Source organism: Hevea brasiliensis, chromosome 4 (assembly GCF_030052815.1).
Source record: "Hevea brasiliensis isolate MT/VB/25A 57/8 chromosome 4, ASM3005281v1, whole genome shotgun sequence".
Lineage (NCBI taxonomy): Eukaryota > Viridiplantae > Streptophyta > Magnoliopsida > Malpighiales > Euphorbiaceae > Hevea > Hevea brasiliensis.
The window spans coordinates 9,784,459-9,845,406 of record NC_079496.1 but is presented as its reverse complement, the minus strand read 5'-3'; the positions used below and the strand labels follow the sequence as shown (position 1 = coordinate 9,845,406).

Below are 60,948 nucleotides of genomic sequence, written 5' to 3'. Positions count from 1 at the left end.
GAACATCACTTAATGGGATCCTACACTAAGCATGTCATTAAGCACACAAGAAATGAATAAAACTCATTAAGACCATAAAATATGGATTACCCAATCAAAATCCACAAAATATCTCAAATATTACAACCCTCACTCCAGAATCTAAATAAACTATTCACTACCCATAATGCTTACAAGATATTCTAAGTTTAAATGGAAATAAAGCTTTAATCTAAGCTAAGAAACAAAAAACTAAACACTAGAAATGTAGGAAAAATGTAAGAAAAGAAAGAAATCTCCAAATCAGATTGGAAATGGTGTGGAAGGTGAATGTGACCCTTCAGCTGCTGCCCTTTCCTTCCTTTTTTTCTTCCTTGCTTTTTGCTTCCCCTCTAAAATGGGAAATGAGACTATTTATAGCATTTTCTGACATGGAGCCCTAAAATGGTGTGTTTGAGGAGGGATTTTCTGAGGGAATCTTCTGCCAGCTCATTAATGAACTCTTTATGGGACTGCATAAGTGGACTGCATAAGTCATGCAGTCCCTTATGCGCTGGCTCTGGTTCACTTATGCGAAACTGCATGACTTGGTGCATAGGTTATGCACAATTCCGTGAAAGTGCATAAGGGAGGCGTGAATGTGCATAAGCTATGCAGTCTCCTTATGCACATTTCGGCAGGTATTGGAACAGTGATTTTTCTCCTTATGCGGATCTGCATAGCTTATGCGGCAAGTTATGCGCAATTTTGTCAATGCATATTTCCACTTGAAAACTTGTTTTTGACATCTTTGGCTGTGGAAGTCACTCCTCAATGGTAAAATTTCTTTTCAGTCCTTCACAAACACCATTTTTCCTACAAAACAAAGTAAAAATTACAAATTAATCCAAAATTGACAATTATGAAAAACTAACTAAATAACTAATGAAATTAGCTAAAAATAACTAATAATAAAATAAAATGGCTATGAAATTAGACCTAAATGACTATGCAAAATGTATGCATCAGCTGCAGAATTTGGTTCTGCAGATTTGTTGATCCAACTTCATTCAGTAATTTGATCAAGTTAAGTCCATAATTTGGTCTAATTTTTTTCATATGAAATGTTTTACTATGTCTTAGGTTTCCATCGGTTCAAGAATCGCCTAAATCGGAGTTTTCTAGAGAGAGTTATAGCCATTGAAACTTTACTGTTCATATGGCAATCTGCAGTTCTGCAGATTCAGGTCACCAACTTTGCTCAGTAATTTGATTAGGTTAATGGCATAATTATGGTTGGTGTTTTTCATGAAAGTTTTAGATCTATATCTCATCTAACCCCTGGTAAAATTTCAGGTCATTTTAACCTGCCTAGCTCGAGTTATGACCAAATGAATAAATACTGTTCATTTGATCAGTTTATGCAGAGGCAGCCTGCGATTTTCCGACTTTGGCCACTTTGTTCACTAGGTTTTAGTCACTTTTTGGGCAGGCTTCCTAAATGAAAATTGTATCATTTAGTGCCTATTTTCATCCCCAATTGGTCCCATATCCATTGGACTTGTAAAATTTTATTTTTGGTCCCTCAAAGGAGGTTTTGGTCATGCTGCCAGCACATGACCTTATCCAATCCGAATTGGCTTTTAATTCCAACATTTCTAACACACCTCATTTGGTCACAAATGACCATTTTTCACTTCACATTAGGTCAAAGACACCATTTACAAGTTTTTCACATTTTTGGTCTCTAAACCCTAATGTTCAAAACCCTAATTCACATATTTGTTCCATTCATGCAATTTAAAGTGTGGCACTAACACCTACCCACTTAGATTGACTTGCATGCATGATTTATTGAATTGAAACATATCACTTTCCCCCAACCCTCATGGCTGCCAAATTGTTTGTCCTTTCATAACTTATCATTTTCTTTAACTTTTCATGCAATTTAGACTCATCTTAACTTAATTTCAAAGCTTGAAGAAGAAAAGAAAGGGAAACAAGTACTAACCTCACTTGTCAAATTTTCTTGAATTGCCAAGTTTGATTTTCCTTCACTTTTCTTCCCTCCTATTCTTCTTTAATCTTCTTTTCTAGGGTAACTTAGAAGCTTTTTAGGATTTAGGGTTGAAACTTGTGGGGAAGAACTAAGTTTTTCAAGCTTTAAAAGCTTGTTAATGGAGGAACCTTAGGAGAGAAAAGTGAGAGAGAGATGAAAACGTTTTTTTTTGAAGAAGAAATGATTTTCTTTTTTTTAATGAATTTTTAAGTCTTATGGAAGACCAAAAATGTAAATAAATAAATAAATAAATTATATTCTTTATGGCATCATGCATGAGGTCATGCATGATGTCATCACCTTTTAACTTTTCCTTTTTTCATTTTCTTTTTTTTTTTCTATTAGTTCTTTAATTTAATTTTCAATTACGAAATTTTCTTTTCTCTGATTTTATTTGACAGTTAGGTCAGGAGTCAGCTCTCGGGGTCAATTGACCAAATTGCCCCTTGCCGGTTCATCCCGGTTTGCAATTAATTCCATATTTCTTCTGGCTCCCTGACCTAATTTTTTGACTGGCTTAACATATCTTTTTCGTGATTTTCTCTTTTCCACTGTGTTTATAAGGGTCCTAAGGACCGCAGCGTCACTTTTTACGGTTCGAAATTTGAGTTTAAAATGACTTCGTAGTCGTTCCCAATAAGGTCACCCATCGCTGTGACTCTCGGCTCGTTTAACTTCTTATGTTCTATTTTTCTTGTTTATACTTAACTAATTAGACATTACTAATTATTTGTGTTTATAGCTTCTCTAGTTGTCTTGAGTGTGGTTCTAATCCCCTTAATTGTCCGGATCGACACCGGTCACCGGAATAGTGAAATATACCAGGCTATGCAATTAGGGGTGTTACATTCTTGATGATGTAGCATTTCTTCATGGTGATGGAGACAAAGAATAGGTTGATATTGTTGGTGATGGAGAAGCGGAAAAGGTTTATATTGTTGGTGATGGAGAAGCGAAAAAGGTTGATATTATTGATGGAGAGCAGATTGTCCTAGATCTATTAGATTCAATTCAAAATGAAAACATGGTTGTCGAGGATCAAGATGACATACCTGTTGAAGTTCAGAAAGTAACAATTCATCCACAGCTGGGATTAGAAGAAAAATACAAAGATCAGTTTAGTGCTGAGATGGAGCAAGATTTTATTGTTGATATGTCTAGTATAGGTGAGATATATGAGGATGGTGATGATGGGCAACTAGAGTCTGCAATGGGGAAAATAGGAGCTGAATCTGATGTAATTGCACAATTCATTAACAAAACTGAACTTTTTGATGCAGAACTTCTTGGGAATGTTTTTGAAAAAAAGAAACATAAAGGTGTTTCAAAAAGTGTGGCTGTTGGAAGCAAGTGGCAGTATTTGGGGAGCAAAGATGGTGAATTCAGCTTTTTACTCTTATCAGTCTCATGGAAGATTAATGGGAAATATCAAGAAGGGAAAGGAAGAAAATTAAGCCACCAAATGGTATTGTGATCTTAAAAGAACAAACATGGAAAATTGGGAGAAGAGAAAGGAAGAAAATTAACTCTTTGTCACTTAAGTGTTCATACTTTTAATTGATGAGAAGGATGTACCTAAAACTTTCAGCCATTTTTTTTTTTGGGCCATTCAATTCATATTTCCAACTGCAAATGTGGAAGTACCTGCACTTTTCAGCTCATAATTCCTAAATTTTCACATTCTTGGGGACAAGAATGTGCTCATGGGGGGACGTATTGTTACGTATAGCAGAGTTAGATATGGGAAAGGAAATAATAGGAATAGAGCTATAGTTATGTGAGGAAGAGAGTAGAGTAGTTATTGTAGAGGGAGTGTTTGCTATATAAGTAAGAGAAATGTACTAGACGAGATTCATTCCAAGAATCAATAAACAAGAATACTTTTCTCTCATCTCTGAATATTCTCTTCTCTTCTCATCCAATCTATTTCTTTTCTCATCCAATCTATCTCTTTTCTCATCTATTTCTCTCTCTTTCTTTCCCTATTCCTTTGTTTCAATAAGTATGCAGGCTGTTATGTGACACCATCATATATATATATGTAACGCCCTGTAATGCCCTCACTTTAGGTAGTCCGTATATTTCACTGTTTCGATGACTAACGTTTGTTCGGACAGCCAGGATGTCTGGAACTACACTCAAACTAGAGTGAGGAAACATAAATTGACTGAATAAAAACTAAGTAAAATTAAAGAAAAGTAAAAGAAGCGAAGTACAACTCGGTTAAACGAGTCGGGGTCACGGCGATGGGTGAGCGTACTGGGAAACGACTGTGAAGACAATTGCTAACCCCAGACCCCTGAGGAACCCTAGAAGATAATTTTTGGGACTTAATTGAAGGTTTACTGAGATATAAATGACATTAAAAATATCAAAGAAATTTTAATAGAATTTATTAATCGGTACAGACAAAAATAACCCGACAAGCATGACGAAGGGCATTTTGGTAATTTCACCCACAAGGTGAAATTTTGACCTAAATGTCAATTAAAATGAGAGAGATTAAAATATATAAAATAAATTAAATCATGAATTATGTAATGAAAAAAGGGAAAAGAAAAGAAATTTAAGTATAAAAGAATTATGAGGTAAGCATGATGTCATAATGACATCAAAAATAAATGATGACCAATGGGAAATTAACAAACAAGTACAAGAGATAAGAAAGAAGGCAAAAAGGAGACAAAATTGACCAAGTGATCATCTTCTTCTTCTTCATTTCTTCCCATGGCTGAATGCACTCCCTAAGCTTTTCCTCCATTTTCATTCCTTCCAAGCTTAATAACTCCCCCTTTCTCACCTCAAAACCCTAAACTCCCTTCACTAAAAATCATCCCCACACCATAAGGAAGACTTTGGTTGCTAAGAAGTGAAGAAATTTCAAAGTTTCACAAGTCTAAGAAGTGACCACTAAAGGTTAGTGCACTATAACCTCTCTTTCCACTTTTGGGTGTAGTAAGCATGTCAAATTAAGTTAGAATTTCATTAAATTGAAAGAAATTGCTAAGGAAATGAACACTCCTATTTTCGGCAGCCATAAAATTCCTTAGGGTTTGATGTTTTAATTGATGAAAATTGGTTCAACAATGACGTTTGATAAGTTGATATGCTTTAGAAGTTGAATGAATGGAGTTTGCACAAATTGGATAAATGAAATTAGGGTTTGTGATCATGAATTGGGGATTTTATGTAATTACTAAAATTTGACTTTGTTGAGATGAATTGATGATATTTAGAAGTTCCATGAATTCCAATTTGTAGTTTGGGAGATTGGAGGAAATGAATTGGGAGTGTATTTTCTATGCAGGTTGTGGGACTCATTGAGTCCAGTGTGGTTTTTGACCTATAACTAAATTTGTGTTACTCCAATTGGTATGAGGCCAATTGGAGATGAAACTAGGGCCAAAATACTCTATTTTTCATGAAGAAATTATGTCCAAATTCTGTCTATAAATTGACCTAATTACTGTTTGAATTCGGCTTACCAAATCTTGAACCCAGAAAAATGACCAAATGAACAGTCATTTGGCCATAACTCGCTCTAGAAAGGTCCAAACGACCTAATTTTTATACCAGTGGAAAGTTTAGACATAGGAATATAACTTTCATGAAGAACATAGAGCCCAGAAATGCCTCTAACCAAACCAAATTACTGACCCAATTTAGGTCACAAAACTGTCCAGAACCATACTGCCCAGAATTTGCTGGACATAGGCTTACCCGACCAGTTTTGGAAAAAAGGCTATAACTTGGTCTACAAAAATCAAAATGTAATGAAACTAGTGGCAAAATTTCCTTAAGACATAAATCTACAATATTGGTATTTTGACCAAAACCCAGAAACCAAGGGAACTAGGTCAATTAGCTAGGTCAAATTAGTATGCAAATTCTGGAAATTGCCTAAGTAACCACTTGACCCCATAACAGTCTTTAAGTCATTTCTCCCACTAGGAAATCCCAAATGAGATGAGCTAAATTGTTTTGGAAACCTAAGAAATAAGGCTCCAACTTTGATTTAGAAACTTGCCTCAGATTATGAGTGTAAGAACCTTAAAAGTTGAGTCAAATCTACTGACCTGAACTGGAATCCAGTTGGTACAGGGTACATGAGTCCAGGTAAGTTATTTGGCTATAATTAATTCTACAAAACTTAAAAAATTGTGATTTAAAATTCTAAGTGACCATAAGACATAGGGAAACAAATTCTATGAAGAATACTAGGCCTAAAAGTTGCTGCAACATGTTCAATTAAATTGGTAAATTGTAACTCCAAAACCTGCCTAGCTAAGGAACCAAATTTAGGAAATGAACCAGTTGTAGTTATTTGACCATAACTTGAGTTCTAAAAATCTAAATGACCTGATTCAAAAAGGAAAACAAAGATAAGACATAGAGGAATAACTTTCATGAAGGAAGTGTGGCCAAACAGTGGCCACATCTTGACCAATTTGTTAGGTAAACTTAAAACATTAAATCTGGACCTTGAGAAAGGTTCATAAAATGATTTGTTATATGATGTGAAGTTAATCAAAATGAATTGTTAAATATAAAAGTGACATGAATATGCATGTGGGACTTATGTTTCCCATCATAAGTAACATGAAAATGTTATTAAATACAACTAGCACATAATATGAAACTATAAATACTTAATAATATTAATTTGCTTAAAGTATACATAGACTTATATATATAGCATGGATCGATTGGTATACCAATTAGAGACTACAGATTGTAGTACTGCCCACAGGAATGGTTATTGATAGACAATATATGTCTAATATGGTTGTTCTTTAGGCTTTATGCCTGCCTGTTGGCCATTCTGCCAATTATGATTTCTGACTTTATGCCTGCCCGCTGGCTTTGTGCCTGACAAGACAGATGTATACATATTAGACATACGGATGTTTAACTAGTATATTCCTGTGTATCTAGTCTTTATAGTTTGTTATAGGTTACTTAAGCATAGATATGAGCAATAAGTCTTAAATTTAAATAATTACATGAAGAGATCATATATATGAACAATAAGATTGAAAATGACATAAATGAACAAAGAAGATCTTAATAACTTACTTGCTCCTAAGATTTCATAAAATATGTAAATGAGTTAGAAATATATGAAATTATACTTAGAATAATTATCGTAATTATTTAGTTATTTTTCATTTATTTTATGCACCACTAAGCGTTACACTTAGCGCGTTGGTTTTCCCATCGCGTAGGTATTGGAGAGCAGCAGCATTAGCATCAGCAACAGTAGTGCCTAGACAGGATTTGGCCAGATCTACTACAGTGTAGGTTGTCACCTCAGTAGTCCATTTTGGTAGGGCTCATGTATATTTATATTTTACATTTTGGTTATTGTATATAAGTAAACGATGTAAATCATTTTGAGTTGTAAATAAATTGTAAATTGTTGTATATGAATTTTATATGAACGAATGAATGAAACTTATATTTTCTTGAAATTGTATGAGCAGAAATATTATGAGATGACATATAAAAACATGAGATAGATATGAAATTGTTTTAACAGGTAAATAGTTTACACCAGCCAAACACTAATAAAATAGAGGAGACTCTATTTGAGTCTCCACAAAAATAAGACGTGATAAAAAAAAAATTTCTATACGTAAAATAATATAATTAAATTAATATTATACACGACAAGACATAATAAGTTACTCCGGCACTGAATGTAGCACGCCTTACTAGACTACATTGTAGATAAATGAGGGTGTTACAAAATATATATATATATATATATATATCAGAAACTATGAAAGGCCAGGATTCTTTCCTCTCTAGAAATCCTTATGTGCTATGATTATTCACTTTCTATACGAGGGATTTGGTTTTGTTTAATTTTCAAGTATTGTCTAGTCTCTAATGTACTAACAGGCTAACGATTGATGAATCAATTGCTCTCATTTACTCATTATTTGGGGAAAGAAAGGATAGAGAACTAAGAATCACAATCCTCTCTGTATGAATATGATAATTTTAACCTTTTTTTTCTTTTCAATTTCCTGTCCATAGCTGCAAACGAAGTATCATATAAGGGATTGAACAGAAATTTGACACAGCAAGTGTGCCTCCAGACCATCTCCAATTCAGTCTTAACCTAAGCTATGTAATATATATATATATATATATTTTTTTTTGTTAATTATTATCAGGTCTGAACAGTATGAAAATTATAGAATATCAAGCTTTTCAGGCAGCCATTGCTTCAGAGAAAGACCACACTAATAAGTTCAAACAAACATAGTAAATAATGATCCTAGTCCGTCAATTTTCTTGTAGACACAATTAACTTTGCTTCAATTAGAATGTTAGGTGTTTATTCAGTTACGATAAGCAATAAACCACACAGCTATGCTTCTATGTTGTGTTCAGAGCTCCAGCTTTTGTGTTTGTGGCGCATTTAGATGTCCAAGGAAATAAATACAGTTGCTGAAGTCCGGAAATTTTTTTTTTTTTTTTAAGCAACTGAAGTCCAGAAGTTAGAACACAAAATATCTTCAATAAAATGTCGCTATCAATTATACTCGTCAAAATAATTTTCATACCAACGAATATGCAATACAATTGCTGTCAGAAACAATGTAATTGAATACTTGCATGATGAGATTTGCTTCGTGTATCTTATGTTCAGGGTGAAGCCCTCATTCAATAAGAATGAAAAAGTTGCATGGCTTAACAAGCCCAACTGAAGCAAACCCATATATCAAGCACTTAATATCAAATGAATATGTGTTCCCCTGGCCTGCAGATGACTCAAGCTGGTAACTGTAGCTTTACATTGTTCTTCCAGCTGCAAACCAACCCATAAATAATATCATCATTTTGTGCAATCATCAATATAAGCCTTGATGGTTTTGTATAAAGGTTCAAGCACTTACCTTTGGAAATAATAATAGAAAAAATCAGCATATAGTAATGTCTGAACAATTCCTGATGTCCAAGCTGCAAGAGAAGAAAAAATTATGAAAATGACAATCAGTTAAATAAATAATATTACGCATTAAAGCATATTCCTTAAAGTGCATGCACATGCACCATTGGAGGGAGAGGAGGAGTGAGGGAGGCAAGGGGTACGCAAGACATACTTATCCATTGGACATAGTGTTCCTCAGTAAAGTAGCGATAGATCCAGTTTAATATATAGAGTGCTCTGTATGCCCTGCATTCGAACTCAGAAGTGGATAGGTTAAGAACATTAATCTCTTTAAACATTTAAAGAATTCCAGATTTTTTTTTCATCCCTCTCATGACAACTCAACATAATCTTTAAAAGTTTTTCTAATGGTAATTCCCATTTCCTTGGGGAAATTCAGTTTTGTTGGATGAGAAGAAAAAAAAAAAAAAAAAATATATATATATATATATATATATATATATATATATATATATATATATGTTCTTTCAAGTAATATGAAGAGATGACAGGTATGGGCAAGCACTAAAGAGAAATATAAACTCTTCAACATAAAATTAAATACATAAAGATGCATAATACAATAGCTAAATACCCGAGGAGAAAGACATATTGTCCTGTTAAGTTGTCAATGTTTCTTGTTCTTTGCAGCAAAACAAGCTGAGGAAGTATTGCGACAGCTTCCAAATACAAGGAAAATGTCCACATTACCTGCTCAAGCATAATTTTGGAAATAAAAATGAGACAATATGACCAAAAAGAAAAATATAGCCTTATTAATTTCTCATTAGAGCACATCAAAGATACAAATAAATTGCCCCAACTGTCCCTCAACTTAGGTTATTTCATTTTAGTCACTTAACTTCAATTTGTTAATATAAAATCCTTCAACTTGAGTTTTATTTTAGAAAAAGTCTCTTTAACATGCAATAGCAGATTTCCAAGTTCTTTTTTAACACTAAATTAATATTTAATCAAAATAAATTTATACATTATTATTTATTGTGTATTTTTTTTTAATATAAAAACTAAAATATTGATAAAATATCATATAATAATTAAATACTATTTTAAAATTTAAAATTTTATATTATTATTTTTCCATTTTTTACAAATTAAATTTTAATTAATAATAAATAACATATATAATTAATAATTTAATTAATAAATTTAGCTAAAATAAAATAATTCTATTGACAATAATTATTAGTTAATTTAATCACAAAGGTACGAGAAAAAATTAGGAAAAGAAGGCAAAAGGGTGATTTTATTCTTTTTAACCTGGAAATATGCTATTGCAGGTCAAGGGACTTTCTAAAACAAAACTACAGTTAAGAGATTTTATTTTAACATGTTAAAGTTGAGTGATTGACACAAAATAACCACATAAATTAAGACACTCTTGATGTAATTTGTCCTCAAAGATACACATAAACCCTTTTCAATTAGCACATAGTAATTATTATATTATAAATGCATATTAAATATGTATGTCTATTAGTCTACATTTTCATACAGATATCTGATACATACTTAAGAACCAGATAACCTATAACCTAGTTGAAAAATACAACAAGTACAAAAGATTGCACAAGAATGCAACACAAACAGGATGAAAGGACATTCTTACCTCTTTGAAGGTAATCTTTTCATGAATTAATAAGGCCAAAATCAGACAGGGCAACACAAGAAAAAAATGGCGAAATGTGTCTTGATCCTTATCATAAGATTTTCGAATCAGCTTGTGTTGCCGCATAGACCAAACAATAGAGAAAGAGCTTCCGAGGAAAATTAACTTCATCACAGTATTATAAAATGATATGTAACTGGTAAATATATCCAAGTAGCGAGTTACAAATACAAGGGCATACAGCTCCTGAGTCTTCAAAGAAACCCCTGTAAATGACCGGGAAGTGAAAAATATAAGACTGCAACAACTGAATAGAACAAAACAGCTTGTCACAGTCATGAGCAAATGCACGAGAATAAAAGGGGAAAGGGGGGGTGGTTGTACGGTCGAAGACTCTATAACTGAAAAAAACCAATTCCAATCAAATATAAAAAGGGTTTATGAGACAATTGTTAGTCGATACATGAACAATATTTAGGTACGAGCGCACCCTCCATTATTCTAGTTGTAAAATTGGTGTCTTCATATAATGTTTATCTATTGTATCCATTATATCTAGCATAGCAATATATGAAAGAAACTCTAAATTGATCCAGCTGAAAAGAAAGTATATTCACAATTAAGGCAAACAGTATCTTCAACAAAATGCAAGAAATTCATAAACACATGACAAGGTTGGCATAAAACTGGGAAAGATTTATGATTTCTTCAGATGTGAAATCAAAGCAAAGAAACCCAAACCTTATGAGCAGTAAACATTTCACCATTAGTAGTTATATTGCAGGAAACAAACAAAACCACAAATGAATTAAACACAAACCCGTCAAATCAATTTATCTATTTCAATGAAAACAAATTTTTCAAAGAGTCTAAAAAACACACACAATAATTGGGAACCAAAAATCAAAGAAAAAAGAACACAATGTAGATAGATACCAGCACAGGATTTGATGGTGTGGATCTTGAGGAGCAAAACAAGAACACTGGCCAAATGGGTCATGTCCCCAGCTAATCTGAATAAATTCATCTTCGATATATTTATAATTAATTGTGATGTATGTATAGGTCTCTGGCGTTTGGATCAACCGGAAAAAGTCTCGCCGGAAAGATCCAGCTCAATTTTCTCAGATCTCCGATTGACCCAAAAAAAAAAAAAAAAAATCCTTCCGAGCGGTTTTTTCCTTTCCCCTTCCTTCCTCTTCACAGTATTTTCTTTATTTTTTTTTTAAATGATGACAATTACATATCTCTTAATGGGCTACGTTATGGCCCAAGACTTTTGAATTAAAGCCCATTGGGCTAAGTTAGATCAGCAGCAATATGTTGAGAAAATTTTAATTTATTATCTCAAAAATATATATTTTCTTATGATTCAAACTGCCAAAGGAGTTCTCTTATTTGTGAAGTTTTCATTTTAATATGAATTAACACGAAAAGAGCTTATATAAATAAATAAAGGTTTCAATGTTGCGTCCCTGGGAAAGGATGAAGGGTGTGTCAATGGGAAGGATCAAGGTTGTGGACCCTGGAGGTTGACAGATCATTTCACCGAGTGCTGTGATGAGAAATGGAGAATCAAGAGGAACATCTTTCCCAAAAAACAAGAGCTAGAGAGGGATAAAATAACAGACTGGATAGTGGACACCGTAGTAAGGACTTTGGAGAGGCACAAATGAAAAGGCCAAAGGAATAAAATGCAGCATTTTCTATGATTTAATTGATTTTTTTATTAAAATTAAACTGATTAAATTAATTTTTTTTTTAAATTAAAGGTGAACTTAAATTGATTTTTTAAAAAATTTTGTTTCGATCAAACTTCTCATGATGTGATAAATTTGTATGGAGTCGACTACACGAGGAAATGAAGATCAAATACTACACCAGGAAGCTAGATGACAGCAACAAAGAGGACTTTAACTTCTACCAAAATTGTACAAGCATCTTTCTTCAGAGGAAGGCAATGTAGCTCTTGCTTAGGAGACTGACGACTGACTTGAATCAAAAAGTAAATGAGAAGACAAGTAAAAGGGAAACATGTGTCAAGATTGTTGCTGCCATAAACCCAATTGAAGCTTTAGAATTGTCACTAGGTAGAGCTGGTGTCATTCCACTTCCAGGATTCAGTCCAGCTGGTACAAACTGTTTTTTACTTCTTGAACCTATTCTGATATGAGCTTAAGGGAAAAAAAAAAAAAAGTAAAGTAGGTTTAATGGAGGAAACCAAGGCCTCAACGTCAAAAGAACGTTTAAGTTATTTCTCCCTGCCTTGGACTTGATTATTCATTCACTTAAATAGCAGTATAGCTAACAGAATAGCTATTTACATGGAAGTAAACTCTGCTAGTCAACAGCAGCAAAAAGGGCAACTAATTAACAAATAAAACAAAAAATCAATTACTTAGACTTATTCAAAGAGTAGAAAGGGTCACGTGACATTCCCCTCCCCTTAAACAACTCTCTTGTCCACAAGAGAAGCATCTGGAAATTTCTGTTTAATCTTACTTAATTCCTCCCAAGTTGCCTCAGCTGGAGATAAATTGTGCCACTGAATCAAGACTTCTCGCTTCCTCCTTTTGGTTCTGCTGTCTAAAATAGCTTCTGGTTGCGGAATTAATTCACCACCATCATCCAAGAATGGCAACTGCTGCTGTATTGTGCTTTTAGTTCCAACATGCTTCTTGAGAAGAGATACATGAAACACAGGGTGTACCTTGGTTCCGGCCGGCAGTTCCAATTTATAGGCAACAGCACCAATTCTCTGTAATACCTTGAAGGGCCCATAATACTTGGCCGCTAATTTGTAACTCTTTCTCAAAGCAAGAGTCCTCTGCTTGTAAGGATGCAGTCTGAGGAACACTAAATCACCCACAGCAAATTCTCTCTCTTGGTGCTTTAAGTCATAGACTTGCTTCATTCGATTTTGGGCCCGCTGTATTTTTTCCTTGAGTTCTTGAATCACAGCATCACGGTCAACCAGCTCTTGTTATTGCGATCACAACCTTAGCTGTTCCTGTAACATATGAAAGCAATACAGGTGGAGGTCTCCCATAAACTACCTCAAATGGAGTTTTTCTGGTGACAGAATGAACACTTGTATTATAACAATATTCCGCCCACGACAGCCACTTAGTCCATAATTTGGGTTTGGAACTTGTAAAACATCTGAGATACATCTCCAATGTTCGGTTTACCACCTCTGTCTGCCCATCGGTTTGGGGGTGATAAGCAGAACTGAAATTGAACCGAGTACCATTGAGCTCAAACAATTCCCTCCAAAATGAACTAGTAAAAGCTGGATCACGATCGCACACAATGGACAGTGGCATTCCATGGAACTTAAATATGTGATCAAAAAATACTTGAGCAATAGTCACAGCAGTATAAGGATGGGAAATGGGAACAAAATGGGCATATTTTGAAAGTCTATCCACGACCACAAATATGGTAGTCTTGCCACTGGAATTCGGTAGGCCATCAATAAAATCCATAGAAATTTCTTCCCAAATTCTGTTAGGAATTGGAAGTGGTTATGTAAGAGTGTTTTCAACTTTGTGTCGCTGACAGACATCGCATTCCCTTATAAAGGTTCGCACTTTACTCTTAAGATTTGGTGAGTAAAAAGTGGACCTTATCCTCTGGAGGGTCTTGAAAAAACCTTCATGAGCGCTGTTGTGGAATTGCTCAATAATATCAGGAATCAGAGCTGAATTTTTAGACAAATAAATCCTTCCTTTGAAAAATAAGATGCCATCTACATATTCCCAGGGTCCCAGTGCCTCTCCTTTTTGGACTTGCTGCACCTTTGCTTTCAATTCTGGAAGAGAATTAGTTTCTTCCTTAATTGAATCTGTCCAGTGTGGAATTGGACAAGAGATTGCAAAAACTTGCCCGCCATTAGTCTCATATTCCTCCCTTCTAGACAAAGCATCGGCAACAATGTTGTCTTTGCCTCCCTTGTATTGTATAATGAAATCAAACCCCATTAATTTCATCAACCAATTGCAGCGATGGTGATTTTGATTCCACAAGTGCTTCAAACTCGATGATCAACAATAAATTTCGACCAGGAGGTATGATCGCCATTTCTAAAACCCAACATTTCCTTCTCATAAGTAGATAGAAGGAGGTGCTTACCATGTAAAGCTTGATCAAGAAAGCAATTGGGCGTTCTGCATAACTATGCTCGACCCAAGCATCGCATTCAATTATAAATGGCTTACTAAACTTGGTAGAGCCAAACCGAGCACCATCATCACCACCTTTAATTTATTGAATGCATCTTCTGCAGCGGTGACCACCGAAACCCATCTTTCTTCAACATGTTGGTTAAAGGACCAGCAATTTTCCCAAAATGTTGAATAAATTTCCTGTAATAACCACACAGCCCCAGAAATCCCCTCAAAGCTTTCAGTGATGAAGGCTTTGGCCAATTCTGAATAGCTTCTATCTTTGCTGGATCTACAGTAACTCCACCATTAGAAATCACATGACCAAGGTACTTAACTTCCCTTTGGCCGAACTGACACTTTTCAATTTTTACAAATAATTGATGAGATTGCAAAATTGAAAATACAATTCTTAAATGTTGAATATGGTCACTCCAAGTTTTACTGTAGATAAGTATGTCATCAAAGAACACAAGGACAAATTTCCTCAAATATTTTTGGAATACCTCATTCATCAAAGACTGAAACGTTGATGGAGCGTTGGTGAGGCCGAAGGGCATTACTAGAAACTCGTAATGTCCTTGATGAGTTCTTTTCCAATGTCTGGAGGGCTAACTCGAACTTGATAATAACCTGATCTGAGGTCCAATTTGGTGAAGAATTGAGCACCCTCAAGTTCATCCAGCAGCTCTTCAACAATAGGAATGGGAAATTTATCTTTGACTGTATTTTTGTTTAATTCCCGATAATCGACGCACATTCGCCAAGATCCATCTGCCTTCTTCACCAATAAAACAGGGGCAGAATATGGACTTTGGCTTGGCCGAATTATCCCAGCAGTAAGTAACTCCTTCACAATCTTTTCAATCTCGGATTTTTGATAATGGGGGTAACGGTAAGGTCTTACCAAATCGGTTCTGGGTCTTCGGAATTTTATGGTCATGGCCGTTGTGGTGGCGCCCTTTGGTTTGGCCAAAACTCCTCTAAATTCTTCCAACAGACCTTGTATTTCGGGATGCAATTCGGGAACCTGTGAACAAGATTGTGTACTCCCCGTAATTTGCAATAGGAATCCCCGTTTCAGAAGCTTCACAAGCTGCTCCATGTGTTCAATGACACAACTGGTTTTCTGAATTTGAGAGCCCTAAAAATTACATGCTTCCCATTCGGAAAAATGCCATTAGAAGTTTGAAAAATCCCAAATTATTGGACCGAGTGTTCGCAACCACGAGTCCCTAAAACCGGATCATAGCCCTTCATCGTAAAATGTACAAATCAACAATTACTGTGCTTCCTTGAATGAGTATTTGTGTTTGTGTACATTTACCTGGGCTTATTAATTCCTCCCCGGATGCTACTTGTACCTTCAATTTCTTTGCATTAGTCGGCTCAATCTCGGCTCTTTTATAAACTTTCACTCACAAAATTATGAGTCTTTGCCGAATCAACAAGAATGATTCCTTCAATTTCTCAAAAGTCTCATTGTTTCGGTCCTTCAAAACCAGCAATCGCGTGTAAGGAGATGGTGGTATCTCTTCAGAGGATCGTGCTCCTCTATTTCCATGTCAAGATCATCATCGCTATCTTCAAGAAACTTGAATAGAAAAAGCTTTTACACCTATGTCCAGGCCCAAATTTCTCATTGCATTTGAAACACGGACCCAATCTCTTCCGTTCGTTGAGCTCATCCCAAGTCGTCTCTTGATGTTACCGAGGAGAATTAGTTGGGCTTTGACGTGGTGCCCGATGCGTTGTTCGAGTGGCGGAGAATCCCTTCCTCTGAATTTCTTGCTTCAAACAGCAAGCGCAATGGCTTCGATAAAGATTTCGCCGATTGGCTTGAACGTCGTCCAATCGCAGGGCCAACCCATCGACGAAACAACTCACCGCCTAGCCTGTGATAGATCTCCACCTTGGCTAGCGCTTTTTCAAATCGAACGTCGATTACGATTGCAATTTCGCTAACTCACCAAAAATCATTAGTTGATTTGCGCCGCATCGTGAGTAAAATCCTCTTTAAATTCGTCCCAAGTAATAGAAGGATTTTCCTTCGCACTTGATACCACAATTGGGCGTCTCAATCATGTGGAAGGAAGCTATTTCCACTCTATCCTCATCGGGGTTCGATGAAATTGGAAGAAGCTGCTCGACAAACCCAACTCGTGGCATCTTCTTTTTCATCAAAGCGTGGAAGTCCAATTTAACCATCTTTGGCGTATAAGAGGAGGTAGCCGAATCGTAGGTCGTATCGGATTCTCGAGTTGTATCCGAATCGATGCCCTTCCTTGAGAAGATTGGGAAGTTAACCGATCCATTCGCACATTCTTGGGAAAAAGCTCTTCTAGACGCTTATTCCCTCCACCGTAAAGTGACGGATTTGCTCTAATTATTCCCCTCTCTGGTCCATTCCCGAGCTCTGATACCACTTTGGTACAAACTGTTTTTTACTTCTTGAACCTATTCTGATATGAGCTTAAGGGAAAAAAAAAAAAAGTAAAGTAGGTTTAATGGAGGAAACCAAGGCCTCAACGTCAAAAGAACGTTTAAGTTATTTCTCCCTGCCTTGGACTTGATTATTCATTCACTTAAATAGCAGTATAGCTAACAGAATAGCTATTTACATGGAAGTAAACTCTGCTAGTCAACAGCAGCAAAAAGGGCAACTAATTAACAAATAAAACAAAAAATCAATTACTTAGACTTATTCAAAGAGTAGAAAGGGTCACGTGACACCAGCAGTACCATCACTGTATGTTGGTGTATTGGTCGTAGGTGTTGTTGGCATATTCGGGTTGTTTGTTGGTGTTGCGCTTGTAGTTGCCCCTCCGGCGGTGCTGGAAATTTGCGTGATTCAATTATCATAAGTAACTTTCTTTCTTTTAAGTATATAAATACTACAGAAAATCCAAAACATTATGTTAGTAAAGAGTGTTTAATTAGCCTAACCCAAACAAACCAAAACCAGTTGGACAGTGTGACTATCTTATGTCTGTCAGAAGAATCCTAAACACAAGAAAATTGTCCAATATTATATTGTCATACATGCAATAAAAGCACAATCTATTAGAATTTAGTACCTGTTAATGCAAGACCAATAAATATGTCAGGCTGGAAGAATCAATTTGGCAGAAAAAAAACAAAAAAACATTAGGTTTAAGGACAAACTACTAATTTTAGGACCCATGTGAAAAAGACAATGGTCCCAAAAGTAGATTCTTTGGAGGGCAATCTCATAGCACGATCGAATATTTTCAATGATCAACCTACTTTTCCTTGAATAAGTTCTCATAGCAATGGCATAGTATTTACTTTGCTCTTTAATTCATGAAGTCAAAAACAGCTCTTGATAACCAAGGGTGTTGCTAAGTGATGAAAAGCAGTAGTAGTTTCTGTCAATCTGATATAAAGACAACTGCAGTGCCAAGGTCTGAATCCCTTACCTAATTATCCAAAAAAATTAAAGATGCATCCCATGCCTGAAAAGAATATGGTGTGAAACTTCCTACTGTGGTTGAATTGAATTTACAAACTCCTTTGTGGAATGTGGATTCCTCTTTTGCTAAAATGCGAAATAAGTTTGAAGAGCATCCCAAAAAAAAAAAAAGACTATAAGCATCTTTGCCAAGCCTTCCCATCCCTAGTCAAGTAGCACAGGCCAAAGTTGCATTTCAAGGTGTCTTTTAGGACCATCTACTGGAACTTCTGGACTCCTAAGGCCAGGTCCGTACACTTACAAGCACCCTTACAGCTTACATTTTGCCTTCAAACTTCTCCTTTATGATTTCCAATTTTAGCCCATGCAAAAAGTAAAATAACAAGAATTATGTATTAGCACACATGAACCATGAACCAAATCTAAGAAAAAATGACTCCCTACCATAGATGATGGTCACTATCATCTTTCTTGATCGTTTTATGGAGCCATTATCTGAAAAGCAGTGCACATGTTTCTAGTTTCTACCTAGTTTCATCTTGAGATTCCCATTACGAAGTGCATATTGTTTGAGTCTTTTTTATATTTTTGAAGTTTTAGGACAAGATTAGCATATTACTCATTGGTAATTACATTATTGTCTCATATTGCCCTTTTTGCCTGGAAATTAAAAAAAAATGGTGTATATATATATATATATATATATATATATATATTATAAGGGATTGCAATTCTGTTTCACATTCTATGGGTCCGAGACAATGCATAAAAATACTAAATTTTTAGTCCCCTAGAGCTTTGGTGCTCTAGTCATGAGCCACAATTAGCTCAAATACTAGTAAGAAAATATGTAGTCATTCTTATCTAAACTTTTATGTGAACTAATACATGGAGGATGAAACATGTCTCTTGATATGCTTTGAGTCTATAGAAGACCAGGCATAAATTTTCCTATGGCAGGGTACTAAGAAAAAATAAGATTATTAATTAAATAATAAAGAACAAGCCACAAATAGCACCTTCTATATATTTTCAGATCAGGTGTTTATTTTTAAGCACAATGATTTACTATGCGCACAAATGACAAATGACAGTGGCCCTCAAGAATCCCTTCCCAGCCCTCTTCCCAACACAATCAATATGCTTAGACAAAGCTGCAACATCATACTGAGATGAGGACAGATATTTGCATCAATACAGCAGCTGCATGAAGCCTGAACTCTGCAGGCCACAAAGGCAGAAGTAACTATACCCCTATTGACTGATGACTACTCTCATCTATAGGATTCTGTTTGTCGGATATTATCCAATGGTCTAAAACTGAGGAGGGGTCTTGGAAATAGTACAAACACAGCGAGGGAACCAAGGTAATCAAAAGGGAAAACACATTGTGATATGGCAAAACAAATTGAACCTATTGCCCACTAAATATGAACCGTTGGATGCTCAGATGGAGAAAACCTCCTGACATGCTAAAATGGGTGATACATCCGCATAATAACTTGCTTACGGGAGAGAAGGTGAAAATAGGAAAGCTAATTGCCCATATTAAGAATAAATCAAAAAAAAAAAAAAACACCTATTTAATTACTTAAAGATGAAGATATTACTTAATTCTAAACAAACTTTCAAAATACCAATCTTAAGAGGCTAAAACGCTCCCCAGTTTTCAAGAAAGGGCAATAGAGAAGCAGAGAAAGATTGCCAATCAGAATTCAAGAACATACCTTAGAGAAGATGGATACACACAAGATCCATAACCTACACCACAGAAACAAATAAAGAACAAGATAAGCAAAATAACCATCAACAAAAATAGATGCATTTATTGATATTTACTTTCTAATAAGTTAAAGGGGCAAAAATAAATAAAAACACGGAGACTAACTGGGGTCAGTTTTGGCAACAGTGGCAGTGCCAGAGAAATCACAAGAACCAGGGGCCATGGCCTTGCGTTGGAAGTAGCTGTTGAAGGCAAAAGAAGCATGAGCTTGGATAGTATTGGGGAGGAAGCACAGCCCATTAGACTGAATGGGGCTACAGTCAGCACCAGCACCACAAGCATAATCTAAAGCAGTTTGCAATGCCTGGTTGCTTGCATCACTTCTTGCCACGCACCAGTTCCCCTCTACCACTGGTAGAATGGTACTATTCCCAAGGATGTTGATGATGATGATGAGGATAAACAATATGGAAATTAGCTCCTTTGGAAGTGCTGCCATGGAGGAGAGGACTCTGCGTGTGTGTGTTATAAGTGTCCTCAGCCAGTGATGGGTTTAGTTGGTAAAGCAAGAGAAAGCAAGAGAGAGAGAGAGAGAGAGAGAGAGAGAGAGAAGTGGGAAGAGAAGCTTTAGTTCATTCTTTCTTTTACTTAAATTTTATATTTAATTTGTGCGTATTTATTTATATTCATATATACTTAAATTCTTAGAATTAAACTTAAAATCTTCTGGTTATTGGACTATGATCACCACTAATATGATTTGGAAAATGGAGAATGAGAATAATAGAATATTTAATAACATTGTTCCTTTCTAAGTCTAATTTTCTTTTTTATTTAAAGATTTTTTTTTTAAATTTTTATTTAAAGAGTTGCAAAGTTATAAAATAAATTAGGCTAATCAAATGCAAATATGTCTGAGATCCATTCATGGATTTGATATGTTGAAATGCTAGGCAGACAAATATTCTATCTCCACTTTTCCAATGTAATTAAAAAAATTCCATCTCCAAGAAAAAACTTTTTTTTTTAATCTCTTATTAGAAAAATTTTTAATTTTATTTTATTTTGCTATTGAACTTTAATAATTCAATATTCATTTTAAAATGCAAAAATCAAAAGGAATGATGAACTAAAAATAAGTGTGTTGAATTTTATATACCTTAGACCTTATTTTTATTAAATTATTTATACAAATAATGTGATATTTTACGTTGAGTAAAATAATTATTTGTAATAAAAAATTTTGAGAAAAGTAAACAAAAATAGAATGTGAAAAAATAAAGAAAATTTTCAAGGGAAACTGGAAAATTGAATAGGGAAAGAAAAAACTTTAACGTCGCCTGAGAGATTCGAACTCTCGCGGGGAAACCCCATGTACTTAGCAGGCACACGCCTTAACCACTCGGCCAAAGCGACTTGTCTGATTCTGTGGCTTATTTTTTTATTTGTTCTGTAAGTCTCATTGCTTGTGCCAAAGCAAACTCATTCGATGAGAAATCCCTTTTCAGTCTAGCATTATTTTCTGTGTTGCTTGCTTGATAACATGTGATGAATGTTTTTTTTTTTTCTTTTATCAGAAGATATATTTCATTGCTGAAAAAAAAGGTATTATTTTCTCACTTAATAAGTTTTCATTCAATAAAATATTTTTTTATCTAATTTTTAAAAATAATAATTTTAATATTAAATAATTTTTTGTTATTTTTAAAAATTTTTTAATTATTTTTAATATTCAAAAATTAAAAAATATAATATTTTATTAAATAATAACTTATTTTGCCTTAATTAAATAGTGTATATATTTATTTATTTTAAAACTTAATTTTAAACTTATTTAACTCTCAACTAAAAATACAAGAACTTATTTAGTCTTTTATCTTTTGGAAGTGGCAGTTCAAACTGCACAGGATCAACTTAACTTTGATCATGCTGCAGAGGGTGCTACAAATGCCAGGCGAACAAATGTTAACGCCTTCATCAAGAGAAGCTGAGCTCAGTTGCAGCCTGCATATTGTGGAAAGATGCATTCTCATCATCAGTGGATAACACATGATTCAAATTGCATACCTTATCTAAGAATTGCAGAAGACCATTTATATTGGCGCAGCCAACATCCCAACAGAAAAAGGGAATCAAGAGAAGAACAAAGGGGGAAAATATAAATTTTCTCGTGATGTAATTTCACAAATGTACATATCAGATATCATTACATGTCAAAAAATGGGTATGAAACATAAGATGATTGTTGTACAGTCACCTCTTCTCTATTTAACACCTCTCTCTCTCTCTCTCTCTCTCCCTCCCCCCTCCCCCCACCCACCCCCCAACTGGGGGTTGCTAGTCGACCCCACACTGTCTCAAAGAAGAATCAAATGTATTGGGAAAACGAAGCAATGTAAGAAATTGAGAATATCAGATTTTCTCATAGAATAAGATGTAGGCCTCGCAGTGAAGAACTTCTTCCAAGGAAACCTCACGCACAAAGACATCACTGGCATGATGCCACATAGAGCCCTCATTTTCATTTACTGCCTTGCCTTTGCTTTTCTCACCTCCTCTCACATAAGCGACATAGTGACCTCCTCTCATTGTTCCCAAATGCTCCACTACCCCAAGCAGTCGATATACATATTTCTCTCCGTCTGCACACCTGCCAAAAATGCAGCATGCTGTAATCAATATTAAAGTCCTTAGGATATCACACAAAATATAATTCATCAATTAGGATAGCAAACCAGAAACCATTAAAGAAGATATATTGGCAACCACTACATCAAAGAAGAACTGCCCATATGGCAAACCAGAAGAAAAATTTCTCACTTCTGACTATAATAGTTGACTACCATTTCAACTGACAAAATTACATTTAAATCGTTAGTTCATAACTGGGAATTGAAAAAGCCAAAAATGGAGAATAAATTGAAGGGATGCACAGCTACAGCTGGAACACAACAGATTCATGAGTGTGCATCAGTATAGGCATCAGCAAACAATTTTTAGGTAAATTAAGATTGAAGAAAATGAGTAAACTAGAAATTGATACGCACTGAATGGCCAAACCCCATAACATGCATGACCATTATTGTGACTCATTAATCAAATGCCATGTTTGATATGATGTAATCAAAAGTATAATATAATCATGATTATATTGTAGATTTGATTACTTTATCTGATAACAAAAAAATTAATGCAATGAAATAGCAATTACATAATATAATCAATTATATTTTAAAATTATATACAAAAAAGGATGTAATCATAATTATTTATTTTTATTTTATTTATTTATGGTCAACACTATCATCACCACCACTCGGTCACCTCCACTACTACCACCTCCTAACCACTATTGTCACCACTACCGCTTAGCCACCGCCGCCGTCACCACCTCGCCACGACCATGACCCCCATCCTATTACCGCCATCGCCACCGCTACCTAAACACCATCGTCACTACCACCAACATTATCACCACCACTTAGCCATCGTCGCCGCCGCCGCCACCACCACTTGGTGAAATATATAGTATATATACATGATATTGCAATGGTAATTACATTGCTTTTTTCTTCTTCTTAATGTAATGCTTAATATATTGCATTACATTACAACTTTAATTCAATTACGTACTTGATTACATTCTTTCCAATACATCATGTTGTACCAAATGTAACCAAAGATCTTTAACACTTTTTGACTTGCAAGCAGACATGTTATACAATGGAATGCTTCCCCTCTTGCATATAGATTAGGGAAGCAAATTTGGTGCCATTACACAAGGCCTCTTAGATCAATTATAGGAAGTGCTAGAGTACAAAAATCAGTTATCATCCGATTGGGAAAGGTCTCCTAGGTTTGGGAACAAAAGCCTAGAAAAACTGGAAGTCCCACCCTCCCAAGTCCCAACACCCTACCTATCCATCCCTAAATATTAATGAGACTGAAGATTTTATCAGAATGCAAATCTTTTACTTGTAGTTAAAAAATTTGATTGTTAAAACAATTCACAACTGTTCAAATTCTTGAGAATTGTGAATTTCCAAATGTACCAAATAAAGGAAAAAAAAATGAAATCATTGTGGAAATGATTAAAAACTAAATTCGCTTAATATTTTTCTAGACACCAATTATTAGTGTTCAAATTAAGTTGCAAATAACATTTTTTATGATATTAGCATGCAGATAACATAAGTAGGATACTCAACTTTATTTATGAAATAGATCAAAAAGGTTATGGCTTCTGAATTTAGTCAGAATGATCATAAACTAACATAAATTTAGTTTATCTACCCAGTAACCACAGCTGTGAATCATCTCCATTATGAATGCAACCTACACCTTTTGATATATTGCAATATATGCATATACATAATTACTCAAAAATAAAGCAAAAAAGGTGAAACAGATTATTGTAACTGATGCATAAATTTTGATTTAAAGTTCAACAGGAACTAGAAAGTAACAAGTCTGTCTTACCACAATAATACAAATAAATATACAAAACCAATAAACCTCTCTCCAAAACTTCAAGAAAACAATCTGCTGATAAAACAATTGGCCACTTAGCTGTATCTGACTCGGCGACTATTAAATCACCTTAAATGAAACCAAAGTAATTGAAACTCAGAATGCAATATCAACCCCCTAAGAAACCAGGTAGGGGTTTAATGAAAGCACTATACAACTTTTCTAGGAATTTTCTCCTGCTAGTTTTTCCCTTTCCAGAGTGAGCAGGGTAGATAACTCCTAGGAATTCTTATAACATCAGTGAGGAGCTCTGGGTCTCCTTCCAAATACTTATAGCAAGAACATAACCTTAAACACTGTAGAAAAGAACACAAGGAATGTTCCTTTTTTAAGTTGCCTTAGTAACTACAAAATTATAAATGCTTACTACAAAGCCCCATAGGGCCATTCCATTTTCATAACAGGGTAAGGATAGATGTGGTTGAAGTTTATAATTACTTATTTTTTTTATTTCATTCAAAAAGATGATTGACGGTTCTCCTTTCCTAAAAGTTGGCCAAGAAGCTTACAACCTCTACAAAGATCAAAATATTTGCAATATCTTATTAACCAAGCTCAATTTTGCAAGTGCACGGACAACCAAGAAAGCATAAATTACCAGAACATATACACAAGTGAGAAAATCAGACCTCAAAACAACAGTTTCATTTCATACAGTCTTGAAAGTATTTAGAAAAAAATGCCCATCAGGTATAAATGGCAGAAAACTTATCTATTCCCATCATTTAATTTCATTCAACCAATTAATCATATATGAATGGAAAAATTGCTTCGTTTCTAAGACATTCCCATCATGGTGGGACACAAGGAGAAAATATGCTACCTGACTCTTGGACCACATTATCATGTTAATGCCTCTCCTATAACCATCTTCACCATAATGAACTATAAGTTCTATAGAGTACATGATATTGACACCGACTTTCTACTGATTCACTGAAATTAGTTCATGTAGTGCAATTCCATGAAAATTGCAGCACATTTGGTGCTATAAATGCATCAAAGAAACAAGATATATGCCTCAAACATAAAAATAACATGTTTGGTTATCTTTGCCACTAACAGTTTTCATTTTTCAAGCAATCATAGCCTTTAAGAAAATAGGTTTAAAACTTTTAAAACAAAAGGCAAGCAAAATTAATAAAAAGCAATGGTGCTATGGTTCATGATGAACCCCAAGTGAACGATGAATAGGTACCTGGGATCCATATAAGGCCTTAGATCAAGTACATCTCCAAAATTGACATGGCCATTTAATTTACTTAAACGACCGCGAGAATCATGGCTGAACCTCTTTAGATGAATGGTCAAAATAGGTGGGGCTTTATCAATGAGGGCTCTCTTAGTCGCATCCCTCTTCACTTTCACTTTTCTGTAAGTTCCTTCCCCATTTTCATCTTCATCAGCTCCATAATTTCCAGAGATCTGGGGATCACCCAGCGGATCTTTAGCAGTTGCATATCCAGAGCTACTTGGCTCATCAACACTAGAAGAATCAATAGCTGGACAACTGAAACTTTCTTGACTACATGATTCATAGTAAGCAGAAGAATGAGATTGCCCCGCAAGAGCAACAGTCATCTCACCCTTCACTTCTTCACTTTGAGAAACAATTGGTTTTAGGCCATTCATTTGACTAACTTCAGTTTCTATGCAATTTTGATTAGAGAAATCAAATTTTCCATTATCTGAAACCAAGCCATTACCCGTGGAGTTAAGAAAAGCATTGGTATTAATATCTCCATTATGAAGGTTTCTGACTTCTGTACTACATAAGACCCCATTGTCTACATTTGGTGGATGACTTTGGAATCGAGTCTCACCTCCATTTATCTTAGTTTGTAATACAGTTTTACCTTGTTTTTTCTTGGCTTCCAACCTTTGCAGGGTTTTTGAACAGTTCTCACATTCCCAAGCATTATCATCAGAAAGAAGCTCTGGCTTTATAAAATGAGCCAAACAACTCTCAACAGACACTGGAGAATCGCTATTATCAACTTCATCCAGATCAGACTCACTGCTGTTTGCTGCTGTAAAGCCAGGTCCTGCAGATTCATTGTCTAACGAGGGACCTGCAACTGGTCCTTGAGAAACCTCAGGCTCATTGAATAAATCGCCAAAGCCATCAAAGTCCACTTCATCTTGTCTCCAGCCCACAACACTGGAGGAAGCCTGACCTTCTACCTTAATTATCTCCCCATCAGTAAAATTCTCCTCTTTGCATGGAAGCAGCAGAACTTCTGAGCTTCTAACCTCTAATGGGACCTCATCTTCCCAAGGATTCACAGAAGTATCTGGTTTTAGATGTGGTTCCCCAGCAACAGAACATACCTGACTATTCTCCATTAAGTCATCATTTGGAATCATATTTCCCGAATACTGACTAGTTGAAACATCATTATTTTGCGAAGTCAAATCACACTCATCTGGTATAGTTTCAGATTCAAGATAATCCATCCAGGTGAAGTCCTCAAATGAAGCTGCTGTCAGCTCAACAACTTGCTCATTTTCAGTATTTGGGGCACCTGAGAAACTCTGTGAGGCTAACCCACTTTTACCAGGTGCAGGAATTAAGCATACAGACTCTGAACCCGCAGCATCACCTGAAGAAGTCACCCCATTTTCTGCATGAGGTACAGTTGCATGTGCTTGGTTAGAGTACTCGTTGCTAGCTGAGGGGTTTGAAATACTTTGTGCTGACACTGAATCTGTGTCTTTGTTAGCTTTTCCTCGAATCCTCCCCCCTCTCTTTGGTGGCAGCTTTGTTTTCTTTGGTCTAGAAACTGGTTGTATCTTTTTAGATGGAGGTTTCTTGGTTGGAACTGATAGAGAAAGATCTAAAAACGGCTCATACACAGTTGAGGAGTGCCCGCATTCAATACAAGATACAGTATTAGAAATTCGACCCCCAAATAGAGAATCCACAAAGGTAGGGTCATGTTTCAAGGAAATTCCATTTGAAGTATTTATTCGCTTTTTCGCAGCCAACTCTTCGGCGGACAACCCATTAAGTAAACAATGCAACAATTCATGACTGTCTTGCTGCTGGTATCCCCTAAACTGAGGAGCTTTTGAACAGATACACCCAAAAAGGGATCTTGGATGGATCACATTCTTTAAACCGGTCTCTGGTTTTGTTTCATCATAGAGCGTTTTCAAAGCAATAGTGAGTGGCCCAAAAGATGCATCTTGATTGAAGAAGAAATCTCGCAACTTATTCATACCTAATAGATTCTGCATCACTGAATTAAAGAAGCAAGTGTTCCCAAGATTAACCAGGCCTCTTACCATGTAACTGCCTCTTCCCTCTAAGCTGCTTGATGTAATGCTTTCTGCTTTGATTTCACTTGCCACACTGCCACCTCCAAACCAAACATCTTCAACATCCACTGAAGACTGTTCACATGATTGTGTCTTGATTAATTTTACAACATCAAATAATGCATCTTTTTTTTCACCATTTTCTTCTATTGTCTCAACAGGAATTAGAGTATTACATGGGAAGCACCAACGGAGATGAGGGTTTTCCCATTGGATCACCAATGGGTGACGGGTTTGTCTAGCATGCCGAACTGCATGAGTTTGGGGAATTGTTGGCAAACCAACCCCTCCACAGGCACAATGCCCACACTCTAAACAAACCCAAATGGCTCTCGACTCACATTTTGAATCGGTTGATGCTTTCTTCTTGCCATGTTTGCCTTTTCCCTTTGCCCCTCTCTTATCAGCCACACCCTCACGACAATCCTCGCACCGTAAAGGATCTGAAGACCCTAGTTTCTCAGAAAATTTGTTTAGATTAAAACCCTTTTCAAGGTGGGCACATGGTTTTCTCACTTTCAATATTGTAATTCCATCATCAATGGTATCAACACTAGGATTGATTTGTTGAGGTGCAATTTTAGGAGAATGGGCTGTAACATGCTTATCCTTCTGCTGTGAACGGCTCTTTTTCTTAACTCTTTTCCCCATTGGTCCCTAAAAGATACATAAAAACCATTGAACACCACAACAAAACCAACAACGAAAGCAAATGCCACAAACAATCAACAATAAACCAACCAGTGCATTCACTAATCACAACTGAATCTACAGCAAACATATGTATTGAAAAAGGAAAAGGGGAGTGGGAAAGTAACATAGCTAAAACCAACAATAAGAGCAGGTAGCCAAATACTCGAAAGGAATATAAACATAATCGAAAACTAACTCAAACAAATGTGCAGCAAACATACAAGGAAATGACAAGCACCAAGATGGAGAAAAAGAGATAAAAGCAATCCACACTCACTACCCAGAAACACACAGTCGCGTATTACTCAGGAGGATTTCAAAAAAAAAAAAAAGGTTCTGCATAGAACCCAGATAAGGATTTGGATTCGAAAGTGCAAACAAGTGCTTCAAAGCAATCTAGGAAATGAAGCAAAAGCACATATCAAGCATCAACCATAAATTAAGAATAAATTGCATGACAACAATGAATTAAAAAGCTTAATTACCTCTAAATCAGGAGGAAGGAGAGGACCAGATAGTGGTTGGATAAAAATTCAACAGGAAGTATTTGCATCAGTTAGAAAAGATTAAGATTGAAAGATTTAGAGATTAGAGATTAGGATCCTAGAATCAATGTTAGAGAGAGAGAGAGAGAGAGAGCAAAGGAAAGGAAGAAATAGAGTAATGCGTAGAGGCTTCAATTGGTTTGGCGCAGCACCCGTCCCCCAACACTGTATACTGCACAGGGACGAGATGGGTGGTAGCAATGGTGAAAAACGGCGGTAACAAACCATAGGGTTTATGGAACAGGGCTGTTAAAAATTTAATACCCTTTATCCAAATAAATTTAACAAAATTATTTGTGTTTTTAGGAATTTTTAAGTATTCTTTTAAAAAAAGTATAAAAAAATATTATAAAAATTATATATAAAGAATGTTGAAAAAATCGAGTTTTCAATTTGAAAATTAAAAAAAAAAAAAGTAATTATCCAATTTAATCGATTTAGGATTTACATTTTTATAAAATTTTTAGATTTTTATATGAAATTAGGTTCTTAAATTTAACATTTAGACTCCTTTGAAATAAATTATTTATAGAAAATATTTTAAAATAATTCTCAACAATTATGTATGAATTATATTTTTTTTAAATAAATTATTTTTTATTTTGATTGGATTAATTATAATTTTTTTAAGTTTAAATAATTAAAACTAATATTTATTTATCATTAATTATAACTTTAGAAATCTAAATCACATTCAAGAATGTTCTTTCTATCTATATCTATATTCTGTTCTTTTTAAGGAAATTTTGAATTTTAAAGAAATTTCATTACGTAAAATGTTTATTATATCTAGATTTTATTTTGTGGTTTTTTATTTTTAATTATTGTTAATATTATTTTAAGAAAATAATTAACATAAAATATTACAATTTTTTAGTTCATATGTGTATTTTTTTTTTTAATTACTAGCTCTATTAGTTTATATATAATTTTTTATTCTTAAATACTATTAGAATTATGTTAAAGTCAAAGAAAACTTAAAATTTTTTTTAGCATTGAGCTTCATGTAAAATCATTTATTTATTGCTCAAATTTAATTTTTTGCTATAATTATTATTTCAAATGATTATTATATGATTAGGTCATTTTTGAATTATATTATTATATTATAAAAAAAATTAAACTATTTTTAAAAATATTATGAAAAGAGAAGGTCATTTTTGAAATTTTGAGAAGTTAATTATGCACAGAAAAGAGAGGAGAAAGGAAGATTTTGGGTTTTGAATATGGGATTGTACGGGCACCTTTGGGACCTGATATTTCTTGTCCTGAGCTTGTAGCTGATGTGGCTGCTGGCTAATGCTGGTGGACTTGGCTTCCTCAGGGCTCCCAAATGGGCATCTGAGCGAATTTACCCTTTAAACAGCGGGCTAGCCCATAATGGTAATATCATATTCCCAAATCGGATTGGAATCTTTACGCAACCAAACGAGCCCTTAAATAGTCTAGCGTCTGCTTCTGGTTCGTCTCTCTAAATACTACGAAATTGACTTTACTTGGATTAGCTTCCACCTCCATCAAGCGCCAAAAGAATATCTCTATCCATCGCCGACGCCAATAATGACTCATATCCTTTCCTTTTTCCAGATCTCTAAGTTTTTTTTTTTTTTTTTCCTTTTATGTTTTCAATTTGTGTTTTGTGAAGCAATGATTTTGTGTTTTCCTTGACTGAGATCCTTCTGCACGCGGAAACCAGAGGGAGCGCGATCGTGAACGAGCTCAGGCTCGTACCTCCGGAAAGGGTGCCAAGACCAAGGACGACGGCTTGACCCCCGAACAGCGTCGCGAAAGGCACGAATTCTCTCGATTTTCCCTTACCTTTTCTTTTGTGTTTAGTTATAATTTTGGAGAATCTGTTTTACTTCGATTTTCATTGTTCGGTATTTTTGGTGCATTGGTCAACCTGGTGTGAGATATTGTTTACCTGCGTAGGGATGCGAAAGCACTGCAAGAGAAGGCGGCGAAGAAGGCTGGCCAGGCTGCAGCGGGAGGGGAATCTTCGGGAGGTAAAGGGAAAGATAATAAGAAATAAAGAGAAGTTTGTTATGTCCATTGGGTTTTTTCCTTCTTTTTAATTTTTTGAATTGTAATTGTGGTGTTAAAGTCAGGATTTATTTATCTGTGGGAATTAATTTGAAGTGGATTTGAGATTTAGCAGGTTGTGATGTTTGAAACCTTGATAATGCTGGATAACGGTTGATGTGTATTTAAGAATCCCTATTTCTTATTGTTTTAACTGGTTCTTGAGTTGGTGTTAATTGATTTTATTAGATGTGTTGTGAAATGTTTTTTTTTTTAGTTCTGACAACTTGATTCACTGTTACGGTGATTGGATCTTTGATTATTATGGGAATCCATCGTTGGAAACTTTTCAAATTTTTGTTCAAGGTATCTTTTATCTAACATATGAATGTGTTTAACTGATATGGAATATGTATTGGCATGATGTCTTTGTGGGCTTATTTTAGAATCTTTTTTTTTTCAATTCCAAAATGCAAATAGATATGAATTCCTGCAATTAAGTGCAGATTTAGTCTACCCTACTTTATTCTTTTCCGCTTTGAAGTAAATAAACTGGAAGTCTATTTTCTGATGTGCAGCCTTATTTTCTTACTTAAGTAGCAGCCACCAAAACTCTCCTACGTCATGTGTTAGCCTGTAAGTAGGCACCAAACTATTTAAAAACCACGTATAGGACAATAATATACTTAACTTGTGCTTCAAAGGGAATCTATTATGTGGTTTAAAAACGAGGGTTCTTGGCTGTTGGAACTTCTATCATTTTAGGAAATAGTAGGCACAGATTCATGGAAACTCAAGGTCAATCATGGTGTCCATTCTTGATCCTTTATGGTAGACATGACTAGCAGTCTAGTTCTGGTAGGGTTAACGGGGAATGGATGGAAGGGTCCACTCTGGTCTTGATCAAATCCGATTGTTGATTTTTTTTATTAATGAAAAAACCGGTTTGGCCTGGACTGAATGTTTTCAGCTTGGTTCAAAGATGGTGTTTGGTCAATCCTGATTTGACTGGTTTTCGGTTCCAGATTGGACCGGTCCGGTTCCGATGTCAAACTCGATCGTGGCCATTGTTACTCTATGGTCCAATACTAATTCTACAAATTAGCACATAACAACTAAGAATTCAATGATTTGAAGGCTGAAGCCACAAAGTAGAATCCCATAATTTCCCTTTCTTACACCTACTCAAGTCGCAGAACCCCCCTATGACTTTCCCTATATAGGTGGTGGAAGCTGAGATTAGATGTTAACTGGTTAGGAGAGAGAAGTGTGGCCTGCTTATGATAAAAATTTTATGGTTTGGATCATGGGATTTTCTTAGGGCTTATAAAGCGAACTTCATAAGATTGAACTTTAATATCATGAATCATAGTCTTTTGAAATAGAAACTTATGGAATTGAACTCTATTTCAACTATGGTTTTCAACTTCTTATAGACACTATTTCCATCATCTAAAACCTTGAAATCTTACTTTTGCCTTAGACCTAATTGCTAAATTAGTAACAGATATGTTCCTAGGTTTGTCTTATATCTATTATTGTTTTCATTGAGCAAATTATTTTATTTTATACTTTTTAGAAGTTGTATAAATGTATATTTTATTGGTTGGCTACCTGTTACCTTTGTGCAATTCAATTGGTTAGGGTGGTTAGCTGTTCCCTTTTTTGTATTTGATAAATTAGGTTTTGGGAAAGTTAAGGATTTCTCTGATGTATCTTTCAAGGCCTGACTAACCATGAGACTAAAAGTTTAAGAATATTTGAGAAGCAACTAGAAGAAAATTTGAGGCCATGCTGGAGATTTAGATTTTAGTGATGGAGATGTGTCAAGGCCAAAGGTGAGAAAAGATGCATGGGATTTTTCAGGTTGGTATATGAAAAGGGGTGCTTGTTTTGGAGCTCTACAATGGCCTGTTATGCTGCTATTGTTCTCCAGGATACTTGAAGGATTATGAATTTTAGTAAATGCATTGGGATGGAGTGATCAAGCGAGAAGAACTAACAAGAGCAACATAAGATTTGAAGAGAGTGATTTCTCAATTCTAACCATTCCATGAGGACATAATTTACATGTATGCAATCAGGCTGCGGATGTCTCTGCATATTTAGATTTTTAACATCTGATATGGTGACATCATTCATATACAGCGTCATATTGAAGTAATGATATTATGACGTTAAAACCCTGTCCTTTTTTTCTGTGACAGCAACAGTAAACGTTGCTGCATGGCTTTTCCATGCATCTACCTGTAACCAAATGCATAATTGATGTTGAAACGTATGTGCTGTAGTCTTTGCAACACCTGTGGTTGTTTTGTCAAATATGATAGCTGTTCTGCACTTTGCTTGCTGCGGGAGGGAACAAAAAATTCTGAGTTGTCTGAGTTGGAAGAAATGATTTCTAGGTTCCATCCATAGTTCCATGTGAGTTCTGGTCCTAACTTGTGGTGGCTGAGCTAGTGTTGGAGACTGGAGATGAACATCACTGACTTGAAAACTGTAAATAAATAAATAATCAATTAATTTTCTGATGTGTCGAGGCCAAATGACTGCATTTTGGTGTTTATCCTTGATTTTAGTAAGATTGTCACCTGACCCGTACTTTTCATCACTTCACTGTGCCAATTACAAGTCTCGGGCATTAGACCCATCACTATGCAAATAATCTTGCAAAGTTCACCCTTTTTTTTTCCTGCAACAAGAGCATCAATCTACGTCAGTCCTGTATGGGGTACTGAATAGGTCTAATGGAGGAACCAGGGAAATTTAATTTTCTGACTTGGATTTTACGGAATGTAATAGGGTGTGAATTAAACTAGTCATGTTAATTAATTATTAGCTATTCTTTACTTATGTTAATTTTAAAAATATTTTTTATATAATAGTTACTGTACATTTGAAATTTAATAAGATTGTGATAAAATTGAGTCAACTTATTCCATGTCATCTGGCAAAACAAACAGTTACCAGTCGTATTAACTATTTTATCATTTAAGATGAGAATAGCTGGGATGGAATAGTGGCAAATCTAATCAACCTCTCGGTGAATTAAGTGAAGAACTATAGAAGTTTTTCTAATAGCAAAATGTGGTCCATGATATCTAACATGCCATCCGCGCCTCTTATCAAGCACTATGTTGGCTTTTCCTACCCCTTCCAGGTAGGAGGTGTTTTCCTTCGGTCATGATCATGGTTTCACCCTCCCCTTGGATCGGGTGTAAATAAATTTTGTTATCGTTTGTTTTGCAAGTATAGGGAGACAAAAAAAAGGTGTCACTTTGAAGACTTGTGTTATGGATTGGGTTGAGCCAGTCAATTGGGTGTAGTAGCTGCAGATCTGTTTGGGTTCTATGGAGAGGTCCTTGAATCTGCATTGGTGGGTATCTCTGGGGTCTATCTTTGGGGTCTGTGAGTGAACTTCCTATTATGTTAGCTGAACATCAAAGCTAAAAGAGATTGAGAGGCCATTGATGCCTGCCACCTCCTCTGGTGGTTTCGTTATTGGTTGTGCTTTTGAATTCTTGAGGTCGGTTAATTGGCTGAGTTGGAGCCTCGAATGTTGTTTTTAGTAAGGCATGCAAGCTTGTTTGTAGTTGTTGTCGTCTTCGATCTTCTTCTCCCAACTGCCGTTCCAGCTCTGGCTCAAGGAAGATGTTGGTTGTCTAGTGTTGGTCTTCCTAGGATTTGTATGTAATGAATGGTTTGGGAATTTTGTTGTATAGATTAGTTAGATGGGACTCAATTTCTTAAATTGTCCCGGGCTTGTAATGCTTATTATCATTAATGAACTTTTATCTTTGAAAAAAAAAAATCCATTACTCTCTCATGGAAGAACACCAAAACAGCGACTTTTGAAAAGGAGCAAACCCTATAACCAAAAAAAAAAAAAAAAAAAAACTCATTTCTTATTTACCAAAATTTATATGATATATGAAAATCAAAAGTTTAGCTCGAAATTATTTATTTAGTTATTTATTTTAAGATTTATATTTTTATACTGAGAAGTAGTTGATTAATTATTACTTTGTCATTATACCTTCGTTAAATTAAAAAAATAATATAAATGAAAATTATTCGATGCAATATTTTCTTGAAATAAAAAATTAATTTTTTAACTCAAATTTTATAACAAATAACTAGTTCTTATAGGAGTTTAAATACTTCAAATATGGTCTACTTGGATCCCAAGAATTCCCTAGAAAACATCCTTTCTTTAGAAATCATATTTCCTTAGAAATAATTAATCATAAAGTTGACATTTCATATACCTATATGTTCTCCACTAATTGCTTATTTGTCTTCGAGTGGATACCTCCAGAAAATAACACATAAAAATAGCTTAAAAGAAAAAAAAAAAAAAAAAAAAAAAGCAAGTCAATGATATAAACAAATGGTTTAAATACTTGCTGGTTGTTGTGGTTGCTATTGCTTTATACTTGGTTGAGCTAAATACACTTGTCACCAAGCTAGGATTGCACATGCCAACGGGCAATGAATATGCCCACATGTACATAATTATAATTAACTAATTTATTACATTTGCGGTAGAGAAAGGGCTTTGTTTATTTATTTATTAAAAAAAAAAGTCAAAGTTAATTACCATCTTATTAAATTGAATACTGTGTAGGAAAAATATAAAAATGTTTCATATATTTGAAATAAGATATTATAATATAAAATTTTAAATGTATTCAACAATATTAGAATAATGTCTAAGACTGTAAAATTTTAATTTGAATCTTAATTAAAATTAATTATTATATAAAAAATATATATATTTAATATAAATTAAAAATAAATTTTATAGTTATTATATTAAATATTTATATCAGAATTACTCACGACTGAAGTCACAACCTACAGCAGATAAATGGCGACGGATGAATAAGTAGAAATAACATATCGACACATGTCACGGCGGAGTGGCTATCCGCTTGCTTTGCTTGATCGTCACAGACGTTTCTTTCATCTACCTAACCAAATGCCTTGGATTCTGGCTAGTTAGCTCACATCCTTTTTATAACACCATTAATTTTTGTCCATTAGTATATCGTGCAGGGGAACGAATAATTAAATTAATCAGCAGATGATGATAACGGTAATGACATTGATAATCTTCATTTTATTAATTAGTGTTATAATAAATTACCAAAAAGTGCATTTGGGTCTTTATTAAAATTTCATTTCGCTTTGGTTGTATTGGTGGAAGTCATGAGAGGAAATGGTAAGCACAACTTCGTTTTCGCATGCAGGACAGGATAACATTTTTTAATCTTTCGTCCTTCTCGGTTTGCTGGTTGCTCCGCATACCCATTTTAGTGAAATTTAGAAAAAGATTTTTTTTTATAATTTGAGTGAAAAAAATATTTTTCAATAGCATTAATGAAATGATATTTAGAACTTTTATTTTAGAATTATATCTAAATTAGTGAGATTTTAATTAAATTATGATTGTGAGAAAAGTTATTTAACTTTAAGGGAGAGGTTTTGCTAATTACTGAGTTATGAAGAAAAAACTTTTAATATTGAGAGAAATAGCATTTGCCTATTGCAATCTTATAAGGAAGAGAAAGAGATGTTCATCCTAATGTAAAGAAAGGCATAATTTAAGAGTAAGGGACTATTATTCATTATAGTTGAAGACATCAATGATATAGTTAAAGTAATAAATATATTGGGTTACATTTAAAAGAAACTGAGATAATTAATTAATATATTTATTATAAGTAATTATATAGTTTGAATTGTTTTGAGTGTAATTAAATTAATAGATAATATAATAATTGATAATAAAAAAAAAGACATCCCTCGTATCTAATAATATAAATATTTGTCAGCAGAGTTAACGATGAACAGGGTGGTGGTGTTAAAATTGATTAGTTTAGTAGTGAACAAGATGTCATTTTCATGGTTATTGAAATTACAAATTAAAATGGGAGACAAAAGTCAGGCAATAATATAATATAATTTGTTTACCAAAATATCACTTTCAGAAAATGATGATGAGGAGATGGTAACGAGGTTTCATAGATCGGTATTGAAGAGAAAGATTCTAATTTTTAAAGATAGATTCCCTTCCTAGACAAGCTCCATCATTCAAGATAGGAAGAAAGAAAGAAAGAATGAATGAAATATATTAAATGACATTTAAATTTAAATTTAGCCTCTAAATTTAAAATGCAATTGCATCTATCGTGATTCACTATATTTAAATGTTGCATCCATGTGAGCATGGTTGATTAAGCAGCATTAGATTTAGCTAGAGAAGGGAAAAGTCTAAAAGAGTAGTTTTTGTGATCAAGTGATCAGTGCAGAACTTGGAAGTGAAAAAAAAAAAATGAAGTTGATATTAAGGAACCCTAAAGAGGCAAAGTAGAAAAGGATAAAAAAAAAGCACAAGGAAGTTGCATATAGTCAGATGCTAGGAGTAGTTGCACCAAACACAAACATGCTTCTTCTTTTTTTTTATAAGTAGACAATTTTATTAAAAAAAAAAAAGGAGATATTAAATGTACAAAAAGCAATAGAACAACCAGAAGCTGAGCAACCTTGCTTCAAAATAAATGTTGTTTTATGGTTTAATGGACACCAAAAGATCCTAAAAGAACATTCTGTTTATTTCTAAGCCTTCACTCAGGAGGCATCCAGTGTAGTTTGTGTGAGGCTAAAACTCTCTCATAAATCAGACCCATATAGAATATTCAGAAATTTAAATAAAAGGGAGACTGGATCTGTGTTGATTGTGCAATGAATACCAGGACCAGGTTGTATGTGTGGATGTGTATATATATATATATATATATATATATATCACAAGAGCCTCATGATTAGGTACTCTCATCTCCATCTCCATCTCCATCTCCATGCATGATTTGTCATCAACTGGTTGGTCATGTCTGTTCCACATGCTGAATCCTTCTTTTAAAATCAAAAGGTGGCAGTGGTGATGCGTGGAAAGATGCATTTTCTCATTCTTCTTTTTTTTTTATAATGAGGCTCAGAATAGAGGAAAGAACAAGGAAGTCTCTCTGATGAGGTGAATAGGGCAAAAGAAAAAGGCAGAAGCAACATTTGAGAAACATGGCCACATGTCTCTAGCAACTTACTGATACATAATAAGGTTTTGCATAGCCAAGACCATGTGCTTCCTTTATATAAAATAACAATGACATACAAACTGCACTGTTGGAAGAAGTTTCTAGTCACAATTATTAAATCAAAGAGTGAACTAATTAATAGGTTGTTTGGAATCTCTTTCTAATGGGTATTTTTCCTTCCTTACAATAGTTACTCCAAGTGTCATTGACTAGAAAAGGTAGCTTGAGATCACTGCAAACTCACACCATCCAATAGGAATTCTAATCATTTAAGGCACAAAATTTGGAGGAAGATGTGGAAATGGCCCATAGGTTGCCCTAAATTTTTACTCATTAATTGTTTCTTAATCCATTAGGTGCTTTAGTGGCTTTGAGAGCATGTCAGAAGACAGGTGGCTGATGCTCCCAGAAAAGCCAAATTAATAATAAGGTAATCTTGAGTTTCTATAGCTTTTTGGATATTAGTTTAGTGTTTAACAAGTAGAGATAGCCAGGATTTGATTTCCTCTTTAAACTTAATTAATCATCCAGCTTTGAATTAAGGTCTCTTCAAAGCTATAATGATGTATAGATGAAGATAATGAGATTGCATTGAATTATGGGTTTTCCATAAATCATGATATAATCTCTAATTAATTAGTACTAATCATGAATTAGGTTGGCCACGTCCATTGTCGATAGCGTTTCATGCAATAAGCAGATGTAAACGTCTAACAATATTAGTGTTTATCCGGCTTCTTTTTTTTTTTTTTTTTTTGCCTGAAAAAGATGTTGGTAATTAATGGTGATTATGGAAATAGGCCTAATCTTAATTAGTTTGAAAAATCAACCACGAAAGTGAAAAAGAAACAATAAAACATATGTGGGTGTTTGAGAAAATCGCATGATGATCACATATATATATATATATATATATATATATATATATATATATATATATATATAAACAACTGTCTGATAGTACATATAAACCCTAGATGACAGGTAAACCAAAGAACACTGAGCTGTTAGCTTTTGATTGGTTTATTTGGACAAAAACATCTGTGAATGGAAAGAACGAAATGGAAGGCGGTGAAATTATATTCTGTTTGAAACTTGTAGATCTGACACAGATGGTAAGTTTCCTTTATTATAAACATAGATTATTGATCAAGAATTAATTTTCTATTAAGGCTTAACAAATACGTCTAATAGTCTCACATGATGGATGCTTTAGGATGAATATATATATAGCATAGTGCCTTTATATGCATCATTTCGTTGTATGTTCTCTTCTCACACAAAAATTTTCTACCATGGAGGATCAGTTTCCGAGAATGGAGACCTTCATACGAGAAGACTTGCCTTGTTATAGTTTTCATGGAATGGCTACAGGATCCAAATATTTTCATGATTCCATCATTTGGGGAGCTTCAACTGAGACTACTACTTGCAGGGACAATGGGAATAGTGGCATCAAATCAACAACATCATCATCATCATCTTCTTCTTCTGAGAGATTTTTTTTGAGTTCTGATTCTAGTTCATCGGTGGAGGAGGCTTCAGGTACCAATAATTTGATTGGTAACATCCCGGGGTTTGTTGAACAGGATGTTACCAAACAAATCCATGCAAGTTGTTTTCTTTCGGGATTGAGTTCTTCTATCAACTCTCCTCTCTCTGGAGCGTCACTATCTGCTACTATCAAAGAAAGCTCCAATATTCCTGTAAATTTCTTAGAATCTTTTCCAAAAATAAATCAAAATCCAGCATCTGAGCCATCTTCTCCAACGAAATTCCCAAATTTGACTTTGTTTTTGCAGGAACCTAGATTGTTAGATCCATCCAAACAAAAGAATACTGCTGATTCACTCAGTGAGAATCAAAGATTCGAGCCAATGTTACTGTTTCCAAACACTTCATTTTCCGTGCCTCAGCTTGGGCAAACTCATTGCCAACCAAGCGAAGAATGGCTCAAAATTAATCAAACCTTGACAGACTATCCCACCAGAGGCTTCAGTGATTATTGGCTTAGCACTACCAAGACACAGCCGATGAAATACACTGGTCGAAGATTGCAGAATGAGCATCAAAAGTCCTCTTTATCATCGGCGGCATCGTCACCGGGAAAGATGTTTAGAGGAGTGAGGCAAAGACACTGGGGCAAATGGGTCGCAGAGATTAGGTTACCAAGAAACCGGACAAGGGTTTGGTTAGGGACTTTTGACACGGCAAAAGAGGCCGCTATTGCTTATGATACAGCTGCCTATATGTTACGTGGAGATTATGCACATTTAAATTTCCCAGATCTTAAGCCTCAACTTAAAGCCAATTCTCAGAATGGAACAACGGCAGCCCTTCTTGAAGCAAAGTTACAATCAATATCAAAGGACAATGTTAATATTGATGCACCATCACCATCATCAAACCAGCATATATATGAAAATAACACAAAGCAGCTCAGGAGTTTGGGCCAAAACCTATCAAGAAAAGAGTGGCAATTTGAGTTGGAGAGCAAAGTTGGATTTGATTGTGAAGTGAATGAGAACAAGAATGCTCAGGAGGTTGTAGCATCTGATATAGATGCTGTTCAGTTAAGCAGAATGCCTTCCTTGGACATGGACATGATCTGGGATGCTTTGTTGCGCTCTGATTCATGAATATATGTAAATATTTCCCCTCACTTTTTATATTTTCCGACTGAGTATATATATACGGTGCTTAGATTGCCTTAGATTGAATAGATGTTCATTATGGTATTTATGTTTCTGCCTTGAATAGCATATACTAATTGAATTTTTCTTTTTCTTTTATTAACTATAGAAATTGAAGGTCATTAATTTGGTTCCTTTTCGCTTAATTAATGATCTGAATTTAGGATCTATACGTGTAGGGTTTTCTCAAATACGTTTGTTATTTGCTCAATTCATGTCCTCCTTAATTCCTCACTTTTTTTCCCTTTCTGTAAGTTTTGTTTCTGGGTTTCAGGTGTTGATTAGTTTCAGTGACAATTTGATTTGATTGTGGAATATTAGAACTTGAATTTTGCAGTTTGATCTTGTAAAGGAAAATCGATGTTTTATTTTACTGTTTTTCTTTCGCCAGGTTCTTCGCCAGGTAGCACTAGCAGGCATTGCTAAATTTAGAGCAGTGTTGGTGTCAAAAAAATAAAATAAAATAAATAGAGCAGGGTTTGGATCGGGTCATTTTCCCTGTCCAAAGTCAGAAGGCCCATAAACAAAATTAAATAATAACAATAAAAATAAAATTGGGTCATTGTGGGAAATTTTTAATTTTTGGTCGGACATTTTATATAAGGAAAATTCTCTCAGATAAAGACGCTTTTAGGCATGGCATTGCCAATTAACACATGTATGGACGAGCAATGAATGCAAAGCCACAGATTAATTTGGAAAATTTTTATTTAGATTTGGTTTATTATAAATTTAAAATATAATTTATATAATAAAATTTATATATAAAATAAATAAAATTTATATATTTATATTTGAAAATCTGGTTAGGTTGGGCTAATTTTGATCTAATTCAAATCAAATTGATGTTGGAGAAAATAGATAACCATTAACCATAATAAGGTTCACCAGCAAAATCAACTTAATGAAGCTGCTTTGTTCTGGGTTCGGGATCAAAGCGTCAGTGATCATACATGCCAGATAGCTCACACAAATAACAAGAACCATCATTTTGGCCTTCATGATCAATCGGTTGATTGGATTTGCAAACAAAAAAAGCAGCCAAAAAGAGCCATCATTTTGGCAAATCAGTCTTGCATTTCACCAGAAATACCAAGAATATTAGCATTCACAATGGCAATTAATTCAGGAATCGTATTTAAAGCATAGCCTGAGAAGCAACCACAATGTATGTTCAATAAATGCACCAAAATTCTCTCCTCCCTACAAAACTGTCATAAGTCAGCCAAACTTCTGCACCTCCCTACATCAACTAACAGTATATATTTTTTTCACAGCATAATGGACTAGAAAACAATAAAATGCAAGTTCTAGACGAATATATGAAATATCAAGAAAAATATCATATGTAATTTTAGCCACAATTCAAGAACGCTGTAATGAACACAGAGTAAATCCTACTTCTTGGAGAATTTCATTGTTCTTCGCCAGGTACTTCTTGTGTGCCTGTTTCAGCTACCATATTCTCCAAGTTTTCATTGCCAACTATTGCCATACTCTGACCTCCAATGTTTCCTGCCCTATTAGATGGCTCAAAAGGAGCTGTTTCAGCTGAAGCGTCCATACCCTTGTGACCAGCGTGAACATTAAATTGCTCCTCGAGAGATGCTGCCCTATCCAAATCCTTTTCTGCTGTTTTATCTTCATCTTCGGAATCACTTGCGCCAGAACTACTATCATTATCCAGTGTTTGAGGAGAGTCCCCTCCTGCTTCATCAGCCTTGATATTAGCATCCACCATATCTATATCCTGCTCAGGTAGCCATTGCTGTAGTGGAACTGCATCACTAATAACTGGCCCTGTTTTCAATCTTTCCCTGTAATCTTCCATTTCTATTCTGTATCTTTCTTTATCTTCAATGGCTTTCTCCTGATAAACCTGATCAACAAAGAGCATAATGAATGTTAAATGGAATTATGAAAATACAAAGGAAAAGAAGTAGAAATTATAAGAGTTAAATATGAAATATAATGTATTCCTTACTGCTTTCTCAGATTCCTTCAACTTGTTCCATAGTTCACCAATCATCTTACTGATCTCTCTGTCCCTCCCTGGGTAAAGAGGCTTCAGTCTTGCATGCTGCTCAGCGAAAAAGAAATTATAACCACTTCTGTTTGGCTTTGGATGAGCAGGATCCCTCTTTTTTATCTCATTTTTCTTTCTGCGCCGGCGCCGTTGTGTGCCTGATACAGCATGAGCATTACCAGTATCGTTGGCAGAGACATTATAATGCTGTGGCACTTGGCAAGATTGGTCTTGTGGTGCCTGATAAAGAACACCTTTGAGCTTCTCAGTCCCTATTGTTACAGTAACAAGATATCCACTGTCAAACTTCCCATCAATTACCCCAGTCACTTGAGAACTTCCTGATGATACTGCCCTAGCTGCAACAAAAATATCTTTAGAAAGGGGAAAAGGCTTATTAAAATAACAGTTCAAAGAAGCTGCAGACCTTGCTGGGAATATTAGTGATTACTGATTATGTCAGATGGAAAGGCCACAAAACAAGCAGGTGGAAATATGTGGAAATGCATCTAAAATCTACATGATGAATATAAGTTCTTTCAAACAAATTTGTTTCTTTTCCCACTTTTTTAGTCTATCAAAAGAGCAACACGAAATAAAGTTCAAGTGAGGTAACAGGACAGTAGACAGACCTCCACACAACTCTGCAGTGTTTGTCTTTTGTTGCTGGGCTGTAGCTGCTTCATACTCCGGTGATGGCTGCACAGTCACTTGTGCTGGAACCCGTGATACCATTGAGCTGTGCAAGGGAACTACACAAAGATGCATTCTATTCAAATATGAACATCCTCAAACATGATATGAAGTAAGTTTGAGTGCTCAATGCACATACCAGATGAGTCAGGAGTCCAGCCCTGGGCTTTAAAAAAGTAAATCTGCTCATAGTGGTGAAGCAAGGAGCCATAGTATTTGCGCAGCACAAAAGATGCATTTGTAGCGGTAGAAGGAAAGTTGAAAATGGTAGTCACTTCCTTCCATCTTCTCTCTCTAATAACCTGTGACTCCAAGTAAATAATTGCAACGTGACTCCAAGTAAATAATTGTAACATCAAGACTATGCAACTCATCATTATTAAACTTGTTTAGTTAGTAGTTTTTTAGCTTTTAAATGTAAGATGATGCAGTAAAACTAGAATCTACTATATGGGAACTATTGACCACTTGGTCTAGCAGTACTTCCTTTCATGCTAAAACATATGCTTATATGACATTATACATCCAACCGGATCATCAATAAAATTGAAGAAGAAAATTTAACTTTCATATCTAGATTATTAAATTGAACCTTGCAAGTGAAATTTAGCTGCCTGATGAAATTTGCTTTGTCTTTCTCATAGTCAGGAATTCCTATTACCCTAAAGTTTTTAAACTAGAATTCTTTGTTTGTCCAATTTGTTTACAACGCTCTGATATACAAGAGAAAAAGTCAATTACCACTTTCTTGGAATAGAGTCTGAAAATGATATAAATTTGATCACACGATCGGAGTTGCAATATAAAGAAACTCTTGAGATATGAGCAACCATGTTTCAATTACATCTTAATCATGGTTGCATCCTGCAGAAGGTAAATTATGAAGAATAAAAGTGACACCTGTAAGCGATAGAGCTGAAGGCCCAAAAGTAGAAAATAGTCGATCAATGAGGGATCGAGCAGATCAAGCACAATTCTATCAAGAGTAGGCATACTTCATATTTAATAAATTTCAGTAGTGGATCGTTGAAAGAAAAAAGTCGGGAAAGACAGGAATGTTTGGTGGGCACATGAAAACAAATCTGGGAGGAAATGTATCATTCTGGCAATTATCAAATTAACCCTGTTAAAGAAACAGAGAACTTTAGAATTCCAGAGAATTTTCCATACACGGTAATGACACTAGGAAGTATCAAAAGAGAGGTTAGCACATAAGCTCTTTTAGACAATAAAAAACAACAGATTTCAGTTTCTAGAAAACTTTTGGGAAAGTTCAACAAGATCCTCACTAGAGCTCCACATCAATTTTAAGTAAAAGATTACAAATGATGTCCGCAGTAGGCATTTTAATGTTACAATATTAAATTCCTCTCTGCAAGAATGGTACATTTACCAAGGCAAGAAGCATCTCAGAAAACTTATAATCAAAATGGAGCAAGTAGAAAATCAACCAGTGAATGTTTTCGTGTTACCTTCTCAAGACCACCACGAGAAGTTACCTCCATAAAGAGCCGATGCAAGTCCAACTCCCTTCCACCTATAATGGGGATCCTGCAAATTCGAATGCATAATAAGTTGGAACTTGTTAATCCTGTTCTTGAAACAGACTTCCTGTCAAATATGGGACTGTTCTCCCAAAAAAGTGCAACACAGGTTAGGAGATACAGAAAATACATGTCTCTAAGAGTTCCTCTCCTAGAACAACAAATCTGTTCTTCACCAAGACTGTCTAATTTAAAAAATAAATACTTGCAAATCCCGTTATTGAAGCAGAAATGGCACTTAGATAGTAAACTCATGAAATTAGGAAGACCACAAACAGAGTTGGTACGCGATTTCTTTAAATGAACCCATCAATCGTTAGCATCCAATGTTTTATTGTTTGTACCATAATTTTACTCAAGTTTCATGTTAAGGATCATATTCTGCAGCAACCATACTACCAGAAATCACCCCAGAAAAACAAGAAACAACACCAATTTTAACTTATGTGGAATGTATTAGTGATAATTTTATTGAAAAATAGGGGAAGGTTCAAAGGAAAAAACAAAGATCGCATTCTGAAGTGAAAACAGGAGAAAAACAAGAAGTTGGAGGCAAGTTTTAGTAGGTAGTAAGAGGAGCTATACTCAACTCAACTCAACTAATCCTCTATCCCAAAAATTTGGGGACAACTACATGGATTCGCTTTCTCCACTCTAAACGATTTTGGGTTAAATACTCAGAAATGTGTAATACTTCATCATGTTGTACTACTCTCCTCCAAGTCAATTTAGGTCTACCCCTTTTTTTCTTTCTACCCTCTAACCTAATGTGCTCTACTTGTCTGACTGGAGCCTCCGTATGTCTACGCTTCATATGACCAAACCATCTCAATCTTCCTTCTCTCAACTTATCTTCAATTGGCACCACTCCTACCTTTTCTTTAATACTCTCATTACGGGATTTATCTAGTCTAATATGGCCACTCATCCACCTTAACATTCTCATCTCTGCAACTCTTATCTTAGACGCATAAGATTCTTTCAGTGCCCAACACTCACTACCATATAACATAGTCGGTCGTATGGCTATACGGTAAAATTTTCCTTTCAACTTATTGGGAATCTTACGATCACATAAAACTCCAGTGGCACGTCTCCACTTCAACCATCCGGCTTTAATCCTATGACTAATATCCTCCTCACATCCCCCATCTACTTGAAGGACTGAGCCTAGATATTTAAAATGATTACTTTGGGACAGTACTACTCCATTCAAACTAACTCCTTCCCTATCACCAGTTTGGCCTTCACTGAACTTGCAATGCATGTATTTTGCCTTCGTTCTACTTAACTTAAAACCCTTTGACTCTAGAGTACTTCTCCAAAGCTCTAGCTTTCTATTGACTCCTTCTCGTGTCTCATCTATCAGAATGATATTATCCGCAAACATCATGTACTAAGGAATACTCTCTTGTATGTGTTTCATCAATTCATCTAAAACTAATGTAAAAAGGTAAGGGCTTATGGTTGATCCTTGGTGTAATCCAATTGAGATCGAAAAATCTCTTGTGTCCGCTCCAACTATGCGCAAAATAGTAGTTGCTCCTTCATACACATCTTTCAACACTTGTATGTACCTAATAGATACCCTCTTTTGTTCTAACACATTCCATAAGACATCTCTTGGAACACTATCATAAGCCTTTTTCAAATCAATAAAAACCATGTGTAGATCTTTCTTCACATCTCTATATTTCTCCTTCAAGCTTCTAATGAGAAAGATAGCTTCCATAGTTGAACGACCGGATATGAAACAAAATTGATTGAGAGAGATAGAAGTATCATGACGTAGTCGATGCTCCACAACTCTCTCCCACAACTTCATAGTATGGCTCATGAGTTTAATTCTCCTATAGTTTAAGCAACTCTGTATGTCTCCCTTATTTTTAAAAATAGGTACTAAAATACTCCTCCTCCATTCATCAGGCATTTTCTTTGAGTTTAGAATCTTATTAAATAATTTAGTTAACCATGCCACTCCCATATCTCCCAAACACTTTCACATTTCAATTGGTATTTCATCAGGTTCACAGGCTTTACCCACTTTCATTCTCTTAAGTGCTTCCTTTACTTCTAAAGATCTAATACTTCTAGTATAATTCACATTCTTTTCTATTGTTCTATAGTCTATATTCACGCTATTACCATTTTGACTATTATTAAAGAGATCATTAAAATAATTTCTCCATCTTTCTTTAATGTCCTCATCTTTCACCAACACTTTTCCTTCTTTATCCTTAATGCACCAACTTGATTGAGATCTTGACATTTCCTTTCTCTCCTCCTTGCTAATCTATAAATATCTTTCTCCCCTTCTTTAGTTTCAAGTTTCTCATATAACTTTTTAAAGGCCTGTGCTTTTGCTTGACTAATTGCCTTTTTTGCCTCTTTCTTTGCTATCTTGTACTGTTCATATGCCTCATTATTATCACATTTAGGTAATTTCTTATACCATTCCCTTTTTCTCTTCACTTCCTTTTGTACTTCCTCATTCCACCACTATCTCTCTTTTGAGGGTAGTCTATGTCCTTTAGACTCTCCAAGTACTTTTCTAACTAACTACTTCTCTAATCTTTGATACCATCTGTATCCACATATCATTGGCCTCCATATTCAGCTTCCATACTTCGGACTCGAGAAACTCATTTTTGAACTTCACTTGCCTTACTCCTTTGAACTCCCACCACTTTGTTTGAGCTACACTATTTCTTCTAACCTTACTTGAATTGTTCCTAAACTTGACATCCAAAACCACCAACCGATGTTGACTTGTTAAAGCCTCTCTTGGAATGACCTTGCAATCCTTGCATAGAGCTCTATTTGTCTTCCTGGTTAAGAGGAAGTTGATTTGGCTTATATGTTGCCCACTTTTGAAAGTCACTAAATGTGACTCTTTTTATAAAGTAGGTATTTGCTAGTATTAGGTCGTATGCCATAGCAAAATCTAGGATGCTTTTTCCCTCCTCATTTCGACTGCCAAAACCAAAACCTCCATGAACATTCTCATAACCTTGTCTATTACTTCCTACATGTCCATTCAAATCTCCACCAATGAAAACATTCTCTTCATTCGGTATGTTTTGCATTAAATCATCCATATCTTCTCAAAACTTTTGTTTACTCTGACTATCTAGTCCTATTTGTGGGGCATAAGCACTAACTATATTTATTATTTCTCCTTCTAGTATTACCTTTACTAGTATAATTCTATCTCCTACTCTTTTCACAGCTATTACTGCGTCTTTCAATGTCCTGTCTATGATTATGTCCACTCCGTTCTTGTTTCTCTCCTTTCCGATAAATCACAGTTTGTATCCTAAATTACCCACTTCCTTACTTTTCTCTCCTATCCATTTAGTCTCCTGAATGCAAGCAATATTCACTCTTCTCCTTTCCAAGGTATCCACAAGCTCCATTAATTTTCCTGTAAGTGATCCAACATTTCAAGTACCAACCCTGATCCTCCTATCCTGCTCCTTCCTACTTGGTCTCCTTCTATGATATCTATTGTTTTCTATGTCTATCTTGTGTTCTGTTCCACTATCTGTTCTACTATCTGTCCTATGGACTAACTTCTTTACCCACACCCGTTTTTCTATGTCTATCTTGTGTTCTGTTCCACCATCTGTTCTACTATCTGTCCTATGGACTAACTTCTTTACCCACACCCGTCCATGATGTGGGAACCCTTGCTCACTTAACACCACACCCTGGCGCAGGCATGGTGCGTCGCTTTCGGTGAACGCCCTACACCCTTGCATATTTCTCACTACACCCGGGCTCCGATGTAGAGCGTCATAAGTAGAGGACTCCCCAACATTTATATTATTTAAATCCATATCATAAAGTACGAGGAGCTATGTTTTTTAATTTTTTTTTTTTTATCTCCAGCAGTCCTAGATCAACTTGGACTCCTTATTTAACAAGAGTAATTGTTTCAGAATTAATTTTGAGGCTTTTTCTATTCTATTTAGGACTCAATCATGTTTCCTACTTAGGCTAGGACTAGTTAATTTCCTACTTTATCTTTATCTTCTTAATGTATTTGGATTTAGTTTAAATTCCTATTTAGTAGAGCTATCTTCCTATTAGGTTTGAGTCTAGAACTCTGTAAATACTACCAAAACTATGTATTTCAGATTCAGATTTCAATTAATAAATTTTCAGCAAAGATTTTACTCTCAAATTCTCTCTCACGTGTGTGTGTGTGAGTGATTTATCTAGTTTCACTGTGTCAAGTGGTATAACAACAAGGATGGCAACTGGCAGTGATGATGACAATGGCCCTTCCCATGGTGATCGGAGAGCTAGAGCCCTTGAACCAAGGGACGATGTGTTGCAGCATTTGAAGCACTTACTAGAGCAACGAGTGAACCACAAGTTAAGGCATATAGAAAGACGTCTCGAAAAAATTGCAAATTGCCTTGTTGCTTTAGAAATCAATGGCAACAGGGATCGGGTGGACAACAGAAGGCCAAGGGATGGTGCAGCCTATGAAGACCCTATTGAACGGCCAATTGTTGCACGTAGGCATTCTGGCTATAATGAGGACTCTGAAGAAGATGAATATGAACCCCAAGAATTCCCTAAACACCAACGGCAAGGGAAATATAGGAGGAGAGGTGCTCGTGGTTATGATGAGTGGGAGAACAAGAATTTTCAACTCAAAGTTGATATTCCCAACTTCAATGGAAGTTTCAACATCGAGGAATTTCTGGATTGGATAGCTGATGTGGAAAGATTCTTCGATTTCATAGAGACAGCTCCAGAAAAGAGGGTAAAAGTAGTAGCATGTTGGTTGGAGGGTGGTGTTTCTGCTTGGTGGGAGAGACTACAATTTAGGAGGGAGCAAAAAGGTAAGGAACAGGTTCGAACTTGGTACTGGATGAAGTATTTGCTACAACAAGAGTTTTTGCCTGTAGATTGAGCAAATTCTATTCCAATAATACCAAAGACGCCAACAAGGTAGCCGAATGGTTCATGAATACACAGCTGAATTTATGAGATTGGCTGAAAGAAACAACCTTCATGAATGCAGATTGTAAGGTATTTGGAGGAACTAAAGCCATCTGTCAAGGACTGGATTGGAGTTTAAGTATTGCAGACCTTATTCAAGGCTAGTAATATAGCCTCAAAGACGGAGATGATGCAAAGAGGTAGTTTCAATTCCTATAAAACCACAAGTCCAGGTGCTAGAGCTAAAGCAAATGATTATGATGGATCTTATGAGAAGTATAATAGCAACCGTACTAGCAAGGAGCTTGTCCAAGAAGAGAAAGCAGCTGAAAGCATCCAATGAATGAAGGGAAGGAGAAAGAGATGCCTAAAGCCGCCAATCCTTATGCTAGACCAATCTATGGGAAGTGTTTTAAGTGCAACCAGTAAAGGCATCTTTCTAGTGATTTTCCTTTGAGGAAAACAGTGAATATTGTTGCAAGAGAAGAGGAAGATGAGGCTAAAATTTGTTGTGAAGCCAAAAGGGAAAAGAATGAATATGAAGAGGAGCTTAATGAGCGACAAAACTATGTGGTTAGAAGGATGATGCTAGCTCCAAAGCAAGAGGATCATACACAATGCCACATTGCCACCAACTATTCCGAACCAAATGCATTATTAATAATAGAATATTTGATGTTATTATTAATAGTAGTAGTTGTAGGGAAAGACACTGTAAAGAGTTTGGATTTACCAAACAAAAAGCATCATAACCCATACACTTTGGGGTGGATCAAGACAACAATCGGCATTATTGAGGTGAATGAAAGGTTCAAGGTTCCTTTCTCCATTGGCCAATACAAAGATGAGGTGTATTGTGATGTTGTAGACGTAGATGTGTGCCATTTATTGTTTGGGAGGCCATGGCAATATGTTGTCAATGCACAACACTCCAAAAGAACCAATACCTATAGCATTGAGAAGGAAGGGGTGAAGTATTATCTTTTGCCATTAAAGAATAAATCAATAAAGAAGGAGGTGCAGACCTTCTTCGCAATCACTAAAGAGTTCGAGGTGGAGGCCAAGGAAACAAAGCAAGTCCATACTTTGGTTGTAAAGCAAATCCTTATGGTGGAGTCAAAATCCCAAGTGGAGGAGCCTCCCGAGCTAGTAAGACCATTGTTAAAGGAGTTCGAGGAGTTGATGTCAGATGACATACCGGATGGATTCCCACATTGATCTTATTCTGGGTGCTAGCTTGCTAAATTTGCCACACTATCACATGAGGGGTAAGAGAGTGAGATACTTAAGGAGAAAGTGAAGGAGCTCTTGCAAAAGGGGCTTATTAAGGAAATCATGAGTCCATGTGCTATTCCCACATTGTTAACACCTAAGAAAGATGGGAGTTGGAGGATGTATGTAGATAGTTGTGTCATCAACAAAATTATGGTGGGCTATAAATTCCCAATTCCATAATTGGATGATATGTTGGATCAATTACATGGTGCTAGATGGTTCACCAAGCTAAATTTGAAGAATGGGTACCATCAAATATGTACAAGACCTAGTGATGAATGAAAAATAGCATTCAAGACAAAGGATGGGCTTTATGAGTGGCTTGTCATGCCATTCGGGTTGTTAAATGCACTTAGTATCTTCATGAGATTAATTAACCAGGTATTGAAACCTTTTATTGGGCACCTTGTAATTGTTTATTTTGATGACATTTTAATATATAGCAAGTCAAAAGAGGACCACTTAATGTACTTGAGGAAGGTGTTATTAGCCTTGCAGAAGAATAAGCTATACATCAACCTTAAGAAGTATAGTTTCATGACCAACAAACTATTATTCTTGGGGTATGTTATAAGCGCAGAAGGCATAAAAGTAGATGAGGCAAAGGTCAAAGCAATCAAAAAGGGGCTGACCCATACTACTATTTTAGAAGTTCAAAGTTTCCAAGGGTTAGTCATATTCTATCGGCATTTTATCAAAGATTTCAGCACCATACCGGCACCAATGACCGAGTGCCTAAAGAAGGGAAAGTTCCAATGAGATGAGGAGGCAGCAAGTAGCTTTGCAATTCTTAAGAAAAAGCTTTGTACCACACTGGTACTAGCTTTACCAAACTTTGAAAAGCAATTTAAGGTGGATTGTGATATAAGTGGAATCGGGATTGGAGCGGTTTTATCCCAAGAGAAAAGTCTTGTGACATATTTTAATGAAAAGCTAAATGATGCTAGGAGGAATTAGAGCACCTATAACAAAGAGTTCTACTCGGTAGTGCGTGCTCTTAAAACTTGGGAGCATTATTTGATAGGTAAAGAGTTCATCTTATATTTAGACCACGAGGCCTTGAAGTATCTAAATAGCCAAAAGAGGATTAGTAAAGATATGCATGCAAGGTAGTGCCAATTCTTGTAACAATTTCCTTTTAGGTTCAAGCACAAATCCAGAGTTCAAAATCGGGTAACGGATTCTTTGAGTAGGTGTGGAGCATTATTGGTGACTTTGAGCCATAAGAATGTGGGGTTTGAGCAACTAAAGGAACTCTATGCCAATGATGAAGACTTTGGAGAAATATGGGGTAAGTGTTCTTAAGGCCATCCTTATGAAAATTTTTATGTGCTTGATGGGTATTTGATGCATGAGAACTAGCTTTATCTTCCTCGAACCTCATTTTGGGAGAAAGTAATCCAAGATCTGTATGGAGGGGGACTAGCTAGCCATTTGGAAAGAGATAAGACCATTGCAGCAGTGAAAGAAAGAAATTTTTAGCCTAAATTGTGCAAGGATGTAACCAGGTTTGTCATGAAGTGCTTTACTTGTCAAACCACTAAGAGACAATCTCAAAATACTGGTTTATACATGCCTTTGCCTATACCTGAATATATTTGGAAAGATTTATCCATGGATTTTGTGTTAGGATTGCCAAGAACAGAAAGGGAAGTGGATTCGGTGTTTATGGTTATTAATAAATTTTCTAAGATAGCACATTTTATTCCTTGTAGAGAGACTTCTAATGCAATTTATGTTGCTAAATTGTTCTTCAAGGAAGTGGTTCGTTTGTATAAGGTGCCTAAGTCAATCACTTCAGATCGAGATAATAAGTTCTTAGGACACTTTTGGAGGACCTTGTGGAAACTTTTTGATTCATCTTTGAATTTCAGTAGTACAACACATCCTTAAAGTGATGGTCAAACCGAAGTAGTCAATTACAAATTGGAAAATCTAATTTGAAGCATTTGTAGAGATAAACCCAAGCAATGGGATGTGGCTTTGTCCCAAGCTGAATTTGCCTACAATAGTGTCATTCATAGTGCTATTGGAAGGTCTCCATTTTCAGTGGTATACACAAAAGTGCCTCAACATGCTCTTGACTTGGTCAAATTACCTAAAGAAGATGGAAAGAGTGTAGCAGCCAAGCACATGGTGGAACAAGTTGTTGAGGTGCACAAAGAGGTAAAGTTGAAGCTAGAAGAGGCTAACAAGAAGTACAAAGAAGCAGCTAATAAACTCAAGCAAAAGCAAGTGTTTGAGGTAGATGACAAGGTAATGGTGTTCCTAAGGTGTAAGAAGTTTCCCATTGGTACTTATAGCAAGCTCCAACCAAAGAAATATGGACCTTAAGAAATTGTCAAACGAATTAATAACAATGCATATATTGTTGATTTGCCCGATAGCGTGGGAATTTTGCGTACTTTCAATGTAGCTGATTTATATCCATACCATTCCATGGATGAGCCTTTGTATCCTCCTAATGACTCAAACTTGACATCGAGTTTTTCCCAAGTGGAGGAGACTGATGTGGAACGTATTAGTGATAATTTTATTGAAAAATGAGAAAAGGTTCAAAGGAAAAAAACAAAAGAAACATTATGGAGTGAAAACGGGATAAAAACAACAAGTTTGAGGCAAGTTTCAGTGGGCAGTAAGAGGAGCTACGTTTTTTAATTATTTTTTTTAATCTCTAGTAGTCCTAGATCAACTTGAACTCCTTTTTTAACAAAAATAATTGTTTCAAAATTAATTTTGAGGCTTTTCCTATTCTATTTAGGACTCCATCATGTTTCCTACTTAGGCTAGGACTAGTTAATTTCCTATTTTATCTTTATCTTCTTAATGTATTTGGATTTAGTTTAAATTCCTATTTAGTAGAGCTATCTTCCTATTAGGATTGGGAGCCTAAAACTTTATAAATACTCCCAAAACTATGTATTTCGGATTCAGATTTCAATTAATAAATTTTCAGCAAAGATTTTACTCTCAAATTATTTCTCTCACGTGTGTGTGATTTATCTAGCTTCACTGCATCATTGGCTGATCTGGTGTCCCATTCACAAAAATAAATAAATAAATAAGCATGAAAAGACACCAAAAACCCCCCATCCAAAGAGATGTTAGTTCGGAAAATCAATTAATGTATGAAAATCCTCATAAAAAAAAAATCAATTCCTCCAGAAAAATGATACAGTAATAATACTCTTCAATTGAGATCTTAGACAAGTATATGCAATACCAAAGAGAAAAACCAATGGCCTACTGAAAATCAAAAGCAATTAAATTAAATTGTGAACAAAGAAAGAAAGTTTGCAGTTTACCAATTGAATCAAGTAAAAATTGGAATTCTTTTTTCAATTCTTTTGTTTCACAATTAACTTTAGCTATGTCCAAAACTCAGCAACAAGAATAAGTAACAATCTCTAAAACGCTATCTGTTTGTGTCACAACCCTGATATGCAGTGTAGTTACTACCATTCCATTCACATCCTTGTAAACTTGTAACAAACAGACAAACATTCTGCAAAATTCATCAATATGGAGATCTGAAAGTTTCAATTGGACTGCCTGCAGATAAACTAGACAGGTCTATGACTAAGAGTTACTCGCAAAAGCAACTTGCCAACAAAAGCAATATCCTACAACTAAATGCTGAGGCCTTCACACAAGATTTGCCAGGCACATTGCTTGCATTCTTTGAAAATAAGATTCTGATAAAACAAGGAACACAGCCTTGTGAAACAAATGCAAAAATGTTGGGGGAAAAGGATGAAAAAGTAATAGCATAGACATTTGATATTAACAGCATAAATATGGTATCCAAACTTGGTGATGGATAACCAATCACATTCACTAAAAAAGTCACAAACAAATAGTAAAAAATATTTCTATTTTTTTTTCCCATCACCAAACCATTTTCAAACCTACAGTAAGCAGCATGAACACGTGGAACATATATGATATAATTAAGGAGTGACTGAGAGAAATAATCATTTTTGGTTTCCAACCCAAGATATTGGTACCCTAGGATTTAAAATAGCAGGATCCTACCATTTAAATATGGGAAATTCTAGAATAGAGAGGCTTATAATGGACATGTGAAGTATGTCATGAAACTTACATGAACTTGGTACCCATAGTAGCATGGAGCTTCTCCAACGTAGCCATGAAAAGCTTAGGACTGGCAACAACATCCTCATATCTTGCAAGAGGTGCTGGGTACTGGAGATAGCTCATCACTGGTTCTTTCATAGGCACCGGACTCTGCTTGTCACAAGAAGTTGATGCCATTGCCGACCCTTAAACCATCAAAACCTTCGTACAAATAGCTCTTTTTCACTGCAGTGCAGAAAAATACAGAAGGAAAGAAACAAATCAAGAATCAACAGATCAAGAAAAAAGGAAAATAAGAAAGAGTTCAGAATCAACAGACAATAGAAAATTGCAGAGAGAACTAACTGCATGGAAAAAGCAAGAGACAAGGGAGCTCATCAGAGACAACGACAAGAAATACAGGAGTTAAAGAAAGGCCAAATATCAAATAGACAGTGACAAACCCATACATAAAAAACAGAGTAAAATTTAATGAACAAACCAAAAGGTAGCTATTAAAATCATAGTTCAGATTGCAGTTGAGAACAGTACTAAATTGCTAACAATGTATCATAAAAATTTTGATATTTATCAACAACCTCAGTTTATGCATTAACGCCCCGTAACAATGGAAAAATTCAATGCCCAAGAAAAGCAAATGTCATATTAAAACTGTCATAGCCATGAATTCCTCCAGAGCCCTATAGATGTAACTGCAAACGAAGCCCATCAAAGCAAGTTTCAGGTCTTTCAAACAGACACACACAAACAAAAGAGATGACACCTTTTAGACTTTTGCAATAAACACCCAGATGCTAAAAATGTATCTTTTTTCTCCCTCTTAAAGCATAGTTCGCAGGCCTATATAATGCTATATTAGCAGCAGCTATTTCCTTGTCTGACATTGTAAAGATATCCTGACGTCAAAAGGGTACTACGAAGATGCTATATCAATATGCAATTTGTATTGTGTCTGTGTGGATGTACTTAGTGCAAGTCCTCTGACCCTCTCCTCTCTTTTCTATTATCTTATGCACATCTGATACACTTTCGGAGTTGAAGTTAAAGATATGGAACATACCATGGTGGGGTTTTTGTGTGGGTTCAAGTTGTCCATCAATCAAGAATGTCAAGCAAAAGCCTCAATATAAACCCAAAAAGGAGCAAACCCCACCTTTGCCCAAAAGATCACCCTTCTTGAAATTTCAAATCACAACCGGTACTTCTCTAATCTCTTCTCTCTCTAGTGGAGGACAGAGAAATATAACAAAGGAAATAAAAAATTGCCCACAATTAGAAAAATGAAATACAATACTGAACTGCTCATTACTGTTATATATCTTTCTCTAATGTGAATAAAGAATAGTATTATTATTCTTCTTATTAATATGTTTCTTGTTTTATATCTCTCCAAGAACCAAGAAAATAACCAAGATAGATAAAAAAAGATTATAGAATGGAAACCCAGATGCAGAAATGAGAGATACCAGAGTTTAAAATAAGAAAAATACATAAAAGAAATATCAAAAAAAAAAAAAAAACTTACCTATAGTGAGACCGGCAGAATTGAGCATGCAAAATGAAATGCAATATGGAAGCAACTTAAGACTAAACCTTTATTAATAAACAAAAATGGAGAGATTATTAAGAAAAATGTATTTATTTTCTCTCTGTCTATATTTTGATAATTTTTGTATGGTGATGAGAAGTAGTGGAGAAGAAAAAACAACCCAAAATACATCAAATATAGGAAAAATGCAGATATACCCTTCATTATTTTCAGGTCTCTCTTGAAATACTAAAGGGCAGTATTGGTATTCCATTGGCTTTTAATAAGGGTAGAGTGCCATGTTATCAAAATGATAAGTTTAGGTGCCCAAATCAAATGATCTAAAAATGGAAAATAATCAATTAATACTGAAAAAATATAATAAAAACCCACATTTATTGCGAGATAATAACGTAAAAACAAAATATATTTATTGTTATGGTTAATGGTGGAGACGGGTAATATTAATGGAAGTTGGTGAAAATGGGGGCTTGGCGTTGCAGAAGAAGTTATCAAATTAACCAAATGGGTGGCAAAAACGTGTCCTATTGACTTCCCGATTGAAACGGCACTTTTTTTTTTTTTTTAATTAAATATATCAAAAGTGATAAGAACCGAAGAAAATAAAAAATAAAAAAATAAAAGATTTTGAGATATGGGTGCCGTAACAGCAGCTCCCTTAAATTTTAATTAAGGTAATTATTAATTAAGGCATTTAAGGACTTTAGAATAAGTCCCAACCAACCCTCTGCCTCTCCAGCAAGTCATTAATCTCCTTATTTTAGTATATATGCTTAGAAATATGCCCATTTATTGATTAAAATTACAATTAATCATCATCACCACCAACCTTTCTTAACTTCTTTTTCTGAGAATATTGATGGGGTTTCTTTTTGGTCAAATGGGTATCTTTGGGTTTTTGTGGGTTTTGGATCCTTGTTCTTGTTGTAAGTTAGCAGGTTAATGATTTTGTTCCATTTGAGGTAATTGCAAGTACACTAATGTTTCTATTTCTACATAGTTTTGAATTTTTTATTTGATTTTGATCTCATTTAATAGATTTAGTTTCAAATTCATATTATTTTAATCTTTAATTTAAAAAAAAAAGTATACATTCATAATCCGTTTTACTAATTTGTTCTTTGAATTTTTTTTCAAATTACCAATCCAAAAGGAAATTAGATGAATTTTTTTTAGAATTATTTGCTTAAAATATTAATTAAATAAAAAATGAAGATAATTATATTTTAAAATTTTTTCACTTCTTTAATTCTATTAATAAAAATTTACTTATTAAAAATATTAATTAATTAAATATTTTAAAATTATAAAAAAATGGTGCAAAAGTGAAATTCATAATTCTCTAATTATATTAAAAAGCAACCATATCTTTTCTTTGAATTGAAATTCATAATTCTCTAATCATCAAAAATAATTTTTTAATTTGGTTTTAAAAAATGGTTTTGCTATATTTAGAAAAAAATATAGAAGATTTGGGAGTTTAAGATATTTCAAAGAATTATCATTAAATATTACTAAATATCCTTTCAATAAATGATATAGGTCAAAAATTCCAAGTATCTAGTCATATTTATAGCCAAAACTTTTATTTGATATATATTATAATCGAATCTTAATTATTAAAATTGTAGTAAAAAAATTAAATTAAATTTAAAAAAGTTAATAATAAATTATAATATATAAGTTTTACTTGATAAATAAAATAATTTATTAATTTAATATGTACATTTAAATTTTTTATTTATTGTATAAAATATATTTAAAATATAAATATAATAAACTATTTAAAAATTATATAATAATAAAGTAATTACAAAATAATAATACTGAAAATTTTTCTTTCAGTTATCAGTTACACAAAATAATCATATTACAATAAAATAATTGTAACACCCCTGATTTTTTTATATATTATTATTGGGCTTCGTGTAGGTATCCTCAATTCGCGGAAATTCGACAGTTGTCCGGATCTGTGAATTTCCGGCCAGACAGACCAGCTACCTGAAAAGTCTCCGAATTGGATCGAGGTTTTGGCTACCCCACCATTGTCATGCATCCCGAGCGCGTTCCCGAAGTCGGAATCGGCAAAGGTAAACCCGAACCTTGCTTTTTCGTAATTTTCTAGTGCTTAAATCCATAAAATATTCGTGATAGCTTAGAAAATTACGATTCTTTTTGCAATAGCTTAGTAATATTTCTAAGGACCGCGGGACAGAGTTTTATAATTTTTAGAGCTTATTTGAGCAGTTTTTGCAAAAATGATCAATTATAAGGACTAAATTGAAATTTTACATATTGTGATGGATGATTGATTTGGTGGGCCCAAGAGGGGCTGTGTGATGTGATTGAGTTGTGGACATATGGATTGTGAATATAGAAGTGTGTTTTGAGCCCTTTTGCAGGTTGGGTAGGTCCTAGGTATAGGGGAGACTCTGCCGGATTTTCGGCATGACTTAGGACGTATTGGGTCTTTTCTTGATTTGTATTGAGTCATTTGTATTAAATGATTGTAATAAAATTGTCAGGTGAGCGACGACCTTCTTCCTCCGCCCACCGCCACGTGATTGATTGCCAAGTCTGTGAGTAAAATATTAATTTTAATTGTAATTTCGATATTATTATATGTCAGCATGCCCATGCATCACTTATATGCATATAATTATGTAGTTAAACTCTAGGCACGATTTATGTTGCATTAATAACTGTTAAAGTGCCATGAATGTTGTTGCGGTAATTTGGAGCAGTGTGCGTGCGTTGGCGTGCGTGTGATGTGGTGTGGACTATGGATAGGACGGGTAGTCACGGCTTGAGTTCTTCGCTGGGACCCGATCCTTCGAGGGGTAGTCATGGCTTGAGTTCTTATTCAGGACCTCGATTTGGTTATTAAGTGGAAGTCCGAGCTGAGTTCTTCGCTGGCACCAGGTTGGATTTAAGAGAGCTGTATAGGGGATCAGCTCCCATATATTATGATTGATGTTACAGGGTGCGTGAGTGCTCCAAATTTACCTTTTTGATGTTACGATGTGAAAATGTTGTTGATGTTGCATTTCACTCTGCAGGGTGCATTAGTTTTAGATAATTATAGAGATTATGGTTAAAATTGATATTTTACTCTCTGAGTCGAACGCTCACTCCTGTTCAAAAATTTTTACAGGCCACAGGAGGATATTTTATTATGGGTTAACCTGCTTTTCTACTTCGCAGGTTGTTTATCAATATTTGTGTAATTTTATTTACTCCTAGAATTTCCGCATGTGTTAGAAGTATTTATTTGATTATGGTCTGTAATATTATTATCATGTTGGACCTGTAAAACGTATAATGATATGCATGTTTGAAGGATTGGATGAGGGAGCTGAGCTCCCATTTATTATTATGAGGATATGAGTTTGTGGAGGGTGAGCTGAGCTCCCCAATTGAGTATTTATTGTGTTTACAGGTCGGGTGAGTCGAAAACTCCTCGTTGGAAAGTCCATTTTATGGCCGGACTCTGTCCGTTTGTTTTCTTGATACTGGGCCCAAATGGGCCTTGGAGTTGGGTTAATGAACAGTTAGGCTTACTACGGGCCTCGGGGGCTTTAGGCTGGCCCAGGTCCTAGTGCCGGTCCGGCCCATAGGTTGGGTCGTGACAATAATAATTTTTTATATAATAATAAAATTCATTGATTCACATTGTAAAATTTTTTTGCATTTGTAAACTACACAAATTTTTTCTGAATTAAAAAAAAATTAACTGCTATTTTTATTTACAAAATTATAAACAATTTTAATGATTGATTGTATGAGAAATGCTTGATCTTTATTTTTAAAAGTGATTACTTTGTGTAATTAACAATTGAACAAAATTTTACAGTGTGATTATTTTGTAATTATTTTATTATGTAATTTTCAAATAATTTGTTATATTACAATATATTTTAATTAATAAAAAAACTTTTTGGTATAAAATTTTAATTAAAAATATATTTTATAAATTTCAATTATAAATATATTT

At 34.9% G+C, this 60,948-nt stretch overlaps 6 protein-coding genes and 1 non-coding gene across 15 annotated transcripts; 2 read left to right on the top strand and 5 right to left on the bottom strand.

Annotated features, from left to right (window-relative positions):
- Positions 1-8,543: 8,543 nt before the first annotated feature.
- On the bottom strand, positions 8,544-11,804 carry LOC110665876 (ER lumen protein-retaining receptor). The gene is made up of 6 exons (XM_021826169.2): positions 11,527-11,804; positions 10,591-10,856; positions 9,556-9,671; positions 9,133-9,206; positions 8,926-8,989; positions 8,544-8,837 (listed from the first exon to the last, which is right to left on the bottom strand). Exons 1-6 carry the CDS (start codon positions 11,615-11,617, stop codon positions 8,801-8,803), a joined length of 648 nt encoding a protein of 215 aa, XP_021681861.2. The 5' UTR covers positions 11,618-11,804; the 3' UTR covers positions 8,544-8,800.
- A 679-nt stretch (positions 11,805-12,483) lies between these two features.
- On the bottom strand, positions 12,484-20,532 carry LOC110665875 (PLASMODESMATA CALLOSE-BINDING PROTEIN 3). Of its 3 annotated transcripts, none has more exons than XM_058145275.1 (4): positions 20,078-20,531; positions 19,917-19,950; positions 17,496-17,590; positions 12,484-12,722 (listed from the first exon to the last, which is right to left on the bottom strand). In XM_058145275.1, the coding sequence occupies exons 1-4, from the start codon at positions 20,409-20,411 to the stop codon at positions 12,589-12,591; spliced, it is 597 nt and encodes a 198-aa protein (XP_058001258.1). In that variant the 5' UTR covers positions 20,412-20,531; the 3' UTR covers positions 12,484-12,588. The 3 variants fall into 3 exon arrangements, 2 of the variants coding, with proteins under 2 accessions (XP_058001258.1, XP_058001259.1); XR_009148163.1 differs by lacking the exon at positions 12,484-12,722 and adding an exon at positions 18,197-18,529 and having other exon boundaries at positions 17,499-17,590; positions 20,078-20,532; XM_058145276.1 differs by lacking the exons at positions 12,484-12,722; positions 17,496-17,590 and adding an exon at positions 17,658-18,529 and having other exon boundaries at positions 20,078-20,532.
- A 714-nt stretch (positions 20,533-21,246) lies between these two features.
- On the bottom strand, positions 21,247-21,328 carry TRNAS-GCU (transfer RNA serine (anticodon GCU)). Its single transcript has one exon. It is a non-coding gene; the product is annotated as a tRNA-Ser (tRNA).
- A 730-nt stretch (positions 21,329-22,058) lies between these two features.
- On the bottom strand, positions 22,059-29,230 carry LOC110665874 (ubiquitin carboxyl-terminal hydrolase 2). Its single transcript, XM_021826166.2, has 3 exons — positions 28,942-29,230; positions 25,641-28,420; positions 22,059-22,562 (listed from the first exon to the last, which is right to left on the bottom strand). The coding sequence occupies exons 2-3, from the start codon at positions 28,412-28,414 to the stop codon at positions 22,325-22,327; spliced, it is 3,012 nt and encodes a 1,003-aa protein (XP_021681858.2). The 5' UTR covers positions 28,415-28,420; positions 28,942-29,230; the 3' UTR covers positions 22,059-22,324.
- Positions 29,231-30,399: 1,169 nt separating this feature from the next.
- Positions 30,400-31,237, top strand: LOC110665872 (uncharacterized). The gene is made up of 3 exons (XM_021826165.2): positions 30,400-30,568; positions 30,687-30,792; positions 30,934-31,237. The coding sequence occupies exons 1-3, from the start codon at positions 30,562-30,564 to the stop codon at positions 31,031-31,033; spliced, it is 213 nt and encodes a 70-aa protein (XP_021681857.2). The 5' UTR covers positions 30,400-30,561; the 3' UTR covers positions 31,034-31,237.
- A 7,871-nt stretch (positions 31,238-39,108) lies between these two features.
- On the top strand, positions 39,109-40,916 carry LOC110665870 (ethylene-responsive transcription factor ERF062). Of its 2 annotated transcripts, none has more exons than XM_021826163.2 (2): positions 39,109-39,235; positions 39,428-40,916. In XM_021826163.2, exons 1-2 carry the CDS (start codon positions 39,182-39,184, stop codon positions 40,757-40,759), a joined length of 1,386 nt encoding a protein of 461 aa, XP_021681855.2. In that variant the 5' UTR covers positions 39,109-39,181; the 3' UTR covers positions 40,760-40,916. The 2 variants fall into 2 exon arrangements, with proteins under 2 accessions (XP_021681855.2, XP_021681856.2); XM_021826164.2 differs by lacking the exon at positions 39,109-39,235 and having other exon boundaries at positions 39,302-39,826; positions 39,923-40,916.
- Positions 40,917-41,964: 1,048 nt separating this feature from the next.
- On the bottom strand, positions 41,965-57,082 carry LOC110665869 (high mobility group B protein 15). 6 transcript variants are annotated; one of them, XM_058145274.1, is made up of 8 exons: positions 56,931-57,076; positions 56,466-56,627; positions 55,413-55,630; positions 45,032-45,083; positions 43,672-43,834; positions 43,472-43,591; positions 42,798-43,198; positions 41,965-42,692 (listed from the first exon to the last, which is right to left on the bottom strand). In XM_058145274.1, the coding sequence occupies exons 3-8, from the start codon at positions 55,580-55,582 to the stop codon at positions 42,228-42,230; spliced, it is 1,371 nt and encodes a 456-aa protein (XP_058001257.1). In that variant the 5' UTR covers positions 55,583-55,630; positions 56,466-56,627; positions 56,931-57,076; the 3' UTR covers positions 41,965-42,227. The 6 variants fall into 6 exon arrangements, with proteins under 6 accessions (XP_058001257.1, XP_021681853.2, XP_021681851.2 ...); XM_021826161.2 differs by having other exon boundaries at positions 45,005-45,083; positions 56,559-56,627; XM_021826159.2 differs by having other exon boundaries at positions 45,005-45,083; positions 56,931-57,075.
- Positions 57,083-60,948: the final 3,866 nt, after the last annotated feature.

Bases quoted from the DNA above. Each gene is read 5' to 3' on its own strand.
- LOC110665875 (XM_058145275.1), bottom strand. From the start codon at position 20,411: ATGGCAGCACTTCCAAAGGAGCTAATTTCCATATTGTTTATCCTCATC. The intron at 19,951-20,077 runs GTTAGTCTCCGT...TCTGTGGTGTAG, and splicing joins TGTTGCCAAAACTGACCCCA to GTTATGGATCTTGTGTGTAT. The intron at 17,591-19,916 runs GTATGTTCTTGA...GCAAATTTCCAG, and splicing joins GTGTATCCATCTTCTCTAAG to CACCGCCGGAGGGGCAACTA.
- LOC110665876 (XM_021826169.2), bottom strand. From the start codon at position 11,617: ATGAATTTATTCAGATTAGCTGGGGACATGACCCATTTGGCCAGTGTT. The intron at 10,857-11,526 runs GTATCTATCTAC...GGTCATTTACAG, and splicing joins CACCATCAAATCCTGTGCTG to GGGTTTCTTTGAAGACTCAG. The intron at 9,672-10,590 runs GTAAGAATGTCC...ATGCTTGAGCAG, and splicing joins AAAAGATTACCTTCAAAGAG to GTAATGTGGACATTTTCCTT.
- LOC110665870 (XM_021826163.2), top strand. From the start codon at position 39,182: ATGGAAGGCGGTGAAATTATATTCTGTTTGAAACTTGTAGATCTGACA. The intron at 39,236-39,427 runs GTAAGTTTCCTT...ATGGAGGATCAG, and splicing joins TTGTAGATCTGACACAGATG to TTTCCGAGAATGGAGACCTT.
- LOC110665869 (XM_021826160.2), bottom strand. From the start codon at position 55,582: ATGGCATCAACTTCTTGTGACAAGCAGAGTCCGGTGCCTATGAAAGAA. The intron at 45,084-55,412 runs GTAAGTTTCATG...TCGAATTTGCAG, and splicing joins ACTATGGGTACCAAGTTCAT to GATCCCCATTATAGGTGGAA. The intron at 43,199-43,471 runs GTCTGTCTACTG...TTTTTGTTGCAG, and splicing joins CACTGCAGAGTTGTGTGGAG to CTAGGGCAGTATCATCAGGA.
- LOC110665874 (XM_021826166.2), bottom strand. From the start codon at position 28,414: ATGGGGAAAAGAGTTAAGAAAAAGAGCCGTTCACAGCAGAAGGATAAG. The intron at 22,563-25,640 runs GTACCTATTCAT...CATTTTTGGCAG, and splicing joins AGGCCTTATATGGATCCCAG to GTGTGCAGACGGAGAGAAAT.
- LOC110665872 (XM_021826165.2), top strand. The intron at 30,793-30,933 runs GCACGAATTCTC...TTACCTGCGTAG, and splicing joins CCCGAACAGCGTCGCGAAAG to GGATGCGAAAGCACTGCAAG.